This window comes from Seriola aureovittata, chromosome 8 (assembly GCF_021018895.1).
Source record: "Seriola aureovittata isolate HTS-2021-v1 ecotype China chromosome 8, ASM2101889v1, whole genome shotgun sequence".
In the NCBI taxonomy this organism is placed as follows: Eukaryota; Metazoa; Chordata; class Actinopteri; order Carangiformes; family Carangidae; genus Seriola; species Seriola aureovittata.
The window spans coordinates 24227914-24300002 of NC_079371.1; the positions used below are offsets into that span (position 1 = coordinate 24227914).

Consider the following 72089-nt stretch of genomic DNA (forward strand, 5'->3'; position numbering starts at 1 on the left):
CAGATAGGAAGAAGTGGGTAATGAGAGAAAAAGAGAGAGTGGCACAGGCAGAGAAGGGAGGGAAAAAAGAGAATTTGCCCTCTAAACAAAATGAATCGCCACTTTAAATTTCTGCATACTGTATAGGCTTTTCTATCTAGGTTTTTATGTGCTTTGCTTAGAGGCTCATGAATAATGTGATGGAGTCAATATTCTGCCTGGGTTACAAAATGTACAGAAAAAGCTGCAGGATAGGAGTGAGGGTTTTAAAGTCACAGATACATGATTTTTCTAAGCCTTATATAGAGCTCTTGAAATCAGCAATTAGAAGCAAAAAAAAAATGCTATTTGTAAGTTTTGCTATTGCTTAGATTAGCATTAATAGCTGTTAATTATCAGTTACTTACTTATCAATCTAGAAGAAATGTTGCATCAAACTTCCTTTACTTGCCGAGAGCTGTCTCCAGTGGTGGAAAGCAACCCTCGTTTGTTCACATTTCTATCATTTATTTTCTTCCAATGAAGTTAGCATGCTAACTGACTAGCTTTGGCCCAGTCGGCCCATCTCATCTCTTTTTGGTACAAAATCACTGCAGCGTCCAGTCCTGAAGAAGTAGCGCTGCTCAGAGGACGTATTATAACCTCCTGTATTGTAAACTCAACAATGGCCAAAGCAAGACTGATAAGTAAACAGCTGTTAATGCTAATGTAAGCAATTTTGCAATAGCAAAACTTACAAATATCTCCAATATATGTAGTGTATCCTTAAATTTTCACATAATGCAAAGCTAAATATTAATATATACAATATTTGATGTGTGCAGTGTAGATGTTTAAACCTCTCTCTTGACTGGAGCTACCTACCACTATCATAAAACTAGTACCTAGCTAAAAGCAGTGATGTACCCATTGACTGTAAATAAAGATGGATGTAACCTCTGTGACGTCACAAATAGGTTTCTGAAGAGGTTTAAAGCTCAGAGTGAGCTGCTCCACTGTCACCATCTTGGCAGTACCTGACTCCGCCGAACTCCCGGTTAATCCAAAAATGGGCAAAGAGGTGGGGCGTGTGTGGAGCCGAGACTTTGATGGATGACAGTTTGTGGCAAACATATTGTCAAAGCCACACGCCCTCAATTATGCATAACTTTGCACCTTAATAAAATTTAGTGCAAGTTATATAAACATTTTGCCACGAAGGGGGAACTTAAGCGTAGAGCTCAAAACTGTTTTTGTACCAGGCTGTAAACATGTTTATTTTTCCTGTAAAGTTGGGCATTTTAACATGGCAGTCTAATGACTCACTTTTGGAGACAGCCTCAACTGGTCATTAAAGGAACTGCACTTTTTAGTACTTCCATTTTGGCTTCACTGTCCCGCCCTGGTGGTTGCTGCTTGGACATACCATGCACATTCATTGTTTCAGGCCAATAAATATTCCCACTGGTGGGAATAAGAAGTCGTCTTCGCAGGGTACTGAGTTTATCATCCTACCCCCGACCTCCATCTACTTGTTTGTTTCCTGTCACAAAATACACTCTAGCAAGGAGATAGGAAAGAAGGGGACTTAATGTCCTGACAGGCTTGTGCAACCTGCATAAACACAATATACATAAAATAATTAAACACATTTTATCGTGAAAATCTTACATGCATTGAAAATTCAATTATTATACTCACGCTTGTGGTTCTGCATTGTGAAAACAATATCCCCTGACATGACGATATCTGTGGCAGCCACACATGCAAAGAATTGTGAAATGCTTTCCTCCATAATTAATATTTCCATCCATGATGTCTGCTTCGTGAATTTGCATGTTAACATCGTCTGAGCTTCCTAGCTACTGAAAGCTTTTCTGCAGGATGGGGATTCATGAGGTAATCGAACCTGAGACAGTCTCTCAACAGGAATGCCTTCATAATCTTTTCCACCCGGCGAAAGAAAAAGAGGAGAGGAGATTTTGAGTTCAAACAAGTTGGTATTGATTACGAGAATCATCTCATTCCCAAATGGTCCTGAGTTGTACAAAAAAAGAGTGTCATTGAGACACTGGGAGACGGTTTTTATTCTCTTTCTCTCTCTCTCTGCTCCACATAGTATTGATGGACACAATAGTCTAATTGCTAAGTGAAAAAGGATTGGACTGAGGAGGAGAGAGCATTGTTGAGAGAGAGGAGGGAAACCCTTCTCTCTCTCCAACTGGATCACAACCCTTGAGGAAATCTTTTTAATTTCTTATCTCACTTTGTTCCTTTTCTCACACTGATATTATCTATCTGATATTGCTCTTCCCTTTCTATACTCTAATTTAATTCCATTCATATCACATTTTCTCACATGGAAAAAAAAAGGACGGTTATTTGCCAAAGCAAATTTAATGCCAGCAGTGCAGATAATGCAAATAGCAAGATGGCGGCAGAGTTGCACGCAGCGACCCCGGCACTCCTCGTGTTTTGTCTGCGTTTGTTTGCAGTTTTATGTTCTCTTGTCAAAGTGGTAGTCACACAACACTACAGCAGATCAGAGCAGCTCAGGATCATACTGACTGTACATCCTACAAGGACAACATTCCACAAGAGATCCAACTGTCCCCCGAGCTCAGAGGGATTACCAACCCCCCGTTACCCACCCACCCCGGGGATACGACGCAGATGATAGAGGTACAGGAAACAGAAGAGGGGCAGGAGAGCAGGGCTACAAGCTAGGCTCTGGGCAAACCCATCCCAAGTCTCTTTTTTGTCAACCCTCGGTCACTTATCAACACAATGGATGAGATAAGACTGCTGGCCACTTTGCGCAGCCTGGACTGCTGTGTGATGATAATAACAGAGACTTGCCTGGACCCAAACACTCCCAAAACTGCTATCAAAATAACAGGCCACCCCGTCTGCAGAATAGACCGGACTGTTTATTCCAGTAAGAGCATGTAGGCAGGGGAATCTGTATTTACAGCAACAACAGCTGGTGTACCGACTCCAGGGTTCAACCACGACTGAACAGCGAGGTACAGACTCTGCTCAGGGCAGGGGACGGGACTCAGCATTTAAATCTGGAGACACTCAGGCTTAGAGAGAAGCACGAGGGAGCCTGAGGAGGAGCTTCAGAGACGCCAAGCACAGGTTTAAACAGTGCACAGAGGAGCTCTTCAATATGAGAAACTCCAGATGCATATGGAAGGATATACTGGCTAGAAGGACAGTTACACAGTCTCACAGTGACAACACTCTTCCAGACACGCTGAACTGTCTTTTTAGCTCGCTGCAAACAAAAGCATCAACACCAGTTCAGCTGTAACCTCTGTTTATCCCCCCCACTGCCAAAGCCTGGAAAAGTCTTGACTGCTGTGAACAAGGGACCCAGTGATCCACCCACTAACACACATTCATTATGCAAAGATCAAAGACCATCATAGTGCACATATGCTGCTACTTTACCACCACTGTACTGTCTAATTTTTAACGTGTATATATTTTCATTTATATTTGGTTTTAATTATTGAATTTCACAGTTTTTTTTATGCTGCACACTGATGAAGAACGGCTAACTGAGAACAATGACAGTAAAGATCTAATTTAATCCAATCTATTTAAAACGAATGGTGTCCTATATATGACAGGAGTAGGAGGGGATGGGAGTAAAAGGGTGATGTGCAGCTACGGAAATATAATTACTCGAAGAATGAAACTACAAAGAGAGAGATGGGAAAAATAGGGACTGGATAGCAGAAGCTTCTAACAGAGCTCTCACACAAACCTGTCGTGTTCACGCTTGATGGTGGGCGTGCCTGACGACGGGTGCTGACGCAGTCATCGTTGCGACGTCAACTAATCGACTTCCCGCTCAGGACACGTAACATAGCTGGTTTTCGAGAAAGCTGCCAGAGCGTTGTCAGTCACAGGTTCAGATATGCAAGCATGGACCAGCTAACATGCTATGCTAGCTGTTCATGTGATGCTAAAGGGAAGTACAGGCAAAAATAAACTCCACAACCAGAAGAACACATACCAGATTCAACAACTGCCTCTGCCACCTCTCTCCAGGCTTGATTTCTCCGGTACGTAAATAAAGTCTGATCATATTGAACAGGGTGATTTCTGAACCGCAATGACCAACCTCTCCTCCGGTTTGAGGCTGAATGCCAGGCTGGACCGGCACCCACCCTGCTCTCTTGGGGTGGGTGCTAGACAATCCAACAATCATGCCTACTTTTACGCAGCTATGAAAGAAGAGGGGTTTGAACTTCTCATTTTCTTCATGCAGCAGTTTTTGAGGTGAGATTGTCCCAAAGTGTGCACCCTTATCCCCATTTATGTGATTCATTATATCCGGACTACAACAAGCAATAGACAGAATTCTTGAGCGAGATCGGGGGGTACAACCTGAGGACGTTATGACGACAAGCTTTTGAGACTTTCTCATCCATTGCATGGGAGACATTCCCTGATGCTTCCCATAGAAAAGCTCAGGGAGTTAGCGGTTCGAAACGTGGAAGTTAATGACATACATTTACCAAACCAACCACTTAGTCGCCTTCCTTGAAGACTTCTCTCTTGTAACAGCAAAATACAGTGTTTGAAACCACTTCAGAAAAAAGCAGAAATCTCACTTTAGTGTGTTTTGGTCCAAAATTGCTTTTGAGTGCAACTCAAATTATCTCATTGCTGCCCCTTGCGGACGGACGGGGACACAGTACTACTGTTGTTCTCACTAACCATAGTTGCAGTGTGTGACTTTCCCTTGTCAGACACAAGGGGCAGTAAATCCTGTCAGCTGGGACTGGCCACATTAAGAGATTAATTCTTTATCTGAAGAGGTGTTAATCTATATATTTCTTTTTTTACATGAGTGAAAGTAATGTAAATGTTGTAAATATGATTAATTTCTATGGGAAAGAACGATAAGTTTTATTTTCTATTCTAGAAACTCATGAGACTCATAAAAACAACATGGAGGAAAGACTGATCATTAAGGTTTCCTTCTGTCCAGTTTTCTATGATGTAACTGACAAGTTACATGTTCCGTTTTCCAAGCTACCACATAGCGTGGAAGATAAACCCTTTTTAATTTTGGATACTCCAGCCATGCAAAAATAATTTGTGAGTTTAATTTGCCAAACACATTCGTGCTCCCAAGATGATAAACCCTCCCATCGGGATAGAAGTTATTCCACTACCGAAACACCACGACCTGCACAGCTTTAAAAAATACAAAATGCCACTCTGTTGTTTGGACTGTCCATCGTTGTTGTATTGTCGGCTGTAATGAACCCTGCAGCCTGTCAGGGCCGCGAGCAGAGCTCTGGACCTCTCAGTCTCATTGTTACATATATAAGAGCCATTCAATCATGTTGCCAATCAATTGCATGACCACCCTGTCTCCCTTTCTCTTAGCCTTTCTCTCTTCTTCTCTGTGTCACTATCCTTTTCAAACACACACACACACACACTCTGTCCTTTGCCTTAGTCCATATTGATGACTACGGCATAATAACAGAGGTGACATGGTTGACTTGTTTCCAGCAATTATCCTGTCTCATTATTGGCAGGCAGGGATTGCATGGACAATACGTGTGCGTGTGTGTGTGTGTGTCGGGCTGCGTGGGTGGTAAATGTACCTACTAATGCATGGGTTTGCATGAGAAATTCAACTTGTGTGTACTTAAGCATTCAAACATGTCTGCATATGCTGATCTATGTGCCTGTGGATACATATACTGTACCTGGAAATGCCAGTGATAAGTGAAGGCATTAGGGTTAGCTAACATGCCCTGAAGAGCATTGAGCATTGAAGCAAAGCACAGGGGAGCTATTTGTCTTCCCAAGGCCAAGCTAGCCAAGCTTAGTGTGAGCATGCACACACGGCACAGTACGGTAGCGTATAGCTGATACACATATTAATAACATGACCATATACACACAGAAAAATATGAATACACACAAATACATAAACGCAGTGGCCATATTTTAAACTAAAGCTAATCCCATTGATAAGCACCACTTTACTCCCCCTTTTCACTATTAAGTCTTCATGGTGATGGAGAGAAAAACATCACCATCAGAACTACTTGAGAAAGAAAGAAAATTTTGAACAAATAAAGAAACAAGAAGAAGAAGAGGAGGTTGATATAAAGGTATGAAAATAACATTGGGAAGGAGAGTAAGAAAGAGAAAGAAAGATAAGTTAACTAAGAGGAATTGAAATTTAAAAAAAATAATAATAAAAAAGGTAGAAAAAATCAGAAAAGGTTTTACAGTAGTTATTTTAGACACCCATCTCCCACATTGCAAATGACAGCATTTTCAAATGTCAGGCACTGTGTTTTTCCTAACTTTGCCCTGTCAGACACCTGTGAATGTGTATGTGTGTGGAGGGATGTGTATTCTGTTGTATGTGTATGTGTACACATACCCGGCTCTCTCTCTCTCTCTCTCTGTGTGTGTGTGTGTGTGTGTGTAAAGGCCAGTTCGGCAGTGGGCTGTTCCTGTGAGAGCTAACCTTTGCTTGTATAGAAGACAGAAACTCACTCCGACAGCCCGAGGTAGAACTCCCTGGAAACATACACACAGACACATGCACAAAAGCATTTGTGCACACACAAACAGCACATGTATGGAAGCCGCATTGTACACAAAGACAGCCACATGCAGCTCAACACACACAGGCAAAATTCACTTGAGCTGCCAAGGGGGGAAAGAAAAAAAAAGCCATTTGACCATTCAACCTGACGAAAAACAGCAGCTTGGCATCAGAGCCACACACACGCGCACACACACACACAAAGACGTTTCCTCTGCAAAACCTCCCTTGCACGTTTCTTTGCAGTTCATCTTAAAAAATCTGCATCATGACATTATGTCATATGCACTTGATTTACTCTATTTAAAACAATTTGGTCTATTGACTAACAATCATATTTTACTTAATTTCCAGACACACCGTACATTTTTGGAGAAATGTCAGCCACTGGTTTAAATGCATGGAAGGTCATTTTGATAAATTGCAGAGAACTTGAATCCACTTTAATAAGTAATCTTATTAGATGGTCCATATGATTAATGTTCTTAATGTTCTGTGCTTTAAGATTTTTTTGATTTTTTTTTTTTTTTTTTAGTTGGGGTTCATTCATGATTTTGGGAACAGTAGTTAAAAAACCCTAAGTGAAAGTCCACTTGCTTGTTTTCAACCACATATTGTGATCTTCATCTGAGAATGGTTTCAGCTGAGTCATCAACAAACAACTGAAGTTAAATGTTCCCTCAGCAGTTATTTACCATGGTATCTGTAAGTTTAAACAGGAAGACATTTCACAATGTCCCCACCACTGATGAGATTGATCCGTCATTAATCCAGCAATGATTGATGATCTGTCATTTATGACAGAAAGCTGTCCTGCCATTATCATATGGTACGGGGTGCTTCTATGGCTCATGTGAAATACAGCATCTCCAGGTCCAAAAATAAGGAAAGGATAGGGGAAGAGAGATTATTTAGTAACGTAGGTAAAGTAACGTTAGCATCAAAGATACAGCAACATGTGAACCTCACCAGCCTAAAGTTATTTAATGTAAATGCCGGCTCAGACTCCTGTAATTCATGTCTGGCTCAACTGTCTGATTCTGATTGGGATGAAGTAGCAAACGAGTCTGATGGGTCAAATCAGCATCGGCACACACACAGACAGGAGACACAGAGGTGAGGGAGACAACGGTCTCGACACTGAAATTCTCATTCATACTGCGGATGTGCCACAGGTAGAAAGATGACCCCTGGGCTTGGACAAAGAAGACGTGGGACACACAGTCGTCAACCTGTGGATAGTTCAGACTATGATAATTAAGACCCAGAGTGGAGGGGTTCAAGGCCAAGGTCTTGTTCCCACCAGAGGTGCAATTGGTAAGACACAATAATTTAGAGTGTTTTATTTAGTTTGATAGCATGTTGCTTAGATTGTATTATAAATATAAGATGATAGCATCTAATTTGTGAGAGATGCTGAAATTGAAATACTTTCATTTTGTGCTCATAATGTTTACCGCACATAAGGCAAGATAATTGAGATTAGTCTGTTAGTATGTCAGCACCATTTGGCAGATCTTCGCTAATCTCACAATATGGGCATTTAACTCATCCAGAGCAACATAACACCAAATTAGAATATATACCAAACTGTTATTTATATGGGAGTCAAGGTCCAGGTCTCATTCTCTATTCCTACCTGCCAGAGGTGATGATGCAAAAAAGATCATGTAAATATGAAGTCAGTATTCTGTCTGATAATGAGTGACAAAAATGCAGTTGTGTTTTTGTTCGAAATATGGGGTTGAAAATGACCAATAATAAAACAAAACAAAACAAATGAATTGATATCTGCCAACTCCCAACAAACAGAACAATATGTACACATGTAAGAAAGCCTATTGCAGATGGAGACATTATGGGGATTGTTACACCACTGCTTTGCCATTCAAAGAGAATTTTATATACAATTGAAGTGAGAGAAAAACAATCTAAATATCATCAAATCAATGTTCTACTTGAAAATCTCTTAAAAATGTTTCATCTTTTTTTTTTTTCCTTTCATGACGTATGACGGATGATTGAAGCTAGAAACAACAAATGATTTTTTTGTGTACAAAACAAAAGCTGTATTCTTTCTTTTGAAATATTCACTGGTTACATATTCACAGAACAAAATATTTTGAGGGTGTTGAGAGATTAGTGATCAAAAATGCTGATGACTTTAATATTATACTCTGGCAGGGGAATTGAAAAACTAAAGACTCCGTTTGCACCTGTTATAAATACGTATTTTATTTGAGTCTGGATGTTAACTGGAAACCACGTGAGGATGGGACTTGGCATTTTTACCTGGTATTGAAAAGTGCTCTTATTATTTCTACTCTATATTTGCTTTGGCTGAAATCACTCCCAGATATAGACAGTGATTAATAATTGAATATATGTATGGATACTTAGTAATCATCATAATTCTGTTGCATCATTCACAAGTGTGGCATGGCCTGAATCATTATTGCCTCCATAAAATGTGATACGTCACGACCCAAACGTCACTTTAAATATATTCTGTGGCTCAGAGTCACTGTGAAGTCCATCCTTTTATCATTGATTTTGGATACAGCCATTGAGATTGTCCTTGAATATGAAAATTAGGTAGGTGGAGCTGGCTGAGACACAAGTGACATATTTAAACATGTTGGTCAGATTTTTGTCTGGAAAAAGTGCGGCCATGCTGCACAGATTGCATTCACACCTTGATGACATCTGATCATAATATTGTCCCTGAATCTGGTCGGGTCAATTTCATAACATCAAAATTCCACAGTGTGTTCTGTGTGCATTCATCTGCATCAACATGTTTTTTTTTTTTTTTTATTTATTCATCCAGATACGATTTCCAGATACTGACTGTATGTTAATACCAGCTGTGAATGAGGACCACCTTTTCTTGTCGTTGCCTTTTGTTCTTGGGTGTTGACATAGAAATTCCAATGAGAAGACCTACACAAAGAAAGGAGGTTTCAGAATTATAATAGTCTCAGAACAGTGTCAATTTCATAGAGGATAATAAGAAATCAAGCTAGAAATGGATTAAATGGTTTGGAAAATTGTTATCAGTAATGTAAAGTCTAGACAGTTTGTGGTTGTTTTGTTTATGTTGTTTATATGCAAACGTGTAAGCTGAAAGTGTGAGCGTAAAAGCAATCATGGTTCAATACTGGTTTATTGATCCATGATAGGAATACAGAGAATTACAACACAGTGATCTGACACGACAGAGACATCATGTATTCAAGGAACGCAATTATCTGAATTTAGACATTGAAATGTGAGAAAAAATAAACATGCAGTATTTTTCACCCACAGCAATAAGAGATCATATTGACATAAAGAAAAAAAATGGGAAGAAAACCAAAAATATAAAAAGTATTCTCTTGCCTTTCATTGTTTACTTAAAATGTGGTTTAAGGTGAAAAGCAGCAGAGATTTAATAAGAAAGACACAGAATCAAATCACACACACTGTCACACAACCGCATGAATGACTGCACACACACTCTTCAGACATGTGCATGTACACAGGCACTAATACTTAGGGGTAAGCAGCCACTTTATCGTACTTATTGTACACAGACTCATTCAGGGATATGCATAGATACACACATTTCAAAATGCACACACACACGCACACACACGCACACTTTCGAGGTCCTTGCCAGAGTGTGACTGATTGAATTTCAACCTTCTCCGTGTCTGCAGGCCAAAGGCAGCAGCAACCGCTGAGCAACGCACATTTTTACTGTTCCTGCTGCCTGCATCAGTGTGTATATGTGTGTGTTAGAGAGAGAATATCACCGATACATATATGTGTGTTATTTATTTTTATGCCTGGAGAGGCAATTTTTTTGAATGTACAGGATAATGTCTGATTTATGCAGTTCCTACACTTCAGTTTGGCATTTCACCTGCCCTTGTGTAGCTGTCTCAAAAATACTGTAATGTACTTCTTCTTGAAAGTCTGTCAATCTGAGAAAAGCTCAGAAGCTTTCATTATTCCAAAATAATAATAATAATAATAATAATAATATTAATGAGCCTCTTTCTAAAATATTCCAGATCTTTGTTTCATGTAATTTGTGTAAATATTGAAACAATTTGGTCATTTGTAACGTGCTGCTTTTAAGGTTGTTTTCGATGCATGTAAATGAGGGTTTCAGTTCAAGCACCAAGACTGCCATTATGCGATGATGAGTAATCACGAGTCCCAGGCCACAACATGACAGAAAAGCCTTTAAAGCAGCATTTAATTAATCAGACTCTTAAACTCTTCTCTGACAACTAATCAAATCAAATCAGACAATGAGGGGGTCTCAGCCTGTTAGTGATAGCTGTCGTCGCTTCTTTCTTGTTCTCTCCCACCTCCACTGAGCAAACTAATCAAAAGGAGCTATTTGTAAGTTGTGCTATCGCTACACGGCCAGGAATAGCATTTACAGCTGTTTGCTTTTCAGTCTTGCCAACAGCTTCAGTCATTGTTTTACAGGACAAGAAGTTAAAATACACCTCTGAGCAGCGCTACTTCTTTAGGGCAGACTACAGTGACTTGCTATCGGAAAGTGACAAGCCAGGCAGGCCGATCTGGGGCTAGCCGGTTAGCATTCAGCATTCTAACTTCAGCACAAGAAAAGACATGAGAGAAACAGAAACAAAACAAGAGGGTTGGTTTTCAACACTGGCGACAGCTCTTAACAAATAAATGAATGAAGTTTGATGCTGAACTTGGAACATTTCTTCTTGAATAGTAGGCAAACAGCTGTTAATGCTAACGTTAACGATGTAGCAATAGCAAAACTTAAAAATAGGTCCTTTAAAAAGTGAGGGCAGAACTGGCCCCCCCACACCTTCTAACAGAGGTTCATAGTAGGTAACAGTGTGGCACAAATCAGTTTATTTAGCCATATTTTATCAAATGAACGGCTGTTTGTGATATACACCGTCGGTCCGAGTGGTGAGAGGGATTTTCTCTGGCAGTTGGCATTTCACAGCCTTTTGAGATACTCATCATGACATTGAGTGAGAGCGGTAATTCTTGGCAGTTCATTATTTGATTCTGTTCCCAGTCTGTGTCTCCAGTAAAGATGTCAAGAGTTACTTGTCAGTGGCAGTAAGACATGTTACTCAGGATCAGTATCAGAAACGCCTGTGGTTTAAACACGACTAACACTGTTAGGGCTGAGTAATGCTTAAAAGCACAATACAGTAAAAGGAAATCTTGCTAATCTAGTAACATTAAGGCTAAAAAAAAACTTGACTCAGCTTCTACCATTGTGAGTGATCAGTAATGATACTGCACGCAAAAATACGCATGTGCAGACGTGTGGAAACAAAGCTTGTGCATTAAGAAGCAGGAGTAGCAAGTAAACAAGCAAATTACACTGATATTTCATCTCTGTGCAAAATCTTGCAATAAGTTTGAGAAGTTTCCAATAAAACATATAGAGGGAGAGAGAGCAGTGAGGCAATTGACCAGGAGCAGTTAGAAGTTAGCAGTATAGCTGTGAACATACAGTGCGATGTATTCGCACTTAAGGCTATTTGTTAATAAATAAATGCTCCAACTCCTAAAGTTTCCCGTGTGCTTCCAAACTACAGTCCAGATGATGAGCCAGGAAGTGTTAGAACACTGAGCACTGAGGCAGGTAGATGCAGGATTCTACACTGCCGTGTTTTCGCTATACTGCGCATTTGATAAACTTACTGTCAGTTCAAAGGGATAATCCAATACTTCTTCAACCAGGAAGGAGTGCGGAAAGGTGAAGATGTGCAGACAAAGCGACGAGATGCAGGAGAGAGACTTTCAGCACAGGAAAGACTGGCCCTGAATTTAAGAGAGATTTGCTACTGCTGCTGTCATGTGTAGTACACAGCATCTTTTACAAAGAATCACATTACTAATGCACATAACAATAGTTAAACAGTTACAGTTGGAGGCTAACAGTTGACACACAAATGCACACAAATGCAGCCTCCATGTGTGAGATCTAATTAACTGATTACTAAAAAACCAACTGGCAAACGCGCAAACCAACCCAGAGCTGCTAATTTAATCATCTGCATGATACTGTTAAAGAACAAATTATACAACACTGTGCTCAGTCATGCACGAAGAGAGAAAGAAAAGTATATGTTTGGAGTTCAACTCAGTCTCTAAAGGAGATGAATGCCAACAATTAAGGAAAAGATGTCAGCGCTCGTTCAGCAGCAGCTTGGCAGACTCACTCATGACAAGTGATAATGCATAATTAGGTAAAAAGTAATCGTAATAATAATACATCCCTCAGGTTCAGAAGGGCACTTCAGGAAAAAGGGCACAGGGGCGGCATCCAAAACCACTTCAGTCACAATAATTTGCCCATCCCTGAAACTAATACATTGGTCCATAACCCTTTTTGTGCTTCCTCATTCACAGGCAGATGGGTCATCAGCCTTCTTCACCTCAACTGCATCAGTCAGCCAGAGGCCTGATGGGACAGTAATTCACAAGACAGCCACTGAATGAATGAATACCCCGTCTTCCTCATCATGACCTCTAGCTTGTTTTCAGATTCAATCCATTACAGCTTATGTTTGGTCGCATTTACCAGTCCCCATTCCCGCTGAAAGCAATACTGACCACTTCAGCTGTAGATTGATTTGCAGGACGCTTGGGGGACAGAGAAGACACAAGAAGACTGATGACTCAATCTCCATAATAACCACGGCCCGGTTTAATTTGCTTTCAATTCAATCAGCTCCTTCACTTCTAAGTCAATCGGTTTTCTTCAAAAATTCAAAACACCTTTCTGCTTGAGCAGCTTGTCACATCTGAGCGTATTTAGAGGTAACTGTGAATGAATGCCTTGTCAAACGCAAATGAATTTTGGGGGCAAACCAAATAATTAGAATGAATAGAGTGGACATTTCATTTGACAGAAACCTTGTCAGTCCTGCTTGGTTTTGTTTCGTAGGTCATTCCGGTGAAGCTGATCGGGGTAGAGAGGACCGGTCCATCATCAGCTTCGCCTCCAAACAGCTGATTTGTAGGATGCCTGAGGGACAGAAAAAAGGTCAGTAATTCACCACAGACCATACGCACGGACCTTTTCTTTGTGGTACAGTAAAGGATTTTGTGACTGTAAATGCAGTTAGTGTAGTTTCTCACACGAACCACTTACAATGCTGGCAGAATGGGGAAAAATGTAGAAAACCTACAGATATCCTGAATTGCTGAAAAAGTTTCTGATTGCTGGTTCTCAGAGGCTAAGGTAGATGGTTTTGTTGTGTTTGATAGCTGTGGTGGTTTACAGTTTGCCAGGAAACGTTATTTTGAGGGTCAAAGAACAGAGGAAGGGTTATTGAACAGAACTATACTGAGCCCTCTGAAGTAAGTTTGTAATCTGTGATTTTTATACTCAAACCTGACTTGACAAACGTCACCTCAGAATTAAAAAATTTGATTTGTTTTGACATTTTTGTCAAAAAACTTTATTCACATGACAAGTTATTAACATTTGGTATAGGTTATTGTTTAGTTTAATCAGTTATTGGCCCTTACTCATTCTAACTTGGTTCTATAAGGCTCTTTTGAAATTTGAGATCAACTTTAACTCTACCATGTTCCTCAGAGGTTTGTGTCTGTTTTGCTTGTAATCTGTGTTCTTCAGCCGCCATTAACTAACGAGGAGGATTACAGAGATCTGAGCCACAGCGATATCTCTACTTTGTCCAATGGAGCAGAAAGAAAGGATAAAAAAGACAAATGTATGGAGGAACAGGAGCAAAGAGAAAATGAATGTAAGACAAAAAAAAAGGCATCAATGGAAATTTATAGAATTTTTTTTCCATTGTTTGGAATTGTGTTTTTAATAACACCATACAATCTGCATTGTCAGTTTAAATCTGTATTTGAAAAGTCTTTGACTAAAGGTTTTCTAAATTTAATTTGTGCATTTAAAGCATATTGATGAATTGTCTGTTTCCTAATATCTCGTATTGTAACTTCATTCAGTGATTGATTTTGTGTATGAAAACAAAGTAAGACCAAACCATCTAGTTTTTTCAAGAAAATCCTTCATTTTTGTCCTGTCTCAGCAGATACAATACAGTAGATTTTTTGTTTATAATTCAAAGCAAAAAATACATTTGAAAATCTATTACAGTCATTGCTGGATTTTATTTATTCATTTTGACTGTCCTGCCATTTTTTCGCTAGATGGTTTGTGTTTTTTTTTTTTTTTTCAGCAGCTGTAAGTGACAGTGTCAAGATTCCAATTAGGACACTGGGAAAAAATGGCACAACAGTGACTTGAGCTAAACGTGAATCTCCAAAGGCACCATGTTCACAGCAACAGCGTCAACATGCTAATGTTTGGCAGCTTTGTGTGTTCCCACAGAATGGGGCGATAAATTTCAGAGGCAGTGCAACTACATACAAATTCAAAGATTTGCGTTCATCCAGGTTTTTTTTTTTGCTTTTTCCATCCTCTAGGCACCGTTAGGATTGGTACAATATCTCATGATAATACTTTGAATAACTGTCAATATATTGGTGGACCAACAGCCCAACATTTCCATCCAAACAACCTTTACTTGAGAAATACCCATTTGCAACTCTTCACTAAGCTGTCATGAAATAGCTAAATGTATCAGAACTGTAGTAGACTGGAATAGGTTGTACCAGAAAATGATGTCCAGTCCAAATTTCTCGCATTGGTTGTCCCATCGATCTGCTGCAGTCAAGTCACATGTGTCCTACAACTGCCATCCAATATGCACTAGACTGATCTGTGCATTGCCTGAAGGGCAGAGTGGAGAGCAGATGAAGACAGAGACTAGATAAATTACCCATCTCCATCACAATGACCTGAAGGGTCAAACCACTGACCTCAACACAGAAGAACAGGTACTCCCATTGCTCATTTGGGTGGATTTAGCCAGAATCTATCTTGGCTTTGGGTTTCAAGTCGTAAGACAGAAGCTAAGTGGGGCAGAGCACGCCCTCCGATCACTATCCCAGCCTTCAAACCTCCAAACTATTGATTTGTATGAAGCCTGAGGGACAGAGGAGACAGTAATTGACGACTTGCTGGACAAAGGGCTTATTACCTTCAAGTGAACGTGGTGGGTCAAACCACAGAGCTGCAAGAGACACAGTTGAGCAGCAATTCCCCGTTAAACACTATCTAACTGTATCGTATCCCTAAAAAAAAAACCAGACAGATTCAAGTCTTCTATCTCTGAATTATAATACTGGCTTTGAGCCGATAGAATAGTCAGAAAAGTTTAATACTTGCTATGAACACAAATGCTTTCATAACCTCTGAAGAACCCTCTGACCATGAAAATGTATCTCAGGACTGGGCAGTAGGATAAATCTGTTGACAACAGTCTCCCTGGTGAGACCAGCTATGATCGACAGGAAGTAGAAACAGAAAAGAAAGTTTCATGGCAATAAGAAACTGTTTATTCCTTTCATATTTTATCAACTGTAGCAATACTAAATACATTTTGAATCAGATTCTTAATTAGATTCAGTTTACACTGCACTCTTTTGTGCACACATCTGGAACAGGGTTGTGGTGGAGAGTCAACTGATGCTCATTCAGAGAGAGAATTTGTCCGTAAGCAGCAAAACTTCAGCAGCTCAAGTTGAATTCCCTGTCTTAAAATCTAATTACATGCTAATTCAATTGTTTTTGTATGTTTATCTCATTTTTCACTGTCTCAGTGAATACATGGTACTGTGTCCTCTGATCAGCCTTACTCTGATCACATTCACTGTAATTACATCTCATTTGCACTGTTTATATGAGAGCCAAAAAGAAATGCAGGACATTTTCAGCCTACTTTTGATTTAACTCTTAATTACTTTTTGTATACCTTAAAATGTGATTAAAATGAAGCAAATTTGATCTACTTGAAGAAAAAATGTGCCTCTTGACACAACTAGCACTGTGAAGGTCACATACCACATAAAGAACCTTGTTATTTTTTAAAGTTGGACAGTTATACATTACTTAAGTGTAACTTTCTGGAGTGTGTTCCCAGCCAAGAAATAATACAGTGCATAAACCCAATAAAAAGGCAAACTGTTACGTTTATTTTCTTTCCGTATTTTGTGATCCGAACCAGTTGCCTAGCAACCATCCCAGAGATTCCAGGAAGTTACTGGTTCCAATCAAGAACTAAGCCAGCACATAACCCCCCACAAAATGTTGATTTGTCATGTCTACACTCTATAGATTTAACAGCCAATATGTAATGTGTTGATAATTGTAAGTAAGTGGACAGATTTGGTTTCCTTTGAATATTGCCAGGCTAGCTGTTCCCCATTGCTTCTATTCTTTGTGCTAAGCAAAGCTTTGTATCACTTTTCTCATGTAACTTACCACTAGAAAGTGAATAAGTGTATTTCCCAAGAATGTTAAACTATTGCTTTAAAGGGTTGTTGGGAGTAACCTACTATTGCACATGTGAAAAAAGTTGTGTAAAGCCTCCGCAGCTCCAGAGGGGGTGGCGCAAAGTCTGATAAAATGCCTTCTTGAGGCTAATGGCTCAAGGCTACATTAGCTGGTACTAGAATAACACACTGAAATCTCTTATCGAAAAAATGTCATGTTTTTATGGGTAATTGTTGTTGTGGTTAATGTTGGCAACAGGTTTTGACGAGGAAGAGAAATGCATATCTCTGGTTCAGCTGTAATTTAATCCTTTCTTAAAACCTGTCCATCTTGAGTGCAGCAGTGTTATAGGAATACAATGGCAAATTGGTAAAGTACTCTTTTAACTTGACACATAATAAATTTAACAAACAAGAGAAGTGTTCTGGTGTTCTAATAGAGTGGATTATCACACCTACACCATGGCCACTTACCAAAGGTAAAGCTTTTAAGAATCGTAATTGTTTTCCTAACTTTGCACTCAGTTTATTTCAAAGTGAGGTCTCTTTCAGCAAAGCTACTGAAATACCAACAGCAAGTGAAATTATTCTCCCTATCATTTTAATATATTTTGTCCACTGATTTAGAGCAGTGGTTGACCAGACCCTTGTTTGATTTTAAAACACCTGCAGGCAAGAGATGAGTATTTATGTGGATATGGTAATTACAATCAACTGACTAAGCAGTATAATTTGCATATGACACTAAATGTTACCCCCAATTTCATGTTTTCAGGGTAAGATTTTTTGGAGTAAGGCATTTGTAGCTTTGCGCCATCTTAGACGCACAACAGCAATTAATACTAATGACCCAAAGGTAAATCTGTTACAAATCATATCATCATACAATAATAATTTGATCAAAGTACTTGTTTGCCAAAAAGTCAGGGTATTCCTTTAATCAAGTAGACATTAAGCATTAGGGCTCATATCCAAGGTCTCAAATGGACAGGCATTTGGCACAATTTCAACTATCTGTGACAGCTGAGCTCATTTTTATTCTGGCAGAGGAATACCATGGAAAGGCAGAGAAAGCTTTCAATGTGTAAAGTCTTTGGAATTGTAGAGCTTTAATTTTGTTAAGATAGTATGAGTTGATATTAACTACTGGCATGCATTCAGGAGAGCTGATGATAGGGGTAATCATAGTGTCTTTGGATGACAATAGAATATTCTTAGAAATGAAACGAAGCAGCTGAACATTTTGGTCAGTTTTGGTCATTCAGATCAGAGGCCTGTTTGAAATGATGTTCTTTTCACTTCTTATTAACCCTCTTTGTTAACAATCCAGTTAAAGTGACATCAGGTCAGAGGGCAAATGCTACACTCATCAAACTCACACAAAGTCTTGACCTTGCAGTGTATTTTCTCCGATGAACATCCATAAATTTAGTATATATATCGCTTATGTGATATCGGTATGCTGTTTTGTGTCCATGAAAATGAAAAGAAATACCAACGAACATGTCTACTGACCCTCTCAGCTGTCTTTGTCGGGTATGTGACCCTTGGCTTGCTGGTCAAAGAGATCCCCTTATAGTTTACCAAACTAGTGAAGGGGTAGAAGCATCATGATGTAAATCACTTTTTACATGCCTAGTGTGACTGCTAATAAAAACCAGACAAGCTAAAACACAACAAGCTAAACAAGCTCAATGCTAAACAAGTGTTTGCATTGGTATTTTTAGTCATGCTATTGGTCCACCATTCTGGTCCAGGCTGACTATCTCAAAAACTATTGGATGTACGCCACTAGATTTTGTATTCATGGTCCTCAGAGGATTCACCTTACTGACATTGATACTCATTTAACTTCCTCTTGCGCCACTGACAAATTGACATTTGTGGTTCTGCATGAAATAGCTTGTCAGCAATTACATGGATTTCCATGAAATGTGCTACAGATGTTCATGTTCATGTAAAAATGGATTTCCACATTTTATTAATTGATCCAAAACTATGAATTTTACATACTGACTAATTCACCACACTAAGCACTGCAAGATACAGGCCTTTGGCCATTGGAATAAGTCTTTAACCTCTTCCCCTTTCTCTGGTTTTATGTTCTCAGTCTTTATGAAGAAGACTGTGGCTAAGGTTACAAGCCCTATGATGTCACTATGATTTAACAACTGAAATGTTCCCGTATTAGCATATCATGTGTGTCCTTTCTGTATGCATATGGCCCTACAAGTAGCTCTTCAATGACACCTGATACAGACAGCTCCTCCCTTCCCATGTGCATTTCCATATTTTCTACTTTAACCTCAATCTAACCTGAGCCTGCTAGTGCTCTCTGCATTGAGGAAAAGACAGAGGCCAACCAATAAGCTGGCTGGCTCTGCCTGCATTATAAAAGGACAGAACCCTAGCGCTAATTGGTTTTCATTTTGATCTCAGCAGCCTTTGAATAAGTCTCCCACCCCCCGGGTAATGGAATGGCCCTGACCACTTTAATTACCCGCCACTGTGGAGAGAGAGCACGAGTCAGAGAGAGAGAGAGAGAAAAAGAGAGAGAGAGAGGGTGAGAGATGGAATAAAAGAAAAGATGATGGGATGATGGGAGAAAAATACACTAGCTGGAGGCTGAGTGAGAAACAGAAAGAAAGAGAGAAGATAGACAGGGATTTATACTGTAGGTGTAGGAATTTGACCAGTGTGCGTGACCATGGCCATAACCTTGTTTTCAGCATGTGACATGTCCCATACACTGATGATAAGTTCACTGTGCTTAAAGGTTTCAAGGACTGGCAGGAAAACAGACTAAAGAAAAGAGTGGTTAAATGCTGGAGATGCATGTTCTTATATACCAGTAGGGTTGGGTTCTTTACGCTATGAAGCAAAATTAATGACTCTATTCAAATTTGTACTGAAAGGTTTGCTGACCTTTGGCAACTGGTTGCGTAACAAAATAATCTAAGTTTAAAAGGGCTATTTGTAAGTTTTCTCTGCTGCAAAATGTGGTTTCCTGCCCGGAGCAGGTGGTGGTGATTGACGCTTGACTAGAGCTTCAGCCATTGTTGTCTTTATAACACAAGAGGTTATAATACATCCTCTGAATAGCACTACTTATTCATGGCAGACTGGAGGCTACAGTGGGTTGCTATCAGAAAGTGAGGAGACTTGTTAGAACGGGCCAGGGCTACCTGGTTAGCTAACTTCAGAAGAAAAAGATAATTGATACGAACAAGAGTTTACACTCCCGCTACTTTTCACCTCTGGAGACAGTTCTTGGCGACTAAAGAAATTAAGTTTGATGCTCAACTCGCAGCGCTTCTTCTAGGCTGGTAAGTAAACAGCTGTCAGTGATATTGCTGGCTGTGCATCAATGGCAAAAAGGTAAAGAAAATAGCTCCTTTAAGGATCTACATAGATAACAATTAGTTGTCATATAGTTGTCTCATAAGATTAGCTGATGTTTAGCAAGTATTGTGTGTATCATCACTTTACTTTAGGTAGCATGGGGACATTTTCTGGACCTAATTTTGCACCAATCCATTGATTGTTGAGATTTCCCTTTCAATATGTGAATATGATTACAGAAAAAGGGGATCAGGGGATTACCAAATCCTTATAAATCGATGTCTAGACAATGAACGACTAAATTTCATAGCAATTGTTGTCTGGCTGTCTTGACTGTCTAAAACTTCATGGCAATAAGACTACATCCAATAGTTGTTGAGAAGAGATTTCAATCTGGACCATATTGGACCAACCAACCTTTAGACTGACAGACTTTTTTCAAAGCAGAAATTTTGGCATCAGCATAAATTCAGTAAGTAACAAAAAGGTACAAAAAAGGACAAAAAGTAACTTGGCTAATGTCCAAGTGTCCAATCAGCACGTTTTGTGCAAGGCAGCAACAGAGTGGTGAGTCTTCTCTGGTTAAATGGAGCATGATGTTAGTTTAGGCAGAGTGCTGAAGTCAGACTTGCATTAGTTGGTATCAGCTGCTTCATTCATGCTTGACTCTCACTGGCTCAACAGAACTGTGCGGCAATCAGCCGACTTGTAACATCCAATCATAATCATTGTGTCTATTACTCCCATTTCTCAGCAGAATTTTTTGTTGCAGCTTGGATTAATTGAGAGCCCCCTCACAGCGCAGAGACCCTTCACACCAAAATTTTGTTTTTATTCAATGCATTTTTATGTATTTATTTAACATGTGTTTGTATGTCACGCTGCTTTTCTCATTTTCAGATGAGCTGTCAACATTAATTAGACTACCACTCAAAAATGTTGTTTTCTTCAGCTATCATAAGCTGATTACAGATTTTTATTAAATATTTGGGTGTGAGCCATTTATGAAGGATCTTAAGCCTACATGTTGGGGTATACGCCTGTGGATATGTGTAATGGTTGTGTGTGTGTGTGTGTGTGTGTGTGTGTGTGTATTTTCTTTTCATCACCAGCATGTGTGTATATTAGCCTTGGATGCTGATATTGGTGGCTTCGAGGCAAGGTCAATGGGCCATAGCGACTGCCTGAACGTCTACTATCTTAGCCTGGGTGTAATAGATCATTTCGGGGAAAGAGAGAGCACGAGTGAGTGAGCAGAAAGAGAATATTACATTTTGATCTTAAGGTCAATAGGTCACTCCTCTAAGGTATTTTCTTATCCCTGGACCTACAGCAACATTTGTTGTCATGTGAGGACCCATCAGTTACGCTCTAGCCTGTGACTGACTCATTCAGATCCCAAGCCACGCGTAGGATTTTTACCAGCTGTATCCATGTCAAATAAAATGCTAAAATGATGCTTGATGCTACATGATGTGGATCCCTGTGAGCCACATTTCAGCAGCACATTTCATTTGTTCTATTCTTTTGGCTTTTGAAGTGTCATTCACCAGTTGAACGGCCACTGAGATTATGTTTGTAAATGCCACTTCAAAGATGGACTAACCCCAGACTGCTTCACTGACTGTACCAAATCAAAGAACACTGGTTGTAGCACAATGCAGTACAATAAAAACCTTCAAAAAAAAAGTCAACTTTTCTGAGTTACTTAATTCAGATTGCTTATAAATGCTTATCAAGAGTTTTGAAAAGGTTTTCTTGTGCCTGGGGCACCACAAGTGTGCTCCACCTTTTACTTCAAGTACAAACAAATCACCAGATTTGAGAGGACTCATTTGCATTTCTGCAGCATCATGTGTCAATCAGTCTCGAGAAAGCACAGAGAAGTCGGTCTAATCAGTTCTGCAACACGCTGCTGTCAACTCCAATCTACCCCATGGTGATGTAAAGAAGAAAATAAACCCAAATTTTGTTTGCTAATCTACTGAGACTGCAGTGCTACCAAAACCTTCAAGTTGCTCTAATCTTTCACAGTCCCACCCACTCATCACATAATAAACACTGAGTAAACGCCAGTCTCCTTTATTTAATTCCTCTTTAGTCATTGCGGGAAGTTGTAGACGCAGAGTAGGAGAAAGGTCTTCGGAAACTGGCTTGTATCCCAGCAGGACAGCTAAATAAAGTGTTGTCACTACTGTGTTTGTTCCTTCCACAACACACGTTTTTTTCCCTTTACTACCTATGTAAACGCTTTGGAAGCTTCTATCACATATTTATGCATTTACATTGACATATATCTTCAAAGTTACTTATTTATAATTCATTTTTGGTGCTGTTTTCTCTTATTTTCAGTCTTTGGTCATTTTTTCTATCCATTTTGAACAAATGTGGATTACTTTTGGTTTTTCACTGACAAAAATATTGATCAAAGAAAATAAACCCTCTTGCCTTGGTGGAATAACAACTTTTTTGGTCCAGGCAGCTTTTACAAATCTTTTTTGTACCTGCCATTTCAGGAATGCATCTACTTAACTGCAACGAGAAGGATCTGCTGCTGTGTGTTTACTGACGAGAGGTCACTGCGCCTCCAACATATTCAGCCTCTCTGCAGGTAGATCTGATATTAGTTCATTTTGAAATAGTACCTTTTGCTGCTTCAGCAGGTTTATTCGTGCACCTGATGATAAAGATTCTCTCACTGCAACTTCTCACTTAATTTACCAATCTTGGTAGGCCTCTTGTCTAGGTGTTTCTCCATTGCCTGTTTCATTCTCAAAGTTTCTTGTAATCATTCCAAACAGCAAATTCAATACACGACGTCAAAGATCAGAACATACTTTAAAGTCCAAATTTATATTCAGTACTGACATAGATACGTTTTCAGAGAAGGATATTTTGGGATCCCATTACTACTCAATCAGAACTCCTCCATTTTTAAAAAATCATAAACATAATGCAGTGACAAGAACAAAAAGGGAGAAGGTGGCTGCTGCTCTTGTCAATGTGATCAACTCTTTGTTGATGGTGGTTCCACTGTGTGACCATAGCAACCACTGAAACCACACAGAGGGAAATGATACAGGAGCTGATTTCATTAGCTTTGGATTTGAAGAAACAGATCAACATAGAAAAGTTTGATTGGCTGGTCTCGGACCGTAAACAATATTTATGGTATTAGTTAGCAAAACGTTATACACTAACTTCTCTGGATTACTAATCTTATCTTTCAGTTTAAGCTACACCTGTTGTATTTGACTACGCATGTGATCAGTAGGTGGATAGCTGCAGCCTGTAGCGTACGGAACAGGTCATTAATGGGATCAGAGGTAGCCATGGCTGCAAATGTGTGTCCTGCTGGCAACCATTCAACATTACAAAACACTGACGCCGCTGGACAGCAGACACAGAGGTATCCACTTACTGCCTGAAAGCCCTTCTAGGCTCCTACTTCTCTGTGCTGCTTGCCCCTGCCCTGATCTCCACATCAGCCTTCATGGCTGGTGTAGCGAAAACTGTAACCACTAAAGTGTCTTGCCTGTTGGCACCTGGATTCGTCTCACCAAACAAACCAGGGTTTCCCCTCAAAATAAGCAACCTACAGCAGAGATCCACTGTTTGAGTGCAGCCTGAAGCCTTCTCCTCATCCCTCCATGTGCTGAAGTTGCCTGGGCAACTTAACTTCGTGTTTTGTTCATTATATCCCCTCACTAAATGCAGCGTCCAGTTGCTCCATCGAGTCAAAGGCTTCCCCTGCCTGAACACTGGACATCCGCTGTTCGCGTCCCGCTGCGAGCTCTGATGGACCGCTGAGCTTCTTGCCTTCAGCTGACCTGCATGATGGACCCCTGCCTGAGTTGTGGAAGACAGCCCACAGACTGCACAGTCGTCCTGCCGTCACCCCTCACCGCATGCAACCATAGATACGGTCCATTTATCATGATTTGTTTATGCGGCGTTTGAGAGTCTTCTCGCTAGAACTAATGTAATGTCCACCCTGATTTATCATGTATTTGGCTAACCTGAATCTACACTACAGTCGTGGAAGCTTGGAAAGGTTTGTCTGTGAAAACAACCCCTGAGAGGCATGTGAAAAAAACATTTGGTGGGGTCATCTTTCTAATTTTTCCTCTTTTTTTTCTTCCCTAAAAGTCACTCATCTCTCACTGGTTGGGCAGGCAACAACAACAACAACAAAATAAATCACTTGCCTATCACGGCTTATGTACATCACTCCTAATTTACTGAGAGTTTTTTTCCTTTAAGGATCGTGATATCTTGTTCATTGTATGGATGTTGGGGCGGCATGGCGTAACAGCGGTCAGCACTGTCGTCTCACAGCTTCTGGGTTCGAACCCTGGGTCTGGCGCCATTCTGTGTGGAGTTAGCATGTTCTCCCTGTGCCTGCGTGGGTTCTCCCCGGGCCAAAGACATGCAGGTTAGGTTAACTGGCGACTCTGAAGGGGCCCATAGGTGGTGAATGTGAGCTCGTATGGTCGTTTGTTTCTGTATGTCAGCACTGTGACAGACTGGTGACCTGCCCAGGGTGTACCTCGCCCTCGCCCAATGTCAGCTGTCAGTAGATTAAACTTTCGTTCATGGAGTCACTGCTGTTTTCTCTTCGTCGTCCTCTTCTCTCCTCTTTTTCAAGTGTCTCACTTCTCCACATTTCTTTTCTTCTCCACTCTGCTTTTCTGCTCCTTTGCAAACATTTCCTCTCAATTCATCTTCCTCTCCTCCTCTCTTCTGTCGTATTGGTGGAGGTCTGTCGGCTTAAACTATTTCGGAGGCGTCTACATTTGTGTGTGTGTGTGTGTGTGTGTGTGTGTGTTTGTTCTCAGAGGGGTGTCTTTAGTTTGAAGTGAAATATTTCTACAAGGCTTGTGACATTAGAGTCTCAATCGCACTCACTGGAAGTTCACATGCTTGCGCAAACACACAAACACACATACACACACACACACAAACACACTCTCTGTTGTGTCAAACATAGTCTGTCCCGTTTTCATGCCTGTGCATTACTCCTCCCTGTACTTTGTGGTGCTGGTTTTGTTTATGCCAGCAGCGCTTCTCACTGAACAGTGTGTGTGTGTGTGTGTGTGTGTGTGTGTGTGTGTGTGTGGGCGCGTGTGTTTTATTGTTTTTTATGTGTGCCTCTGTGTGTTTGCATGTGTCACTGTATCTGTATCCGTTGCTTTGTGTGTGTCTGTTTTTGTGTTGCCTTTGCGTTTCTGTGTAGAGTACTTGCCTGTGTCATTGTGTTAAGATTCACAAACATTTTGCTTATGCCAATTGATAAAAAAGAACAAAAAAAAACTATTAGAATTAAAATCATCACCCAAAACATAACCTCACATGAGACAAAAGACACTGCTGGATCCTCCTTTAGAATTTCTGAAATGCACTTAAAGAACCATCTTAATTTGAGGAATCAAGACAATGTATAAATATTTCTTTTGACCTCATAAAGAACCGATGAGTAACAGTGTTTCAGTTTTTTGACATTATTCAGTTTTTTTGACAGTAAGGTAAAAAATACTGCATGACTGGGATGACCCATGTGATTGCCATTCTCACCAGTGAACTACCAACTGGACAGTGTCCAACTGCAACAGAGCCTCGTAACTCAATTGGTTTGTGGTCATTTGATAAATTGTAGATTTGTTTGGGAATATGTTATGTTTACCTGACTGATTGAATAGTCAGTGTTCAGAAGGCCAGACTAAACAGACAGTGTTTAAATGAATAAAGTCAATCAATAATCATCATTCCATGATCTGATGTTGGACAAATGGTTGTAGGACTAGCGTCAGTTAACGCTCAGGGCTTACTCAAATTCTGAACCAGCAATAATGTTTTAGGACATTTCACATGTCATTGTTGCACAGGAAAATTAGAAAATTGCAAGCAATTTGGTGACTGATGAGTACAAGGTTTGTGTATCACTGGGAAATCATTTCCATGTTGAAACTAGAATTACCGCCTTATGGAGGTTTGCCTCCGTCAACCAGTCCAGTTGCAGTTCAGATGCATGTTTACACGGCATGGGACAGATGTATAACCTGAAAACATAATGCCTCTAGCCACAGCTGTCGCTGGTGTGGAGACATAAAAAAAAACCTTTAAGACTACAAAGCAAGTGAAGAATCCTCTCCAGGATGGACGTGTACGTGTTTCCTTGCCTACAGTCACTTCATGAGGATTCACCACAAGATCACAACCCCTGGTAAGACACAAAAATAGAAAGGCCAGACTGCCGTTTGCAAAAACATTGTTCTGGAACAAAGTTCTATTGACTGAGTGTGGATATAAACAGTTACTGACCCAAAGCCACCACCTTGTCTGTCAAACATGGTGGTGGTTCTGTTATGGCTTGGGCATGTATGGCTGCCAATGGAACTGGAACACTGGCATTAATTGCTGACATAAGCAACAGGATGAACTCATAAGTATACAGGAGCGGTTTCATCAGCTCAGTAAAAACCAAATGCATCAAAAAAGAAGAAACGAACACATAAATGTGAAACTGTTCTAATACTTACAGTCTGGACTGTAATGCAAAAAACAGTGGGTGAAACTTGGGGGGTCAGTAGGGGTCCTACCAAAGGGACTGAAAGCTGGTGAATCCTGATCTGTTCCCAGTGTGGGATTGAAGGGGGCAGCTGTTCAACCATAACACTTTTCCTCTCAGTACAAAAAGAACCATGTTCTTGTCTCTCACAATTAGAATATTTAACTTCTTGATCTGGATAGATTAACAAGTGCTTCTATCAGCTCTGCACTAATGTTGAACCAAAGAACAACTTTAAAGCCAAATACAGCTCAACATATACCAGCAAAAGACTACTTCCTTTTGATTCAACCAACAGCCTGAATAACAACATCGCCCTGCACAGCAGTGAGCGATATCTTAATTTCCACACTAGTGTTGATGCCAGAATACTCCTCAACATGGTGCTCCACAAAGATTTTCAGGCACTGCGAAACAGCCTGGAATTCTGCCAGGAGTACATAGCATCACTAACAAGGCAAAACAATGTCACTTCTCTTTGCAGCCTGTCACGATTGACAACTGTGAAAGAAAACAGAGATATGAAAGAGACTAAATTAGACCTACACGTGTGTAGCATGAGAGACAGACTGTCATTGATCCTTATAAAAGACCTAATCATTAAACAAGAACACATACACAGTATATACTATATCTTTACACAATTGATATTAACATTAATATCTTAATCAGTAATTCACCTGTCCCACCTTCTGCTGATGGTACTCAACTCTCCAAATGTACCATCTCTTTATTGGTTGCAAAAGCACCAGAACAAAGTGCAGACAGGTCAAAGATGGATATTTTGATATTGATAATATTTTGTCTTGGTTATGTCTATTGGTCTGAATCAAAATATTGACATTAGTAAGGACTTAAATGCCCCAATTGCATAATTTTTATTCAGTTTTCTCCAGTAACTGTCGAAAAGCAAGTGATTGACAAGCAAGACTGACAAGAATCCTGATAGGGTAGGTTGGACATTTGTTGAAATAGAGGCTTTTTGTTTGTTTGTTTGTTTCTTAGTCTGTCAATCTGTCTATCTGTCTGTCTGTCTGTCGATGATGATGATGTCCAAGTGTTGCAAATAAGTATGCACATATTTCCATCACAGTTTTTACACATAGTTGTAGTAAAAAGGCCAAAGAGACATCCAAGCCTTAATTCTGAGTAGAGGGAGCGAGTTTTAATTTCATAAGAACCTCTCTTATTAGTAGGCCTCTTCCTAACAAGGAACCTGCAGGCTTAATGATTTAGTGTTGTTTCCTTAATCTTTATGTCACATTAAAGTAATTGTAATGTTTTTTTCACAGAATTCAGCTTGTTTTGGATATTATTTCTGGTTGGCATTTTTTTTCAGCAGTTGAGGTTCAGAGTATATTTAATCTGTAATTACCTTTGAGTATAGCAATTTTTATTATGTCCATTGTGGTGAGGTCTGCCAGTTCCATGCTGAATGCAAATTACCTCCACGCACACAAGGGATTCACAACAACTGATGCAGCATATAATGCAGTGTTACTGCTTGTAATTATATCTATTCATATCAGTCTTACTGTTTATTATTCACTCTCCTACAGCTGTATCCGAGCTGTATTAAGTTACATCTAATGCTAACGCAAAATTTCCCTCTGCTGCTGCTTCGTATTAAAAGCATCCAACTGGCGAAACATAGGGGAACCTTTTTTTTTGTGAAGCAGTCAAACCAAAAGCAATGTATTTGTCAAAAAGCTAGTGCTGAAAATGATTGTTGATCAAAAACACATAACTTCTAACATTATTCCTGTTACTGTGTCCTGGTGTTGTAAGGAAACAGCAGGACACGAAAACTAACGCTGGGAAATGGCCAATAAAAAACGAGTTTGTTTGGCTGCACAGATAGACCGGCTGCTCTTCTGTTGTATTCCTGACAAAGTAGCAGCTCAAGGAGTGTTTGCAGTAGTATTATACTTCCATCACCAGTAACCACGGCTGTTGCCAAATCCACCAGTACTGAATAAAGCCACATTTCCACCACAGGAACTTTCCCCAGGAATGAGAAACCTTTTGAGGAACTATGCGTGTTTCCTACGCAGGAACCAGCATCTAAATTTAGTTCTAGGGGAATTGATCGACCCCCCAAAAAGGTACCTGGTCGGGGTGTAGTACTTTCCAAAGGTTCAGGAACTTTGGGGGATGTGGTCTGCAGTGCTGAACATTTCTGACTGGTTGAGTACTTGCTGAGTTTTATTTCACCCGCGATGTTTAAAAGTGTGCAGCAAGCAAAAATTTTCCACACAGTGAAACAGGTCCTAGGGAAAATAAAAGAACTGAAACAGGACTTCAAAAAAAATAAAGGACCACAACAACCGGAGTGGCTTGGGTTGCTACCCATCCCGTATGATAAGGGAATGTAATTTTAGTAATAGTTTTGCATAATCTTCCCGGGACTTTAGGCCACGGTGGAAACGCAGAGACAATGGGCCACAGGACCCTTTTAGTTCCTGAAGAAGAGTACCTGGAGCTTTAAGTCCTTTCCGGTCAAAAAGCGGTTTAAAACTGTATAACTTTAAACTGGGTTTCTGGCCGGGAGCAGGTGGTGGTGCTTGACATGAGCTTCGGCCAACATTGGGTTTACAAGACAATTGGTTATAATACATCTTCTGAGCCGCACCCTGTATTCAGAGCTGGTTGGAGGCTACAGTGAGTCGCTATCGGAAAGTGACGAGACAGACCGGGGGCTAGCTGGTTAGCATGCTAACTTCAGTAGGAGAAAAGAAGTGAGACAAGAGTAAACGGGAATGAAGTTTGATGTTGAACTCGCAACGATTCTTCTAGACTGGTAAGTAAATGCTTCAATGAGGCCTGGGTGTTGGTGAGAGTCACTTAGAAAGCAAACTCAATCAAGTTTACACCCCTACTCTAGGGTTTTGTTTATAACCACTGAGAGCAGAAGGTGACATGACAGGTTGAGAGGAAAGTGTACATAGAAAAAAAAACTAGAATCTATTTAACGGTACAGGTGGATGATATCTACGTCAAAGAAAATGCGATCACAATGACCAAAAGACCTCATTTCACAGGTGTCATTCATTCACAGCTTTTGGGAATCAATGTAATGATTCCACTACATTTTACATTTACCCTTGTGGGGAGGAAAAAAAAAAGCTCCCACATACACATTCCTGCCCTTTTATTCAAAAAACTGTGATAGACATTGGCTTTATTCAGACAGCAGTATTCAGTCACTGTGAATGGCAGGTAAATAGACATTGATTGCCGATAATTGTCACAGCACTCTATGGATTTGTGCGGGCCTTTAGAAAGGGCAGATGCTATCTTGGTCTCGACCATGGCTGGAGTTAAATGGAGAGAAGCCGATATCTCACTCAGCTACATTCAGAACGGGACAGGTAGATGAATGCCTCGTCTCGGGCACTTTGTGTGTGTTTGTGTCCGCATTTCACTCACGCACACGCATGAGCTAGACAAATGTGTTGCATTGGCCTCTGTGTTTTTTGTCTCTCTTTTTTTTTTTTCTTTTTGCCCTCCTGATATCCATTTCTCTGTTACTCACATCTTCAGTCAGGCTGTCTTTTTCCCTCTCAGTGTTTATAATTTCTTTCCTCCCTTGTCCTCTTTTCCTTTTTTCTTCTCTTATTAATATATCAAACAACAGATCCACAGCTTACCATCGCCATTGTTGGTGCTATACGCAAAAACAAGCAGAGATAGGAGTAAGTGGGGAAACCATGCCTGCGGGGTACAACTCATCCCTGCCTCACAGATGCTTATCTACATCTTATATTTTTAGGTCAGTAATGAGCCACATCTAAACAATGTTTTTGTGTATTTTTCTCAGCCTCAGAATTATGCAATATCAACTATCACACGCTGTATGCATGGTATAAAACTCAGACTGTACAGAGAGAAAGAAAAAAAACCTTGGAAGAGACCTCTGTTAATATCAGAGGTATATTCAGAGGTTCAAGACATATTTCAATACAAAGTACATTTTAGTACAAAGTACAATAAAAATAAAGTATCCTATATATAAGTCCTGCTACTTGCCCCTACAAGCTTTACATTTTATTACACACAACGCAAAACAGTTTTGGACCGAATGAAGTGAAAAAACTGATCATTTTCTTAGAACAATTTTTATCTCTAGGTTTATCTCATCAACAGGATGGTTTTCGTTACAAAAGCTTATGGTTGGATTTTGATATTTCTTGTGCTGTATAAAGGTGGAACTTTGGCCTGATAGCGGCGTTAAGCTGATCAATTGACAGTGGCTCCCAACCGTTTTCCAGCTCATGGGCCATTTGAAAACTTCAAAAATGTTGGCTGCCCACATCCAACCTCCAATACAGAGGCCAAATAACTCCTTCTCAGATCACTTTTTATTTTAGTGATAATGATCAAGCATTCAGGACTGAACTGAAAGCAGGGGAAAATCTTTTTTTTTTTTTTTTTGTTTGTTTGTTTGGCTTGTTGATTCACCATCTGTATCTTGACTCTCTTTCCTTTTAATTCTTCCTGTTGTTAACCAGATATCAATATACCAGTTTTTTGCCATGCATGTACTTTATTAGTGCACGATCAGACTGAGATAGAAAACGAGTATATGATGTGGTCCAGCGGCAACAATAATAAAAGTTTCTTTCATTAGCTTATCACATTGATAGGCCTTAATACAAGAAAAAAAAACCCAATCATTTTACTTTAAAACATGTAAAAACATTATTTATAGTTTTTTCAATTATTTTTTTATGCATATGTAGCACTCCCCTCAATAGACCTTTTACTAAGGGCAGGCTTCTGGGTTCATTTATTGTATTTTAACCCTAATTTTTAAAGTAATTTCTCTGAAGTAATTTGGATTTCGTTTTTTAATACACAATCAACTGATACACCTAGATGAATTCACCCTTTTAATCTTAGAACTCTGAATAAAGTGTTTTTTACCTGGCTGTCTGTCTCTTAAAACATGAAATATAATAACTTTGAATTATTTTGTGTTGCTTCACACTCTCCAAATAACAATAGTTAAATGATAACTCACCATAAGCAGTCACTATGCTCCATTTTAACTCTAGCAAAGGAAATATCACGAGTCTCTTTTAGAAAAATAAACAAATCAATGATTTACTTCAATTTTTAAATGCAATAAAAAAAAACACCAATAGATTTTAACTGAGAATATGGTTAGAGTAACTTCTTTGTTGTCTTCTTATTTTAATCACAACACCTAGGCTAGATCATGAAATGAAAAAATACCTTCTCAGTGAAATAGAACACTTTTAAGTTCCCCAAAATGTATAACCTACTCCTTTAAGTTTCAACAACACTACTCTTTAAGTTTCAAAAGACCTTTTAAGATGCAAAGTTACTTTCACGTTACTCAAATTACATTCAAATCCCAAATATTTCGATTTTAGTGACTTTCAGTAGTAAACTCAAACACAACTCAGTGGGCCCACACTCACACACACATATACACACAGCCGGCAAAACAAAATAACCCCGTTGCAGGCCTGATATGGTGACTTTTGAGTGCGAGGAAATCCAACTTTGTTCCCAACGATCCAGGAACAGTAAAGGAAAAGTGTTACCTCCAATCCAAAGAACAGCAGTTTACCCGGTCCGAGTCCTGAAGACGACACTGCAGGTGGATTGAAGACAGGCCGGTGTGCAGGTGATGGAGCGTCCCTGGCAGTCCGGGTCCGACGACGAGTCACACACACTGGCAGCCTCCAACGATGACAAGTCACACACACTGGCAGCGGCCGATCCGAATCCTCGTGCTCCCGTGCTGAGACCACAGGCACAGCCGATAGCAGAAGCTGGTTTAGCTCCTCACGGCTAAGTCCGTTCGCTTTGATAGCGAATGCTAACAACACACTACGAGTTAGCTCAGTAGCTGGGCTAAGCTAATAACAGTGCAGCTTCGACAGGAGTTCCGAGCTGAAACTTCTCAAGCTGTACACTAAATAGCAGTAGCTTCTATGTCCGGGTTCCGAGTGTCGAGCAGACAGTCTCTTGGACACTGAAAACTACACTTAACTGTTATCGCTGTAGACTTTCACACTCGCAGCCATGCGTGTCCGCTGTGCTTTTTCTTGTCGTAGTCCCGCTTTTTTTCTCTGTCAAGTTTTCCCCCACAACACATGCACACACTTCCGGTCTCAACCTGTCAATCACACCTTAACCAAACAAATGACCTAGATCACAGTTCTTCTCAATCTGTACTTCCTATCTCCCCATGAATTACTTCAAAATAAAATGAAATATTTAACAAAGTACATTTGTATCATTTTAATCTTATTTATTACACCTTACTCTTCTATCAAACTATTATAAACTTTATGAATTATTCATTTCACATTTTTAATACACTTTTAATAATAGTTTTAACCAAATATGAACCTTTTTAACCCATAAATTATTCATTATTTATTTTATGAGTAAGGATTCTTAACAGGGTTACACATATAGTTACATGTTTTCACCAAAATTGTACTGTTTTGCGGCCAACAAATTTTCCCCCACCCCAAAGGTTGGGAACCACTGGACTATAAATTAAATTTTCAGCAGGCAGACGTGCATGAGCTATCATAGTAGCCGTACAGGTAGCTGCAGCTAGCGTGACCCTGTGTATTTATTTAAAGCTTGGGTCTCACAGCCGTCAATGAAATCCAGTTCTTTCTGTTACAGTCTGAGTTTCTTTTTGTCTCTGTTGAAGCATTTTCAACCACTTTCAACCACTCAATCTTTACCTCACTTAACTTTACCTAGATCAGTTTAGCATTTGTTGGCATCCCCTTGAGTGTTATAATACTATAGTATTCCCTAAGCAGAGTCAAAGCAAACCATTTTTAACCCGTCATATCACTCGAAATCCACTAAGTTGTCTGGCGTGTGTTGTCAATATACCAAGTTTCATGTTGCTGAAGAGAGTCCAACTCTAGCTGGGAAATTTAATTACTGGTTCAACTGAAGGGAAAAGGGCAACAGTATAGAAAGAAGAATGACACCGTATGTAGATATTCTGCATGTAATTGATTGCCATTGTTCCTCAGTGAGCATAATTCATTCCGTCACCCTCTGCCATGGCAGTGTATGGGACTGCTGTGTCATAATGACAATAACGCATCAACTGAACTGATCTGAATTTAATTATTGCAGCCTCAACTGAAAGACAAACACAAAGCAGGATGGCAACTGTAAACTATGAATATGTCACTGAAGCAAATAACCTATCTGAGTGGCCAGTGTGCTGATAAATGCCACAGCCTGAGGGACAACGTGTGACCAAACCACAAACACACCAACACTCAGTATTCCACGAACCCATTCAATCCAATATGGCCTGAATATAAATTCTCTTTTGTTGGACTCTGAATTTATATTTTATATAATACTTGTTATTTTTTTTCTGTTATTTTTCCTCCTCTGCATATAAACTGAGGAGAGTGACAAAAAGAAGGAAAGAGAGAGAGACCTTGAGATTGATTTTGTTGTTGTTTTTGCTGTGCAAGGTAGAAAGGCCGGGAGAAAGATATTGTGATGTAGACAGACAAGGAAATTTTAGACGGCACAGTAGATACAGATACGAAGTGACAGAGGAGGAGAAAAAAAAAAGAGGGAAGTCTGAGATAGCGTAATGATAACAGCAATGGGTTAGAAAGTTAGAGAACAGAGAAAGAAGAATGACAAAAGTTCAGTGGGACGGCAAAGAGAGAGACAAGAAAAATGAGAGGAAGGTAGATAGAGAACGGGAGCGAAGAAACAGGAAAGTAAGAAGAGAATATGTTTATCTTCCCACAGCAGCCGTTATCAACTGAAGCACACTGAACCTGACTGTGGACAATATATTTAAAGCTACTACTGTCGATATTTTTTATATTAATAATGGATAACACCACTACCTGCATTAAAAAAAAAGTTGCCTGTAATGATGAATTTACAGAGAATTATTACCAGACTGTAGTTCCTCTCAGCTCTTCAGGATTCAATTTAAGACCTTGCTGATTACTTTTGAGGCTCTTAATTGCCAGGCCCCACCCTCCAACGCAGACCTTATCCGTTGGCACCCAGATATTAGATGTGCTCCCTCCATCTCTATTTTTAAATCTAGGCTAAAGACACTTCTTTATTCACTGGCTCCTTTGGCTCACTAACCTTTTCATCCGTTGTCATGTTCATAATTGTGTATTTGCTCCTTGTTGTTTATTGTTTCTGTTCATCTGCTTATTATGTTTTTGTATGCAGTATATTTAGTATGTTTCCCTTGTGTTTGTTTTACTTATTTGTTTTATTTGTATTTCCTTTATTTTACCTTCCTTAAGTCCTTCTTTTACAAGAGAGACCTGGCCAAGATAGCAGCCATACAAACACACCACATATTAAAAAACAGTATTTCTCATTTACCAAATTCAGATTTTTATTTATTTCAGTATCCTTTGTACAGTATTTTAGCAAGCTCAAGCTGCGTTCAAATGTGCTCTAGAAATAAAGTTGACTTGACTTGACTCTGCAGAGCGTTTTAGCATCTTTCAGCTCATTGTTTTGGTTTTCCAGCCCTTAACTACACTGTTTTGATCCACTCAAAGTACTCAAAGCCCCAACAACAGACAATGTTAGCGAGTAGCTGGTTAGTGTAGCATTTAAAAGCCAGTTATTTTCCTCAGGAATTCATGGAAATCCAAAACAAAGATAACAATAGCAGAGTAAATTTTGCTTGTGCATCCATTGCAAATCCACTCCAAATTAGGGTTGATGTTGCGCCGTATCTGATGGATGTGTAACGACAACAGTTCGTTAACGAGTCTGCCGTACCCTGAGATGAGAATATGTTTGCTGTTTCATTTACTGCTTGTTTCCGCCGTCTCCATGTGACCAAATAATCAGTTACTGCAGGTTGAAAACTTAAAGTGGTGTTCAGTATTGGTCAGGGTAATCAGTCCTGAGGCTACAGCAGATAAACTGAAGCTTATACATATGATGTTGACCCATAAAGTTGGTAATGCACTCACTAAATTTGCATACAGACTGAACATGGAGTGACTCCATATAAATGTCAATGGAAAAAATGTCAGTGGATCCAATAGTGTAAGTACTCTCATGTCATTTTCATTTGAGTTTAAAATGTTTTAAAAAAATGTACACTCATCATATCCCACTGCTCTGAACATCAGTACGCTCATTTTCACTGATGATGCTTTTAGCAAAAGGCCGTACACCGAAGAGTGCTTCCTACTATTATTGTTGTAGGTTGTTTATACTTTCATTAAGTGGCAGTGATGTCATTCCCATCTGCTTGCCGAAGTCGCTGCAATCGTCCCTGCTTGTTAAGAGAAAGAGAAAACAACAGTGAATGCAGCAGGTCAGACAGGGAGAGGGTGGAGCAGACCCACACCTCTCTGCCTGGGCTTTCATCGAACACTATGAGTGGGAGTATTTGCTGTGATGGTTTTTTTTTACTCTAAACATATGGTGAGCTTAACATTTTACAGTTATATACATCATGCATCATGAGTGATTCACTGAGCCTTGACATTCGGAGCTCCAGTGTATACTGACATATGCATGACGATGCTGACATACTGCCCAGCTGACTGGCCACATCTGTTTCAAACTTGCAATGTGCTGCTCACTGTTTTACTTAAGTAAATGATAAATGCAGCTGTTCTCTCCTTCACAACAATCCCTCTGTGTTATGCTTCTGAAATAAACCCTGGACAAAGCTGAGTCCCACGGATTGTTTTTGCTGCCACTTGATAAAGAGTCAGAGTAGTGCATGGCTGCCTGGGCCTCATTAAATCACGTTATCTAGCTCTGATCTAGATGTGCTCTCATCTCAGAAAGAAACAATGGCTTAAGAAATTATTCTTGTCATTTTGGTAATCCAGAACACAAGGCAGCACCCTTCTTTGTGTGCATTTGTAGGGGATGTTTACGAACACTCATACATACACACAGAGGGAATGAAATCCTCCCCCTGGCTGCAGAGTTGGTGCAGATTTATAAATGAGACAGGCCTCACAGAACATGTTGTAGAATTTCACAAAGGCAGTATGGTCCATCAGACAAATATACATTGTGGTTTTCTGTTTGGGACCCAGGTTGGGGTTTGGGAGATTATCTGACATAGGGTCATGATGAGAGATGTAATTTGGCATGTTGTTATGTATTCCATGTGCCGCCACATCAGGGAGCATCTCCATTCTCCATCCATCCAATTTCCATATCCTGTGCTGGTTCTCGGGGGGCTGGAGGCTATCCCAGTACAAATTGGATGAAAGGCAGGCTACAGCCTGGACGGGTTTCCAGTCTATGACAGGGCTAATACATATACACAGACAATCATTCACACTCCCATTCACAGTTCGCCTGATAAGCAAGTCTTTGCAGCGCAGGATGAAACCCTCGCAGACACAAAACTCCTCAGAGAACAGCATGGTCAGTTCTTTCTGTGAGGAACCAATACTTAGCACTAAATCACTATATTGGTCCATCCCTGCATGTCAGTATAGCAAAATTATAATTGCACCTTCATCCTCTATGTGACCAGTGTTCTGGTGTTCCTGAAAGGAACAGATCCATTTCCAAAGGAAAAATATATCTATGTGTGTGTATATATAGTTATTTTTTGGTGATTTTGCCTTTATTGTTGAAAGACAGTGAGAGAGAGACAGGAAGTCAGGGAGAAAGAGAGGGATAGACATGCAGCAAAAGGGCCGTGGGACGGACTCAATCCCACGGCCGCTGCGGGACTAAGCCCGTATGGCACATGCTCTACCAGGTGAGCCACCGAGGTGCTCCCTGTTTCCAAAGGAAATATATGCAGTTCTCACCCTGTATGAGCTTTTGCCAGAGGTGGGCCAACATCATTCTCTGGCAAGTCACAGGTAAGTTCTAGCTATGAAGTCCCAAGTCAAGACCAACAAGACACAAGTTAAGATCAACAAGTCACAAGTCGAATCTCAAGTGAAGGCCAACAATTCTCAACTAATTTCCCAGGACAAGAGCGGCAAGTTCAAGTCAAGTCCCAAGTTAAAACCAGCAACTTCCAAAATAAGTTACAAGTGAAGACCAACAAGTTCAGGCAAGGACCTGAACTTTGTGCCTCAAGTCTTAAGCAAGTATATTGTTATTGGCTGTCTTCAGGTCTGAACTGATAAATGCATCTTCCTCTCTCGCATAGCATTCAAAGAATCACTCATTGGTGTTTAAGTCAAAGTCAAGAAGAAGGTATCTTTTGATTTTTTTCTAATCTTTTGTGTAAAGTCACCTGATTTTTAACTCCAGTCTTCCTCAAGCCTAACCCTAACCCTTCATCAGAATCAACTTTATCGGCTAACTCTACTGGCACATACAAGAAATCCGACACTGTGTGTTGGTACTTCCTAATATATTCTTACATACATCTATGTCTGTGTATATTACAGCGTGTTTCCCACGCAGACAGAGAGGAAATGTAACACAGAAACAAAGAGACTTCAAGACAGAATATTTCAGCTTGTACATTCATTATATCGTGCATTTATATGTTTCAATACAAACTTCCTCTGGTGCCATCCACAGTTATTCCCCTTAGGGTGCATGTTAACACACAAGGGGGGGGGGGGGGGGGGACTTCCACAGATGTCCCTTGTGTTTTCACTGCATTAATATTTCAATATACACACAAGCACACACACACACACACACACACACGCAGTTGGATGTAGCTCATCTTTAAAACATGACGATTCTACTCACCTGAAGCAGGCCTTTAGTGCTCACATGGCATTTCATTGTACATCTGTTTGCACAATTAACATATTGTAAGCACAAGTACAAGTGCATATGCTCATACACACACAACAAGCACAAGCACACAAATATACATACAGTACATACACACTTTACCTCTCTGTAACGCAAACAGGATTAACTTTTGCATAAAACATGACATTTAGGGCACTAGAGACAAACTCTCAGAGGACACTTTTAGGAGTTTTACTTCTTTGTACAGTTTAGACTAAAACGGTGAGAGAAAGAGATGAAGAGAGAGTCATGGAATACCTCGAGAAAGACCTAATACAGTGGGATCCAAAAGCCTGAGATCACTTTCCCTTTCAAACCCACTTTGGCTCATGTTTGACACTGAATGATTTAACACAATCTTTTGATTTCAAGGCATTGAATGACCACTCGATAGGACACAAATTGACAAAAGACTGACATCTAAAAGGAGTGACATCCTTAAGATAAGAGGCCTTGTATTGAGCTTGTGGCCACAACAGGAATTGATCAAAGTAAACATTCCTAGCAACAAAACTCACAAAAGTGGCTTTAAGTGAATACATATCAAATAGTGGAGCAGATGGGTAAACCAACTGTGCACTTTATGACTAAAGCATGAAAGTTTCAGAATATAATCTACATACCCCAGGGTTTTATTTCAGATGTGGAGGCAATTTGTAAGTGACCTCTGGTGACCTTGAGAGGTCACTGACCTCAGCATTGCATTTTTCCAGTTTTTGCCCCCCCTTCCTCCATTATAATTATGTACATCTTTGCCAAAATTGGATTTTTGTTTTAATAAAGATGCTTGTTTGCTGCTATGGTCGTGTAACATAATTTTGCTTTGAGCACCAATTTTGCAGGGGGACTGCAGACATTACTGCACATTAGCGAAAATTCTAATCAGAAGCTAGCATGCTAGTTTGGTCTGGACCACGCTCATTACTCCAGGGGGCTCTGCCCTGACCCAGAGGTCAAATCTGAAATGTCTGAAAATAAACTTCATGGTTTATAGAAACACTGGACAAAGTTTCATGCTTTAGTAATAAAATGCACAATACCTTCCCTATACAAGACATACACAACGCTGCGATATGAGGACACACGGCTTCACAGTCACGTATTTATATAATCAATAAATGTCTCAAACAAACACAGACTTTCTATACTGGCAAGCACTTTATGTTGCCAAATACATGAATTATTTAGTCTGTCACATCTTTATTTTCTTTAACAACAGAGTAATAAATATGTCAATTGAAACAAATAAACATATACATTAACATCTTTGAATTTAATAAATGGATGGCTGAAAAAGTCAGCTTTACAACAACTGAGTAATAAAATTGCCTCATATTTCCATTGACAATGACATATTTAACTGTGCATGATTTTCTGACTGGCCCTGATGTCTTTCATTGTTCCCTCTCAATAAAAAAAAAAGAAGGAGATTCACCAATCCATTTACATTTGGGAGAAGTATCATCATCACTTCTTTTGGTTTGAAGTGTGATGAAACCATCATTCTTTTAGATGGGAATCCAGAATTTACAAATCTGCAGTAACCCAAGGAGGCACATCACAGAGAACAAAAATGAGCATTTCCTACCCAAACTGAAAATGTAATTCATTTGCTGATGAGCATTCATTCCCAAGCACTTCTTTGCAATGAAGAAAATTAATTATCTGGATTGCCAGACTTCAGATTGATCCAGCCTAATGTAATTTGAGTTAAAAGGTCTGATTTGATCACAATGCAGTGTGAAAGGTTCATATTGAGTCCAATAGCCATTCATTTTACTTTTTACCAGCTGAAATTAGATGTGTATTGGTTGAAATGATCATGTTTCAAACTATTTCATTTGAAAGAATGAAGATACAGTTAAAATAAACCTTGCAACAGCTGTATTATCATCTGGGGAAAATCTAACATTGTTTTTCAATATTTATTGTGACAGAAAATATTAGAAGCATGATCCACAGCATGCTCAGTGACTTATGAGCAGACTCCTCTACTCATGTCAGTGCGTGAGCTGCCGCTGCTCTCTACAGTAGAAAAAGAAAAAAAAAAATCTCTGTCCCAGCTTTTACAGTGGCTGAATTTCACCACCGTACAGCACATGTGTTAGTTTCTACTTGCTTTTCATGTTTGCAAGTTGTCTTGTAAAAAACAAACCCATAGTTCATCTGTGCGGCAGGTCATTATAACCCATAGTTACGTTTTGTTGTTAGACGACATATAGTGGCCGCAGTAATTATGACAGGAGCAAAGGGAAGAGAGAAAAAGTCTGCATCAGGAGGAGATTGTGGTGGATGGATGGGTCAACAAAACACAGGAATGTGACACGGGAGAGCGGTGTTCAATTCCCGTATGAAAGTTTGTTGTTTCTTTGCTTGTTAAATGAAGTTAACCATGTTGTTATCATTGTAACCTTGACAACAAAGATCGTCTAATGTTAAGAAACTACTTGTTTGACCCAAAGCTGCAACTTCCGAGGCTGGAAAATGAAGCCAACATCATTCTCATCAAAAAGCTGCTTGAGGCTGGCTCCGAAAGCGAGTCAATCCCTGTAGACTCTCATGTTAAAATGCCAAACTTTACAGCAGAAATAAACATGTTTACAGCATGGTACAAAAAACAGTTTTGGTCTCTATAGCTAATTTCCTCCTTCATGACAACTACAGGGGGTGTATTATAAATCAACTGTTTACATGTTATTAAGGTTTAATTGAGGGTGTGGCTGCTTTGAGTGACAGGTGGGTGAGTGTATTCTTACCACCACCTGTCATGCACCAGGGTCCCAGTCAGGTCACTCGCTCAATCTTGCGAGTCAGGGTACTGATGGCAAGATGGCAACGGCAGAGTAGTCCACTCTGAGCTTCAAAACCACTCTTCAGAAACCTGTGGGTGACGTCACATCCATCTTTATTTCGCAGTCTATGGTTTAACCCAAACAAACATCTTCTCCGAAACATAACCAAGTCGTTTTTGTGTCTAAACCTAACAAAGCCATGACTGTTTATTATTGTAACCATGGCGTCAAAGGTCCGGTATTCCACTGTTGGTACAGTCTGCGTCTTTATTATTGTAACCATGAGAACCGAAGTCTGGTTCGCCTGACGCCTTAGGGGCACTATTTCAGAAGACACTCACATGGGTCGTATCAAAGGGTTGAAAAAAAACAACTTCTATGTCAGCTGAGTGTATATCCATATTATATCATTTGGCTGAACTGACCCTTTAAAGAAGACAGTGTGGCCACCTCTATAACCTGATTTCTTGTATGGATTTCACAGAAACATTCAATTAGATGAGAAAACGTGCTAAGGAGACAGTGTGCCAAGCACTTAAGCAGTAAGACACACTATTATTTCAGCAATATGATGTACCATAAAAAAGTCTGATGTCAAGGGCATAAGCAGTAGACACAGAAAAGTAATGTAACAAATGAATGAAGGACTCCCAAGTGCATAAGTAATAAGGAACAAGGTTATTTCAGAAGTCAATTATGGTTTGATGAAGCTTGCCACTATAATGGCGGTAAAGACCAAAATAAATCTGTTCAGAGCGAACTGTCTTTTCAGCTGACACGGCCCCGTGTGATCATATGGAGTCTGTTTGATGCATTTCATAACCTTTTTATGACATATTTTAAGCCCTGTTTTTGGATGATGTCCCAGTTTATCATATAATAATAACTCCTTAACCTCAGGGACCATGGGGAAAAACAAGGCAGTGGCACGTTGTGAAGAGCTGCTTAGAAAGTGAGCTGGCAGTATTGTTGTAATGGCAGATTTAAACCTCTAGTGAAGCACTCAATACAGTCTCGTTTATGGGAAGCTGTGAATTTTTGCAAAACTGTTATCTGTAGTCCAGCCAGCTGATAGATTAAAATGTCTCGCTAGTCATAGTATGCAGTATATTCTCTCTGCATTCAGTTTTGTTTCAGACAGTACATCTATAGAGAAAATAATAGACCAAGATGGGTTTAAGTTTTTCAGTTTCTCCCTTTGGTAAAAGACTTTGAGCTCAAAAATGAATCTTACAGTGTAATTTTTCATTTTTCATTTTCAATATTCTCGAATCTCCATGTCACTGAAGATACAGCTGTGAGTAGTTCATATTTACTTATTGAGAATAGCACAAGACAATAAAACAAAGGGTTTAAGATTGAGATTAAATGTCTGACATTTATTTATCTCTGTATGCAGTATTTACTGTCATCTGGTAACTTGTGAATTTAAGGCAAACCAAACGTTGCTGAGTACAGACAGGCATTATTAAAAGAAATACAGCCTATATGTATGTCATTACTCCCCACAGTTCACAGCTAAGTTTTAAATAATCAGATAATGCATCTTTAAAAAAAAAATGGCAGGATGGAAATAGCAATTTAGGCTGTTAAAGATCTGTAAGTTCTAATTGTCAGGAGCTGAGTGTTGTGCCAACTGTGGCTGTCACTGCAGGTTAATTAGGCAGAGGTGTGCATGCTGCTGCACAGCACTAATACTGTACATGAAATCCTTCCTTTGCTGAAATATGACAACTGTCTCCCACTCAGTATCAACCCAAACACTCAACCAACTCACTGCGCATAGACTGGTGCAACACACACCACATCTTGTAGCATTCGTCATGTGTCAGGTGACCTTTGCACCAGAGGCAGCGTGAAGACAGGAAACTTGATGGTAGAAAGGATGCGCTGATTTGATCAAATTGTTGTTTTTCTGGAGCACTGTAACAGTGATTGCTGGAAATAGGGCATACATGCATCATTGCTGGACAACACTGATCAACACAAAACATCTCAACGCTGATGAAATTACAAACCGACTTAAAATGTACTCTGTGGAGTTTTTTTTAACCACTATTGGCAATATGGAGCATTGATTTTGCAAGTGGGTCCATTTTGTTTGTTTGACACAATTCCGCGCACTCAAGTGATGTAATACAAAGCCCCACCAATGGTTCTTCATTTTTCCTCTGGCCTACAGGTGGCAGTAATACGCCAAAAAAAGTGTTTGCAAATGCAGGGAAGAAAGAAACTGCAAGCTAGTACATGGATGTAAACGATGCAGGTCTCAAAAAAATTGCCCTTGCAAAAGTTTTATAGAGGATGAATTCAACAACTTTGTTAGCCTGAAGGATACACTCACACAGATTTTGTTGAGTCAAACCAGTAAAAGCTGGTAACATTGACCAAGAAGCTGACAGGGTCACTGTTAAGCATTACAAACCAGTCAGTGAAGCTGTCCTGTCCTTCAGCAATCATCTCTGCTAACTCCTACCCCATACTGACCTCCCAAGCTCGCCCCAGATTTCACCAGATAGCTTACATGGACCTGCCTCCCAGAATAATTTTACAGGAAGTGGGGAGAGAGGAATTTCAATATGCCTGCCACTGCATATTATAGCCTAATCAGTAGGTTGCTGGCTGGCATTGAGTAGCTTTGGCTGCTAATCTAAGTGTTGTAAATTGGTGTCATTGGCCAATAACAAATGTCCCATTAGCTATACATTGCCAGCTAATTGGTTCTGGCAATCTAACCCCATGTCATGTCTACCCATTTCAAGCTTTTTGCATGTCGTTTAATGCCATTTTGGTGAGGTGTTAGGGAAACAACAGGTGAAAAGCAAATAGATGCTTAAGTCCAGTTAACGTGTTCTCGCCCTGGAAGCTGGCTACAACCATAGCTTAATATTTTATTTTGGGCTAGCATGAGTTAGCACCTGCAACCACAAACTGTCACACCAACATTTGAAAAAGATATGAACAGGAAGAACAGGCCAAATGGACGCTATGCTGCTATAATGCGAATTAAACAGCCATGACACTATCCTGAGACCATTTGTAAAACACATTAAGCACATAAATATATAAATAACATCATAACCTCATTGGGGAGTGGCCACCACACAAATCTAGTGTAGTGTTAAATAATTTGAAACGCATTACTATAAAGCATACTTTCCAAGTCCTTGTGGGGATATCACACCAGTGTTATACATGTCTCGAAACCAAGTGACATAGTGCTTTGGAAATACACTCCAACTAGAGGCCTCTATCTTTTATCCATCACCCTTCTTTGGCTTCCAGTAGGCTAGATACTCTTCTTTCACAGTTATCGCCTCACAGCTTTTTTCTTCTTTTTTTTTTTATTATCCCTTTGCATCTTGCATGTTGCTGTCGTCCTTTTCTCTTTCAGTCGTCAGCGCACAGCGGAGTGGCAGGAACAACGTGGGAGAGAAGTAGGCGGCGGTGGACGACATGAAGCAACGTTAAACCTCCAGACATGATCCCCCTACGACGGGGGGGGAGGGACACACAGCCAGCTCGGTGAGCCGCTGACGCGCTCGGTGTGCCCCGACAGAAACACCTTGATGACTGATTCTGCCTCGGGGCGTTTTAATTATGCCCTCAGTCATCGTAACACGTGTGTGTGTGTGTGTGTGTGTGTGTGTAAGTGTAAGTGTAAGGGAACTGGTGGTGCGTGGGGGAAGTCAGAAACACAGTTGGATTTTAAAATAGTCCCTGCTGTCTGCTATTGTCTCTCATGCTTTGATGTTTCTGGTAGTGAGTAGTTAGTCATTAACACACCCACACAATTTGGCTCATCTTCCCCTCTTTCTCATTCTCTCCTTCATTTTCTTTGTCCAGATTAACAGTCTCGACCTGCCTTTCTTTCTGTCTCTCCTCATATTACTCTTTCATTACTTTATCCACAGGTGGCATTTGTCCGTTACAGTTTTCTAATTCAACGTTTTCCATTACAGCATTTTGTTTGCCCCCCCCAATACAATAATTAACCCCTACACTCTCTCAATCCCTTCATTCCCCCAACCTCTTACCCCTCCTCTCCCTCAATCCTTCATCCTTCTTCTTTTTAAATAGCTTTTTCCTTTTCAAACAATAGCACAGCAGTGTGTTCTGCTTGCGGAGAGAGTCATGTAATTTATCAACACATGGAAAATTACCGCTTATTGTTGTTGGGGAATGAACAGGGGCGGCGGTGTAAAATAGGCTTAAGCACGTAAATGAATCATCAAGCCAAGACTTTTAACTCTTTTTTTTTTCTTCTCTGGATTTCTATTTCATTTTCTCCCTCTCTCTCTCTCTCTGCCTCTCTTCCAGCTCCTGCTGCTGTTGTTCTCTCTCTTTTTTCCTCTCCAGCCTGATCTCTATTTCAGACTTGGTTTGTTCCATTTCATGTAGGGAGCTGCAGCTCTGACCTTTGCAGTCTTTTCTATTGTTGGTTGTTATGCTGGCGATCCAGGATTTGAAGCTTACTGTAAATACTCTCTAAATAGTGGCTTCATCTGTGAAGCAAACAAGCTTATTGTAGATGCAAGCCTTTATTCCTATTCCTATAGTATATTTTCTCATATTTCAGTAAGAAGCCACCCTCTTTTCTGATCTGCTCCTGTTTAAATTTGCTCTTAATGCTGTTTTTCCATGTCTGTTTGATTAAGTCTTGAAATTCAGCGTAATGTGCTGTATCTTTCCACAGCGCTACTTTTATCAGTACAATAAAATCATGACATACCGCTCCGTGGCTGTACATTTCTATCAGTGTTTTAACTCACAAATTAATCCTGAGCTCTTACACTTACTTGCACAGATTTCAGATTAAAACAACTCTAGCAGGTCAAAACACTTAGTGTTCCTGGCAGGAAAACTGTGGCCTTCACTATTTAGCGAAATTTTAAATGACTTGCCAGAAACTCATAACTGATATTGGGAGCGGAACACTTCAAGATGAACCGTTGGTGGCGCTAATTATCTAGCATGATGCCATTAAACCACTGCAGAAGAAGAGGATGCAGCGAAATGACAATTTAAAAAGAGCACAACAATCAAACCGCAAACGAACAAACACAACATGGATTGCACATTGTCGCATTTTGTTTTTACACCAACATTTCCAAATGAGTAAACAAAAACTGTTGTGTACTGCTCATGGGACTTCTTGGTGTTTCTTTGACAGACCCACAAGACCTCCAGAGGCTTCAGCGATGATGCCTGGTGTCCCAGGTGCACACCCCCCCCCCTCTGCTTTTACCCCTCCCGCTGGCTGATGGTCATCTTGCCTTATACACTGATTATTCATTTATTTATTTATTTTAATTTCTGCCATTTCCACTCAGATTTTTTATGTGTATTCTCATTTTGCACAGGTGGATAGAAACACACTGTGTAATGATCAGGAACTAAGTGGTGCCCATGCATTTGCTACTGCATTGTAGATTTTTTTTTTTACTTATGCACCTACTGTTGTATTTCTATTATTTATTATTATTTATTATTTTTCCATTCCTAACTGTACATATACAGGAGATAATGTATGTGCACACATGAGTGTGTAATACAGCATCTACACCCGCAGCCATTTAAACTTTAAAATCCCAGATATCAGTTGTATGAATCAGTAGGATGTTAATGAAAAAAACTCAGTCTTATTTTATATGAATAGAGAATGGACAATCTTACACACAACATGCAACACATCATTGGAAGTAAGAATCTAAAAGCCGTTCTGAATATAGTGAGGTAGAAAGGAGCAAGAGATTAGGGGGAGAGAGTCTTCTAATTTTAGACATTATAATAGTGGCAAAGGTTTCAAGGCCCCTTTCAAATTATACAACGGATGATTCAGTAGTCCTATTTCATGCACAATACAGCAAATTCTACCACAGATACAATCCAATACATTTATAGCTAGAATGGCATAGATAGCCGAGGTCATGACGTCAGCCTCTGCTCCACTAGTGGGTGTAACTCAATGTAATCGTTCATTCAACATTTCTTTAATCTGCCTTCCTGAAGAACACGTGTTCCTGCAGTTTGACTCTCCACAAGATAAATCACCATCCACTGCAGCTCTTTCTACAAGAAATCCAGACCATTTGTAACAAAGTTAAACGATGATTGAAACTACAGCTGAAAAAAACTACAAGTGCAGCAGAGTGGGTACCTGTGTCACTGTGACTACACCAACACTCTCTTCTGAAGTCATTCTGTCATCTTGACAGTTGTAATCTCTGCCTGTCGAAAGTCTTCCACATTGTCTCTGTCCTGCTGTTATTACAGCTGCCCGACCTGACCATGACCTATATGATGTAATATGAAGTGAGCATAACTTGAAGTGGGCGTAACTGTAAGTATTGGCTTCTGTCGAGCTGTGACATTTAAACATCTAGCGCTTATGGGAAATGGTGTTTGTTCGTCTTCTAAAAACATAAGCATTGAATAAACAAAAATATTAGATCATTTTCCCATAACTTTATATAAACATACGAAGCGAGCCACATAACATACTGCTGAGAAAGACTTGAAGATCAATTGTCAGTGGGATGTTGAATGAGGTTTTCCTCAGGAACAGAGACTGGAAGTTCCATTTTAACTTTGGCTCTGTATAATTATGGAATAAAAACAGCGTTTCTGTTTGAAAGAGTAATAGAGTCGTGAATGTGGCATTACCATAGCATCAACCCAGCCGACCTGAATGTGTTATTCCCCAGCCTTTATCAGACCGGACTTTATATTTTCTTGCTATCATTTGAGACAGGATCATAATTTGAATAGTATTTCTTCTTTGACACTTTAATGTCTTCTGCTGTTTACAGTCACCATAAACAGCTTGAACATATAATATAGCGTTTGCTGGGCCTCTGTCTCTTTCTGTGCTTATTCTTCATTATGCATTTGTGCCACTGCCTCTGAGGGCTGTTTAAAATTAAATGTAAAATTCAAACGTGCCTCAGAGAAATAAAATACTTATATGCCACATGTTGCAACAGCAGCAGATAATCTTGCAACTGAAGAACAGCATTTACAGTAAGGGACCACTAAAGTTTGTCACTTCATAAACAACATTAGTATTTAATCATCTCTCTCTCTCATAGTCTTTCTAGTCTAAGTATCTATTTCAGAACATTAGATGTGACACATAAACATTAAAGTGCTGCAATCTTTGTCTCTCTCCCTCCCTCTGCACCCACTCATCTTCCCTCTCGCTCTCTCTCCTTTGATGGCTCCTAGGAATGATCTTTATCCGAGGAAACAGAATTGAAACTTCACAGTCAGCCTTTCTTGAATCCTCCTCCTATGTGTGTGAGAGAAGAAATACATATGTCTGCTTGCATCACACACCCAGACATTTGTCAGGGTAATTCTGTGCATGTGAATGCACTTGTGCAAACTGTGTGTGCTGCATGATTTTGATCCATGATAAGGATTATGTGAGAGAAAAAAAATTAAAAAATAAATAATAATCTTGTCTGTAGCACAGTTGGATTTTCAGTCGTCCGAGCACATATTTTTCAACAGAAGTCACTTTTTGCAAAACAGTTAATGCAGTGCCCAAAACTGAACAGCGTTTGCCAAAATGACACATTTCTTCAGCATAATGCTCCAAGTTACTAAAAACAAGCACAAGATGGCATGAAATTTCACCAACTAGTCCAAAAGCGTGTGAATTGTCAGATGTCTGACTGAAACTTTTTTACATTTGAATCAGTCACTGTCCTGTGCCCTGACACATGCTGAAACTTTCAATATACACTGAACAAACGTTTTCTTACCTCACATGAGGCGTCTTTCTCTCAAATCATATTCACAAATGCGTTTAAATCGGTCTCTGTGAGCATTCCTCCTTCACCATGACAACCCATCCACCTGGACACAGGTGTGGCATATCAAGGTGTTGATTACGCAGCGTGATTATTGCACAGGTGCATTTTGGGCTGGTTACAATAAAGGGCCACTTTAAAATGTGCAGTTTTATTTTGAAAAAAAGACACTTATTAGGTACTGAACTGTGTGACCTGGGCTACAGGTGTTTTTTTATTATTATTATTTTTTTTATGAGTCATTATCATTATGGTGTCATGACTGTGGGACCACCATTCGCCTCATGCACTGCGACACATTTCCTTTACAAAGAGTTGATCCGGTTGTTGATTGTGGCCTGTGGGATTTCGGACCGCTCCTCTTCGGGGGTTGAGTGAAGTTGCGTGTGAACATGATGTCATACAGGCGGATCCAGAGCATCTCAAACATGCTCAGTGGCTGACATTTATATTTTCAATATAATAATAAATTGTCCCAATTTTGATGTTATACCTAAATTAATGAAATGTAAATACATATTTTACTACAGTATAAATGTTGTGTTAACTTTTTCCAGCTATAAAATTCAGACAAAGGAGGAAGAACTGCACCTCCACCAAAAAGACATGGAGAAGAGACATTTCTTCTTTTTCTTTTTTCATGAGGAGGTCACACAGAGGCCAGTGACCTGCAAGACTGATGGAGCAAAACATGGTCCCAGATCACAAACTATTAAGTCTCAGTAGTGTTGATTATTCAAGTGGAACAATGTTGCGGGACATTTCCAGGACTGTGATTAGGAACTGTGACTGTGATGTGAGTGACTGAGCTTTCACACATGTGGTGTCACATTTTCACCAACTCTTTTTACCAATATTGATCCTTACAGGTCTTGATATGTGTTGACAGTTTGGTAACTTTACACTGTTGACATATACAAACAGTGTTGGGAAAGTTACTTTGAGAAAACAATGTATTAATAATTTGTTGTAATTCCACTAAAATGAGTTTACTCATTACTCGATGATCAAAACAAACCCATTTCCAATACAATACAATACAAGTCACTTGTATTTTGATCCGGTTTTCTCAAAGAAATGTGAGTTGTATTTAAACCTAGTTATACACTGGAGATCTGACATGAAACATCCTTTGATGCTCAACATGGAGCAAAGAATCCTGAATGGAAATCCCAAACATTACTGAAAAAACTGTTGAAAAACAAATGTGAGCAAGAGAAATAGAAACAGAAAAAAACAAAGAAGTGAATAAATTATGATTTACATTACATACGAGAAATGGCGGCAGATGGAAACATCCCATCTGCCTGAAAAGGCGAGGAGACTGTAACTTTACTCAATCATGAATCAAAATAAACATAAACACCATATTTCCATTTGCCTTCTTCTTCTGCAGTGGTTTTATTGTATCCCACTGAAGAATCATGGCCACCAACAGCTTATTTCAATGTTGCCAGCTTTTAATATTCTCAAAACAGTAATAGATGGAAAAATCGCATTAATTAGCATTTTATTTTGCTATTGCTTTGGAAATGTATTCAAGATTTGCCCTACATTTCAATGGACACTTAACCGTAGCGAGCTCAAATGAACATCAGTGAGATGTCAGTGTAGTCAGAACATGTCAGTGTAGCTACAAATAGCTTCAGATACCACACACACACACACACACACACACACACACACACACACACACACACACACACACACACAAAACCGACACAGAACCCTTCAGGCTGCAGATACAAGTCACTCACATACAGGACAAGCGGGGGCATGTCAAGCTTTGTGCCTGCATCCATCAGACTCATTAATGCCTGAGTTAGCTTCAGCTTGACCTCACTGACCCCACTCACCTTTAACTGACACTTTTAAGCGCACTTACTATCTTAAACTTTTTTTACACTAGCTAAGCTGTGCAATAAATAACCAAAGCAAAATTGCCGGCCGGTGTTGTGAGGAAACACAATGTTTTTGAACTGTTACAAAGGCCAGCTCGCAGTCGTGTTGAAAGGTCAGCCTTAGCATTCACTGCACATAGAGTTACAGGAAAGGCTGAAAGAGGGTGATAGTAGTAACACATGATGTGGTGAAAAACTGTCTACACCTCAGTTAAGAATCCCACAGACGTCGAACAACAACTGTGTTTGTGAAATTCTAATCCAAACAGAGCGGTGAAGGGTGTATAGCGGGAACCACACTGTATAGTCAAGGCTGGAATCTCTAATCCCACACACATGACATGCTGCACACAGCAGACCTCGGCAGAACTACATTCATTGAACTGGAAGACTGGGAAAACTGGTCTGATGGATCTGGATTTCTGCTGAGGCAGATGATAGGGTCAGAACATATGAATCCATTGACCCAACCTGCCTCGTGTCAACGGTTGAGTCCAGACACCTGATGGTGGTGTAATGGTGTGGGGAATGTTTTGGAATGTTTTCCTGTTACACTTTGGGCCCCTCACCAATCAATCTTGGTTAAAAAGCCACAGCCTGTCTGAGTATTGTTGCTGACGTTGTGCTTCCCTTTAAGGGCCACAGTTTACCATCTTATAAGAGCCTCTTGCAGCAGGATAACGCACCATGTCACAAAGAAAACGTTGTCTCGAATTGGTTTCATGAACATGACGGTGAGCCAGTAGAACACCTGTTAGGATGTGGTAGAACAGGAGATGGGCAGCATGAATGTGCAGCTGCACGTATGATGTGATGAGCCGCATCTCAAAGGAAAGTTTCATCAACACCTGGCGGAATACATGCCATGAAGACCTGGTGCTGTTTTGAGAGCAAAGGCAGGAACTACCCAGTAACTGCATGGTGCTCAGTTAGTGTATGTGACGTAAATGTGCACTGCAGTCCAGTCGTAGCCTTGTGAGTAAATTGTTGAATGTTGTGGAGAGCAGGGACAAGTTTTTAACCTTGACCTGCAACAATGCAGCGGGGAACTGATGACACTGTTGATTAAACTCTGATATATGCGTGTGACAATAGATATCTCACTGCAACGTGTGTATAATACTTGGCCATTAATAAGGACTGGTTGATGAAATATCTGGTGATCAATCCTTAAGATGTACAATGCATTTTTTTCAATCAGCCATAGTGTGAATGGGCCACCAGTATAATACGCACTGTGATGTATGAGTCTGCTGAAAAGGTATGTGATTTAAATTAGTGTTCAGTTCTTAATTACAGTAGCACTATGTCTTCTTCTACACTAACACTAAAGCTCTCTCTCTGTCTCTCTCTGTCTCACACACACACACCTGGTGTGACTGCTCATCTATATACAGTAGGTGCCTGAGCGGTCAGTCTCCCTCTTCTTTAGGTTACACTTGGTGTGTTTTGTTAATTATGGGTGCCTTAATCCATTTTGGGCTCATTGTTTTGAGGTGAACAGGTAGGGGTGTTAGTGGTTATCAGATAGCAAAATACAAGTTCTGGTACAACATATGCCTGGGTCCTTGGCCCTAGTCTGGCCCATATACTCTTTGTCTGACAGCCACGAGATTGTCTGTGTATGTTTTACTTTTAGTTTGTTAAACTTCAGTTACTGGTTACTCATTGTATAATTTGATCTGTAGTTTGTAAACCTTGCCAAGAAGCCCTGAGCTGCCATTTTGTTTCAACCATTTTTTTCCCTCCTGTTTTAAGTGTGTTAGGGAGTTTACTATTATAACCTTTCCTTTTGTATCAGTTTCAGTATTTAGTTTTTTGTTTCTGGTTAGGGTCGTTCTGTTTGTTATTTTGGCCTTCGCTGTCTCTGAAGTTACATTGCGCTTCACGTTTTGGCAATAAAACTTTGAGAACCTGATCAAAATGACTCCTCGAGTTCCTCATCTAGTCTTATTTTACTCCCATTTCCGTTAGACCAGCTTCAGATCCAGATGTGGAAGTAACATCTGACAAACATTCTGTATATGGGCCAGATTTGGGCCATCGAACCCGGACATACTGTATACTGGCCCAAATATGGGCTGGATTTATTTAGCTAATTTCGGGTTATAACAACTGGCTCAGGATCACATCCCGGGTTTCTTAGGGGATTGCTGTTGGTATGCAGCTGCCCCCCCCCCAGTGCCACTGGATTACAGTCACAAGTATCTGTCTGAACAATTACCATTATTTCATCTGAATTTCAGGCTCCAGTTCTTTTGGCAACTTGTTGCATAGCACAAAAGGTTTTGTAGAGTTTACCTCAATCTGTTTACCTAGGTTGCTAGATTTGGCTAGTGGGTTTGGTTAGCCTTGTGGAAGATTTCATTCAGTCTCCCTCTGATGAGTTGCTTGAGCAATGTACCAAGGAACATTTGATGAAAATTGCTCAGCGTTACTTTGCTGAAGTTGAGCCAAAATGTACAAAGGCAAACCTTTAGAGAAGTACCTGATGGACAGGGGAGGTAAGAGTGGTGTAAGTACTTCAATGGCTGGACTAACATTTGAACATCAGACAGAATTTACTGCTTTTGAAGTTAGAACATGAAAAGGAGTTGGCGAAAAAACAAATACAAAAAGAAACAACTGGAATTAGATGTAAAACTTGGCATTGATTAAGGAAGCTTGAATGTCTGCATTGGCTTTAAATGAGGAAATCGCTGCTTCACATTTTGATGTTGCAAATAACTCGATGTTGTTGCTTAAGTTGTGGAAATGATGTTCAAATTTGATTTTGCTTGTTTGAATGTGTTGCTGATTCAACAAGCCGGCCTGATGAGGAGCAAGCTTTAAAGCTTACTGCGTCCTGTCTATTGAGGACTGTAAAGATTACAACACATTTAAATCAGCTGTCTTGAAAGCACATGAATTAGTTCCTGAAGCGTATCGCTAGGTTTTTAGTAAGCGTGTGACTAATGCTGCCAACTGGTTGCCAAAATACAGAAACAGTTCTGTATCAAAGGTCCCCTGTGGAGTTTTTAATGAGCTAGTAAGGTCTGGAGCAACGTTTTTATGAGTGGGTCACTGTTTTGTTTCTAGCTCATGTATGAGTGTGTACATACATGCGGGGGAGTGTGTGGGCGACACAATACATACTCCAGCCACTATTCCACTACCCGACAGTTGGTGGCCATGACATGCCTACAAATGCAGCAGTGCACCGGCAAAAGGCAGAAAAGAGTAAGACTGATAGGAAGATTAACATGGAGAGACAAGAAATGCTTTTAACGTGTTTGGTGAATAGTTGGCCATAAAACCGTTAGTGCAGACTTTCTCTTTGGTGATAACCATTCAAGACAATCATGATACTGTTGAAGAAAATTCACTCAAGTCCTTAGTTTGAAGTTTGCTGTAGAGAAGTAAGTTTAATGGTATCCCAGGATACGGTGAGTCAGCTGACACAGAGCGGGTCTGAGGCAGTAGACTAACCCTGAGTGTAGGGCAGGGGGACACTTATACAGTGAAAGACAAAGGGATGGACAACTGTATTTGCATATACCTGGGGTTACAGACATTTGGTCAGACAGGAAAGGAAGTTATAACAAGAGGTAATGTTTATCAGAGGTCTTGTAGTGTAGCACCTTGGTTCAAGTTATCAGGGGGTAGAAGGGGGTCTTGGGCTGGATCAGCATATCCACAGATGGGGCAGGAAGGGCCCTGACCAGATCAGCATATGTATGGATAGGGCAAACAGGGCCCCTAGAGTTAATCAACATATGCACAGGTAAGATGTTGTTAAGACAATGAAGCGTGGGGTTATAGGGTTGTTTCTAGGTGCCAGCCAGGATGTATATTTTCTTCCTCAATACATATATTAATGTACTGGATTTACATCCATTTACTATGGCTGATACAACATGGAAGCAGTCAAGAGCAATGAAGGAAAGGCAGAGTTTCTGTTTTTTTTTTTTTTTTGTTGTTTTTTTTAGCATTCACTGCTCTTTATTTACCAGTCTAGAAGAAACGTTGCAAGTTCAGCATCAAACTCAGTTCTTTTACCTGCCAAGAGCTGTCTCCGGAAAGCAACATCAGCAAACTTGCTAACCAGCTAGCCCCGGCCTGTCTCATCATTTCCCGATAGCAACGATTGTAACCTCCAATCTGCCCTGGCGACGTAGCGCTGTGTGGTGTGTGGTGTGTGTTACGTTAACCTCTTGGAGCTCCTGGAGCTCTCGTCAGGCAGCAATCACCACCACCTGCTCTCGGCAATAAACAGCATTCGACAGCGAAAACTTAAAAAATAGCTCCTTTAAACACAATTAGCACTGTTGTTTTAGGGTGCACACTGGGTCCAGGTGTAGCACATCAGGCTGATTAGATTCCTGCATTCAGCACTTCAAAAAGAGAAAACTACAAAAAGAAACAGGGACACCTAGTGCCCTGGTGGAGGGGTCGTCACACTAAAGACAAGAATAGTATGGGCTGCGATTGCTTTGTGTGCCGGGATGGCAATGACACCCAAGATTCCTTGGAGGAAAGGAAACATATACAACTAGCAGAGGATGGTTTCGATCCATCGACCTCTGGGTTATGGGCCCAGCACGCTTCCGCTGCGCCACTCTGCTCTTATGGAGCATTGTTGCTGGGATGTTAAAGAGATGATTATAGCATTGTACAGTTGAGATGATGCTTATCCTTTGATCAGAGAGGCACTGACAAACTGTGTTTCTCCCTCCTCTCTGGGTGGTAAGGTGGTAATTAGCCAATGTGACGCACACAGGTACACACACACACGGCAGGGCCGCGTGTGTGTGTACTTTTAAAAATGCAAAGCCTCTTCAGCATGTGCCTGCAGTCACAGTTGTGTGTCCCTCATGTGTGCACACGAGTGAGAAACAAGACAAGAGCTTACCTCAGTTGATTTTGTGTTTTCACGTGGCTCACTGAGTGAGTCTGTGTCCTTGTATTTGAATGAGGGGGCGATAAATTCATTTATTTCAGCCGTCAGTGACGACTGGCTGGTGGGAGGGAAATTAAAAACTACTGCATCAGGTAAACACTGGGGTGCATTCTGTGTGTGAATGTGGTAGATGTTATTCTACGTGTGTTTGTGTGTGCATGCCCCTCCTACCTCCTAAAAAGATTAAAAATGAGCAGAAGCAATTAGTATTTTGGGTACCAAAACAATAATAACAACAAGCATCAGACACAAATGCAAACATAAATCTTCACTGCTTAAGAGAATATTACATCGGGTTTAATAATTCAGGAAGAGCTAAAAAAAATGACATACAAAGTAATTATGGAAAGGTAATAAGTACATTTTCCAGGCTTTTCTTGATTTGTTCCACTGAAGCCTCATTTTGAGATGTGATATGTGTTGATTTAACACATTCTGAATACATGGGCCTCTGAATAACTGCAGTCACTTGGATGTCTTATTTTAGTGTTGTGAACATTTTCTGCTGTTGCACTGACTTTTTTTATTTTTTTACTTTCTGTTAACAGTAAAACAAACTGTAAACCACAGAATCATGGTTGCTGTTTCATGCACTTGATGTTTGTGCATTGTTTTTTGTGACACATGTAAAATTATTCTTTATCAGAAATATAACTTCATTTGTCTCTGCTTTTTTTGAAGCCACAACCCAGGGTTTTCACAAGGTTACAATGGCTGTAATGTTCACACTAAAAGACAATTAATCCGAGATAGTGTCGGGCCAAAATGTGATCAGTCATTACTTACATCACTTCAATCATCAATCAGGAGAAGTAGTTAATTATTTACATGTATAAATAGAAAATAAGACGTTGTTGAGCAAACAGAGAGCCTAAGATCAGGAGGTACTGACCTCTAACAGCCTTAATTTTAGCCATGTTGGTGGCACCCAGTGCAACAAAATCCTGTCTTCAAGAAAACTAAACAAACCCATTGATTCCTGACTATGAGCCTGATTTACTACGATCCCAAATAAAATAAAAAATAAAATGAAATTTGATCCGATGGTCTGAATTATTTTTCCTCCTGTCATTCCAAAAATGTTAATGCAAGTAAGAAAAACTCTACGTACTCTTTCATTGTGCCCATGTGTCCTCCTCGCCGCAATAACAGCAGCCATCTTTGCACAATGCTGGGCTGATCAGCATCTTCCTTTCAAAAGTATTATATACGCACACAGTCACAATCACCAAAGTTACTTTCCGGCTTGGTAAATCACAATGCATGTGCTAAATTAACCTATTTGCATTTTCTCCTCCCAGTATTTTGCACACTAGGGCGGAAACGCCCCATATTGCATATTCATTAAGGCAATCGTACTAAATGGACAGCATGTGTTGTCTTGCACATTTGAAAGATGCAATCCTCAGTGCACACAGTTAGTAGATGCATGCACCTTTGTTTTGTGGGTGATATCAATCTTACATGCGTTTTTTTACACACGCAAACCTTAAAGTACCTTCAGTGGCTAGCTAGCAACTAAAAACACACATGTAAAGACAACAACTTTTAAATTACTCAAAGGTGAATTCCTCTGAAAGCAGCTTAAAGTAATGAAGTGTTACTATGATTAATAACTGCAACCTGATTACTAGATCACTCAAGTAATTTCTTAAACTACTTATTATTGATTAAAGCACTAAGTCATGTATGACTGTCCAGCGTTGGCCTCACGCAGCTGTCACGTTGACATGAGAGCACACAAACCACACTAACTGATTTCAGACTGGGTGTACTGGTTACAAGATTATTGGAACACTGCAGTCCAACATAATCATATATATTCCTCATACTGGCTGCGCCCTGAAACCCACTCCACACTTGTTGGTGTAAAACCTTGTTTGAAACTTGTTTGCAGAGCTCTACCTCTCCACGTGTGATCAAGAGCCCTCTCAGCTAATGCATTTGAACATGACCACTTGACTACCTCTGCATTTGAGTTCAAATGAGTGTGCCATTGTTCAGCTGCTGGTCACTGGCATTCAAAAACATCTCTAAACATTTTATCACTCTTTATGTGATCAAACAGCTCATTTTTTATACACGTTGGTGTAAAGTTTTTTTGTAGGCTGCTGGAGTTTAATTCTCTTGCACAGTGATGTGTTTTATGTTTATGTTCTTCTACAGTGAGGGCAAATATAACTGTATTTCTTCTGCATTTCTTTTATTCGCGTTAAGAAATGTGCAATTGCAGGAGCAAACTATTCAGTGTGTAATGAGTGAGGTTTGGACCCAAAAGCAGCACCGACTAGGACCGATGATTGGTAATGACTTTTATTGTTATTAGATGCAGGTAAATAAACACAGTTCAATTCAAAAGGGGAATGGCAGTCTTTGAGGGGCTTGGGGAAAATCCGAGGGCCCAGAATAAAGCTGTGGATGAGGCAGCCGTACCTGGCAGAGGGTAGGTCGGAACCAGGCAGAGGACCGAAAAACCAGCAGGTGAGTAACCCAGGAACACTCACGATGGTCGAGATGAGGACTCTGTCCCAGCGATGATCAATGGGGAAACGAGGAGAACTCACACGCTGCAGCAGTGGAGGTGGAGGACTCAGAGCAGCCCCGAGAACAGGCAGACGAAGACCAGGAAGAGGCAAGGCAGAATCGTGGTCAAAAACAGAAGGGCTGAAGTAATTACCAGGGCAGAGACGAGGCGGGTAGGTCGGGAGCAGGCAGGGTCGGAACCGGGAGATCAGATGAAGAGTAAACGCTGGAAAGTCTTTCATGGGAACAAAGAACAATCTGGCAGTGAGTGTGGAGGAGAGTGGAGCTTTTAACCAGGCTTGATTGCTGAAGAGCTGCAGCTGAGTGAACAGGTGAATGAAGTGACTGACGAGGTGGGTGTGGCTGGCAGATGGGGTGAGCAAGGGAGTGATGAGTGGAAAACAACTGAAGGCAGGTATGTATGGAGAACAAACCATGACAGAACCCCCCCCTCAAGGGACGGCTCCCGACGTCCCAAAAACGCACCAAGCCGGGTGGGAGGAGGGGGCCAGGAGGAGGGACTAAAACTCCTCGGAGCCAGACCAGTCCATCACAGCAGCCGGGTGGGCGGAGGGGGTCTGGAGGAGGGCACCCTCGTTATCCGAGGATGAGTCCTCCTCGGAGGAAGAGACCCCCTCCCCCTCCAAGTCAACAGGCATGGGAGGGACGGATGGCCCCCGATGTGTAGCCCCAGCGGAGGAGGTCGACCTGGAGGGTTGTTCAGGGTGTTGCCGATAAAAATCGGTGATGAGGCGAGGGTCAAGAATGTGACCAGCAGGGACCCACGACCTCTCCTCTGGACCATAGCCATCCCAGTCGACCAGGTATTGAAGCCCACGACCACGACGGCGGGAGCGCAGCAGGCGACGAACAGCGTAGGCCGGACCCCCATCGATAAGGCGAGGAGGCGGTGGAGGAGGAGTGGGGGGCACCAGCGGGCTCTCCAAAACAGGCTTGACGCGAGAGACATGGAAGGTGGGGTGGATGCGCATGGACCGGGGGAGCTGAAGCCTCACTGCCGCCGGGTTGATGACCTTCAGTATGGGAAAAGGACCGATGAATCTGGGAGCCAACTTCCTGGATTCCACCCGGAGAGGGAGGTCCCGGGTGGAGAGCCAAACCCTTTGGCCCACTTGGTAAGTCGGAGCTTGAGTGCGACGCCGGTTGGCCGATGAGGAGTAGCGATCAGAGGCTCGGAGAAGGGCTGCTCGAGCTTGGATCCAGGTGCGGCGACAACGACGGATGAAGGCCTGGACAGAGGGGCAGGTGGCCTCTCCCTCAAGGGCCGGGAAGAGTGGAGGTTGATACCCGTAACAGCATTGAAAGGGGGAGAGGCCAGTGGCCGAGCTGGTGAGGGAGTTGTGGGCGTATTCGACCCACAGGAGCTGCTGGGACCAAGAGGAGGGGTTCCGTGACACCATACAACGTAGTGTTGTCTCCATCTCTTGGTTCATGCGTTCTGCTTGGCCATTGGATTGGGGGTGGAAACCGGAGGACAAACTAACGGAGGCCCCAAGCTGAGCGCAGAACTCCCGCCAGAAGATGGAGGTGAACTGCGGGCCCCGGTCTGAGACCACATCAGTGGGAAGGCCATGGAGGCGGAAGATATGGAGCAGGACCAGCTGAGCAGTCTCTTTGGCAGAGGGGATCTTGGAGAGAGGAATGAAATGTGCCATCTTGCTAAACCGGTCAACCACTGTGAGAATGACTGTGTTCCCACCAGAAGAGGGAAGACCAGTGACGAAGTCCAAGGAGATGTGGGACCATGGGCGCCGAGGCACCGGAAGGGGATGCAAAAACCCAGCAGGGGACTGATGAGAAGGCTTGTGTTGACTGCAGACAGGACAGGCATTGATGTACTCACGAGTGTCCTCCTCCAGCGTGGCCCACCAGAAGCGCTGCTTTAATACATCACAAGTCCTCCGTATTCCAGGATGACAGGTAAGTCTGGAGGAGTGAGCCCACTGGAGTACGTCAGACCTCAGAGCCGAAGGAACAAAGAGACGGTTTGGGGGACAGGCGCTAGGACCTGGTTGATTCTCCATAGCAGCTTTCACCCTCTCCTCCACCTCCCAGGTCAGGGAAGCAATAACACAGGGATACGGGAGGATGGAGTCGGCCTCTTCCCTTGCCTCCCCCTCCCCCTTGAATTGTCGCGACAAGGCATCTGGCTTGATGTTGCGGGATCCAGGTCGATAGGAGAGGGAGAAGTTGAATCGTGTGAAGAAGAGGGACCAGCGGGCTTGGCGGGAGTTCAGTCTCTTGGCAGTCCGGATGTATTCTAGGTTCTTATGATCAGTCCAAACCAGGAATGGCAGTCTGGTCCCCTCCAGCCAATGGCGCCACACCTCTAGGGCCAGCTTGACGGCTAACAGCTCCCGGTTGCCGATGTCATAGTTCCTCTCAGCAGGGGACAGTCGACGAGAGAAGAAGGCACAGGGATGGAGCTTTTGATCTGACGCAGCCCGCTGAGACAGGACGGCTCCCACGCCAACATCGGAGGCATCAACCTCCACAACGAACTGGCGGTCTGGGTCGGGAACCTGAAGGATGGGCGCTGATGTAAAACACGCCTTGAGAGTCTGGAAGGCCTCATCAGCCGCAGAGGTCCAGTGGAAAGGCACCTTGGTGGATGTGAGAGCTGTGAGGGGGGCGGCGACAGTGCTGTAGTTGCGGATGAATCGGCGGTAAAAGTTGGCGAACCCCAGGAAACGTTGCAGGTGCTTGCGGGAGTCAGGGATGGGCCAGGACGTGACTGCTGAGACCTTGGACGGGTCCATCTGCAGACTTCCTGGAGCCACAATGTAGCCCAAGAAGGAAACAGAAGAGGCATGAAACTCACACTTCTCGGCTTTGACGAAGAGAGAGTTCTCGAGGAGGCGCTTGAGAACTGCCTGAACATGACTGACGTGCTCCTCCCGGGTCTTGGAGAAGATCAGGATGTCATCCAAGTACACGAACACAAAGCGGTTGAGCATGTCTCGGAGTACGTCATTAACCAGGGCCTGGAAGACAGCGGGGGCGTTGGTGAGACCGAAGGGCATCACCAGGTATTCGTAGTGACCGGAGGGGGTGTTGAAGGCAGTCTTCCACTCATCACCCTCCCGGATGCGGACTAGATGGTAGGCGTTGCGAAGATCTAACTTTGTGAATATGGTGGCCCCCTGGAGAAGCTCAAACGCTGAGGAGATGAGAGGGAGTGGATAGCGATTCTTGATGGTGATGTCGTTGAGGCCCCGATAATCGATGCATGGCCTCAGTGTCTTGTCTTTCTTTTCGACAAAGAAGAACCCTGCCCCCGCAGGAGAAGAAGAGGGTCGGATGATTCCTGCTGCCAGAGAGTCATTGATGTAGGCTTCCATAGCCTCTCTTTCTGGGCCGGACAAAGAGTAGAGACGGCCCTTGGGTGGAGTGGTGCCGGGCTGCAGGTCAATGGCGCAGTCATATGGGCGATGAGGAGGCAGGGATGTGGCCTTGGCCTTGCTGAACACCTCTCGAAAGTCATGGTATTCGGGGGGAACCCCGGACAAGGTAGGCATGACGCTGGAACAGGCTGAGTGCTGGGGAACGCTGGCGTGTCTCAGACAGATCTGGTGGCAGGAAGGGCTCCACCCCAGGATGGTCCCTGCAGCCCAGTCAATGTGGGGGTTATGACGGAGGAGCCAGGGATACCCCAGAATCAGAGGGATGCAAGGGGATGGTAGGACATGAAATTGGACAGTCTCATGGTGGTTACCTGAAAGTAACATGGGTACCGGGATGGTCTGATGAGAGACAGTTCCCAGGAGGTGTCCATCGAGGGCCCTGGCAGGGATCGGATGAGGCAGGGGAATGCGGTCTATCCCCAACTGCAGTGCTAGATCCTCATCAATGATGTTGGCGTCGGCCCCGGAGTCGATGAATGTAGCTAAGGCATGGGAACCGTCCGGGAGGAGGAGCCTGGCGTGAAACACAGGTCTTTGATTGGGGAAGGCTTTGGGTGAAGCTTGGCTCAACAGTATATCCCCGCCTACTGATGAGCCCTGGCTTTTGCTGGACAGCGAGAGACGAAATGGCCGGCCTGACCACAGTATAAACACAGATTGGCCTGACGACGTCGCTCCTTCTCCTTTGGGGAGAGACTGGTGCGACCCAGTTGCATTGGCTCGGACGCCTCTGCCGGGGGGCCGGAAAAGGAGGCGGCACCAGGATCTGAGGCGGTCTCCCGAAGTCGTGAGGGAGGGTTCCCACTGGCTGTTCCCCGTCTCCTCTCACGGCGTCGGGCCTGAATACGGAGGTCCACTCGGATGGCCAGCTCGATCATCCCGTCCAGAGTTGATGGGAGGTCGTGAGACACCAATTCATCCTTGATGTAGTCGGCCAGACTGTGGAGAAAGAAGTCACGGAGGGCCGACTCATTCCAGCTGCTCTGGCGGGCTCGAGTGCGGAAGTCAATCGAGAAGTCAGCCACCGTCTGATTCCCCTGTCGAAGACTCAGCAGGTCACGAGCTGCGTCCGACCCAGAAACTCCCATTCCAAAAACCTTGCGGAGCTCCTCTGAGAATGCCTGGAAGGAGGCGCAAGCAGGAGTCTGCTTCTCCCACTCCGCAGTTCCCCAGAGACGGGCGCGGCCCGTGAGGTGGTTGATGGTGAAGGCCACCCGGGCTGCCTCAGTGGAAAACGTGAGGGGCTGGAGTGCAAACAAAATGGAACAGTTCGTGATGAACGGGTTGCAGCCGTCAGGATCCCCAGCGTAACGCTCGGGTGCGCCGACCCGAGGTTCGGTGATGGCTCCAGAAGGAGGCGGCGGTGGTGGTGGTGGTGTTGGGGGTTCAGGAGACCTCGACGTAGCAACTGCCTGAGCAAGGGTGGATGACAGCTGCTGGATCTGGGTGAGGGCGGCCGCCATCATACTTTCATGCCGCTGGAGAACGTCCTCTATTCTCTCAAAGCGGTTCTGTGGAGACGGGGGGCGCGCTGGGTCCATGACTGGCCAGATTGTACTGTAATGAGTGAGGTTTGGACCCAAAAGCAGCACCGACTAGGACCGATGATTGGTAATGACTTTTATTGTTATTAGATGCAGGTAAATAAACACAGTTCAATTCAAAAGGGGAATGGCAGTCTTTGAGGGGCTTGGGGAAAATCCGAGGGCCCAGAATAAAGCTGTGGATGAGGCAGCCGTACCTGGCAGAGGGTAGGTCGGAACCAGGCAGAGGACCGAAAAACCAGCAGGTGAGTAACCCAGGAACACTCACGATGGTCGAGATGAGGACTCTGTCCCAGCGATGATCAATGGGGAAACGAGGAGAACTCACACGCTGCAGCAGTGGAGGTGGAGGACTCAGAGCAGCCCCGAGAACAGGCAGACGAAGACCAGGAAGAGGCAAGGCAGAATCGTGGTCAAAAACAGAAGGGCTGAAGTAATTACCAGGGCAGAGACGAGGCGGGTAGGTCGGGAGCAGGCAGGGTCGGAACCGGGAGATCAGATGAAGAGTAAACGCTGGAAAGTCTTTCATGGGAACAAAGAACAATCTGGCAGTGAGTGTGGAGGAGAGTGGAGCTTTTAACCAGGCTTGATTGCTGAAGAGCTGCAGCTGAGTGAACAGGTGAATGAAGTGACTGACGAGGTGGGTGTGGCTGGCAGATGGGGTGAGCAAGGGAGTGATGAGTGGAAAACAACTGAAGGCAGGTATGTATGGAGAACAAACCATGACACAGTGTGTACAATCAATTTATTCACACAGAGCAGATTAAACTAGCAGCATATGGATGGGACTATTTGACTGCCCGTGCATTTTAATTGCAGGGAGAACTGAAGCAGAACGTACAATAACTCACCTGTCATCTCATTTCAGTGCGCAAATATTGTCTTCACTCACACAGTGTTAGGATCATAATATCCTATAATTTCCAAGTTTTCAAACCTAGGAAATGTGGTTTTCATAGTTACAGTTTTATTCATGTGGTGTTCATATTAATGCTGTTGGTTGTGGCAATGCAAAAGACAAGGGGAGCACTCACAGACAGGAAGTGTTTAATTCAAACTTGACTTTGACATTTTATTGTTTCATTTAGATTGAATCAAGATCTTCTGACTGTTGAGCTGTTGGAATCCTGATGAGAGAAAAAAGGGAACAATATCATGTTGATATGTCCGTCTGAGTGGCCTTGGATTCTATGTTTGTGACAATGAGCTTAGCAAGCAGTGGTGAGGTTATTTGGGTTTATGTGCAAATTTTTTCAGTTTAAAAGGAAAAAAAAAGAAAAACAAACAAAAAAACTACAAACTCCTCTGCACATTTTTGAGTTTAAAGACTCGGTCAAAACCTAGTATATGGCTGGACCGCCTGTGGTCAAATGCTGATTTTATAACTGCAACATCATCTGACAAAATCACCAAACACATAAATTAAAGGCAAAGACTGAGCTGTGATTTTGGCTGTATTTACTGTCAAATGATCACTCAGAGAGAAAGTTAAAAGAGACTGACTATCTTTTTTTCAGGTTATTTTTGAGGTTTTTTCCTTTATTTCAGTTATAGTGAGAGAGAGACGGGAAAATCAGAGAGAGAGAGAGAGAGAGAGAGAGAGAGAGACTGGAACCTGGGAAAAAACTAAGACGTCTGGGATCCACAATAGTTTAGCCTATATTTACTTCAACTCCAGAACAGCATTTCTATTTTCTATTAGACTGCTAGTGATTTAGAAAATAATAATAAATCATGGTAAATTTCATAATAACAGGTTATTTTCTAGGTTGCTCTAAATTTGTAAAATGTCAGAAAAAGCATTTAACGTTCCCAAACTTATAGAGAACTGAGGTTATGCAACTCAACAAGATAATTGTACATTTCAAGAATGTCAAACCTGAGAAAAGTTACATCAAACAGAATGAAACACTCGCATCAGCTCAAGCACATTTACCACCAAATGCTGGGTATGTCTTAAACTCAGACATCGACACATACAAGCATGTACACAATAAAAAAAAACGAATTGATAGGTGAGTGAGAATTAAAACTACACTTACTGAGATAAAAGAGGAGAGAGCTCATATTCCTTTGCTGATTGAATCTGTGGCCAGTTAATTGGGTCTTTGTATTTATAGTGAAAAGTAAATCTGTGGACCACACGTTTCCTCTGAAGGTGAATCTCACTTTAACGCTTGACTTTTTGTACTGTCTGTCTTTATTCCCTCAGGCAGCCAATGTACTGACTGTACTGATGTTAGCTAGAGCTGTTTGCTATGTGACAATGTACTCTATGCAGAATTAGAATTACAGAGGGGATTGGAGGGGTTTGACCCCCCCCAGATTAAGACTTGGACACACCACATATTCATGCTGGGAAGAATCTTCTAATATGATTTCATCATTTCTTAACCTCGTCTGCCTGCCTCACTCCCATCAGTAGCTCGCCTCCTTAAGTCCTGTGCATCGCTCAGACACTGTAAGTGTCAGCAGCTAACTGTCTACATCCTTTAATATACTTTACTTTCTTACCCTCTGACTTTCTTAATTGGATTGTGTCGATTACCAATGAATGAACAATAATGTTAGCTATAGTTTTTAACTTTTGCCTTATGTTACCCTTTAGCTAACTAATGTTAACTAGTTTCTAACTGTTTCCAGTTTAGCTAATAGCTGTCTTGAGTCTTTCATTCTCCTGGCACTCTTGATTTCTGCTCGGCTTCTCTGCAGGTGGCCGTGCAGAGGTGTTATCTGCCGGCGTCTCTTGCGGGTTGATGCGAATTAAACTTTAATGCTCTTCACTTTGGCTGGATAACATTAGAGGAGACTGGCATTGAACAGATGAGTTTATGACTCTAAAGAGGGACAGAAAGAAAGACTATGTCATACAAAAGCGGAGCTGTTTATTGTACAAAGATACTTTTGTCAGCATTATTATTTGACATGGTTGTTTGTCTGGTTGTGTGAGGAGTGTGTGTGTGTGTGTGTGTGTGTGTGTGTGTGTGTTCATGCATGGCACAGAGTCCAGCATTCACACCTCAGTGATAATCAGTCCTTTTGTTGTTACTTTTTCTATATAAGAAACAATAGATGGAGTCTCATTGTTTCAAACCTGAGATTTTGCCCCTGTTCTCCAGTTTGCCTGGTGTCCAAAAAATTCACAGCATTTCAGGAACTTATCAACTCATAAAATTTGTTTCCAAGTGTTTGAGTTTTGTTCACAATCAGTCCTGATTGTCACACTTCCACACAGGTGATCATCATCATGAGCTCAACCCACATTGTGTTCATGAGTGCTCATGAAAAGGCCATTTTGATAGATTGTAGATTACTGTAGAAAGCACTGTTAGTCATCAGTCAGAGAGCAATGAACACATTTACACCTAAATGACAGGTTTTATACACACAAAGCAAACTTGTGGGTGTGTGTCAAATGTACCTGTGATTCAAATTAGAGGGTGTGAATTACGTGTGGCTGTAAATCTTGTGTTAGGTATAATGTCATGTTGGTGCAGCCAAAGACTTACATCACAAAATATGATTTGTCTTCTGCTGAGGCGACGGTAAAGACATAATGTGTTGTTGCGATAGCGTCGAACCGTCACACTGTGGCAATTAACTTGTGACACACTCTCCATGAGGCATCTTTGATTATGTTAGTTCCTTTTCATTTAAATCAAAATGAGAAAGAGGTAGAGAGAATGAGGAAATGAGTCATATGAAACGTAATAACTTACACACACAACTTGGTCATTGCTGAGAGACAGTTACAGTGTCTCTTTCTCTCTTTCTCTCTCTCTTTCTCTGTGTATGTGTGTGTTTCCCTGCTGAATTTAGTTTAGGTAAAGGTGTGCAAATTCTCCATCTGTTGGCACAAACAAAATCCTGTGGCCACCTGAGTCCAGTTTTAACATTACAACCCTCGACCTTCTCTATCACTTCTGCAGAACACACACACACACACACCACACACACACACACACACACACACACACACACACACACAGTACAATCTGATTCCATCCATAACAGTATTTCTGTAGACTGTCATGCTTATTTCCCCCGACAGAGATGGGAAAGTAGAACATTCTCAGTCTGACCAGACTATATTGTGCAAGGCCATGAAAAACAAATACAGAACTTATATTTCCTTGTGAAACAAGTCAGTGCTGGGGATATCCAATTCAGGCCTGAAATAGGACAAGAAACAGCGGTTCAGAGCAAACATTGAGTTTGTAATCTGAAGAGTACACAGTCCTCATGTTCAGTTAATACTTCAAACCTCTAATTGTCCAATTTGAGAAGGTGGAATCAATGAATGCTTAACAAAACACCCCACCACTTTGGTCCAGACTGAAATATCTCAACAACTATTGGATGGATTGTCATACAATTTTGTAGAGACATTCATTGCTCCCAGAGGATGAATCCTGCTTACTTTGCCAATCCCAAGACATTTCCTCTAGCACCACCATGAGGTTAACATTTATGGTTTTGAGCCAACTACATAACGGATTGCCATGAAATGTGGGACAGACATTCGTGTTCCCAAAACTGGATGAATTGTAATACTTAGGGAAGGGATCACCTTCCTTTTGCATCTAGTGCCATCATCTGTTCAACATTTTAGATTTTTCCAATTATTTGGTTTGTGACCAAATACCTGCAAAACTCAAACAAAGCTGTGTAGAGTTTAAACCGTAGACTCCTCTTCACTCTGTTGTGTAACAGAAAGATATTTTGCAGCAATGATTTACTGACACTGTATTTTCTCGTTGACTGTCAAAATAAAGTGTGACTTTTAATTTATTCTGCTATCAAGTTGTTGCAGCTCCATTCTTTTCAGAGAATGAAGGAGATAAACTTTTCTGTGGGAGGCGAAATTGGAATTTGAAGTCAGAAACCGTCGTTCGTGAATGTGTGTGTTTGTATGTGTGTTGCATGTGGGTTGGCCCGATACTGTGCACGCAGCAGTAACAAGGGCAAAACAGCCTCGGCGTAGCGAGGATCTTTTTTTGTTAAAATATCTTTGTTCACTCTCTTGGTGTTGGGAAAGGCACAGAGAGACTCATTAGAAAACATTGACTTTGCTTTCCTGGAAGTACAATTAAAACCAGCCAAAAAAAAAATAAAAAATCACAGGCCAGCTACAGGAAAAAGACACCCACATAATGAAGCCATATGAAAAAGGTGATTTCCGTTACCTAGCAACATTGTGTTTGCGTGGTAGCGGGTATGAAGTGTCACAGGAAGTTCAAGAGTCCAATGTTCATTCATTCGATGCATCAGCCAGTGTAGGGACTGACATTGGAATAATGAAAGGATAATGAAAATGTCTGAAGATGCTCCTGAAATTATCTCTTTCTGTCAAACCCTGCAGTTCAATTAAAATGGATCCATCACTTTCTTTTAGAGCACTTCAGGCTAATTTTTCATCACAGATATACTGTCACATATTGGGAAATATGCTTATTGTCTTGTTTTCCCAAGAGCTAAAAATATATGACAACTCTTCATGACTGTTTTTGACTGTTTTTCTACTTGCCAGTGTTGGTGTTCTCTTTCAAACAGTGAGTACATTTAATTTTCTAAAACAATGAATGCATGTCCAGCTCCGGGAGAATTTTAAGGAGTCAATGTTGGAGCGGTCTGAATTTCTGGACTCATGTCTTTGACTTTGAGACTCTCCTCTATGGTTTGGTGTCAACTGAAAACACTGAAGAGAGTATTGAGTGAATGTAGTCATTACCATGAAAGATTTGCCTCGTGCTGTGAAACATGATGGCATGATGGACAGCAGTTGAACTGATGAGGCATACGCTACTCTGCGAGACTGCTTTCGCTGCACCGGCTGGGGCTTTTTTCTCATGCCAGATGGTGAGGACATAGATGGACATGACAGACTGTTTGACAGAGTACATCAACTTCTGTGTAGACACCTCTGTTCCTGTCAAAACTGTCTGTTTTCCCAACAACAAGCCCTGGGTTACCAAGGACATCAAAGCACCTCTGAACGAGAAAAGAAGGGCGTTCAGGTCAGCAGTCAGGGAGGCGGGAAAGAGGGGGGTCCATAGACAGCTGTCAGTGAATATCAGAGAAGGAAGGGAGGCCTATAGGAGGAAGCTGGAGCAGACGCAGAGGCGTCAGCCCAAAGGTGCTCAAGGCCTTCGCCCAGCTCAGTTTACATCTAGAGAAAGTTCCCTTTGTCGTGGAGGACATCCAGTCTGGTTCCTGTACCGACATGGCCCACCTTCAGAACTGTGTCAGACACCGTGGCGATCAGTACGGGAGCTCCGCAGAGGACTGTCCTGTCCCCTTTGCTCTTCACCTCGTACACCTCAGACTTCAGGTACGACACAGAGACCTGCCACCGACACCAGTTCTCCGGTGACTCCGCAGTTGTTGGATGCATCACTGCAATGTGGATGAGTCAGAGTACCAGAGGGTGGTGAACAGTTTTGTGCAGCTGATGTGAGCTATTATGGTACTTTAATTGTTTTACTTCCTCTTTCCTAATTGCACGTTGAGCAATTGTAACATCCCTTTATTGATCCCTGTGGGGATCAATACATTTTTTTCTGATTCTGTTGAATGACAATACTGCCAGCCACCTGTAACCCCACAGGTGGTAATGGTTAGGAAGTATCACATGAATGCTTTGGACAAAAAAATTGAGAATTACAGAGTCAGTCAAGGAAAGTCACCTGTACTGTGGGGTCTTCTTCCTGGGATTTTCTGATATTAAAATGTTGAATAATCTGGCGTGACGGCCGAGTAGTCAGGGCATGTACCACATGGGCATAAAAAGCAACTGCTCCCCAGTTCGACTCCCGGTCAGCTGAAGTGTTTGCCATATGTCACTCCCCTATTCTCTCTCTGTACTTCCTGTCTATCTCCACTTTCACATAAAAAGGCCTAAAAATAATTAAAAAAATAATAATAAAAAAAAGATATATATTGAACTTCTGTAGGTGGGTATTGGTGTTTGTCAAACTGTCCAGCTGTTCCTGTTACAAATAAATGCAAAACCTGTATTTACTTAGAATAACCTCTGACCACAAAAAAAATGCAGTACAAAATACACACAGTATATTTTTTTGGATTTGATTATTGCTTTTAAGACAAGTCATGTGAAGCAAAGTTGTGTCAGACAAGAGTGCACAGAGCTGCAAAGAGCAGGGCCGGGTAAATCATTAAGGCTGAGAGTCAAACTCCAGCGCATACACACACACACACACACACACACACACACACACACACACACACACACACACACACACACACACCTCATACAACCATACAAACAACTCGGGCAAAATCATGTCAAATAATAATGCTGACAAAAGTATCTTTGTACAATAAACAGCTCCGCTTTTGTATGAAATTTTTTATTTATATATATTTAAAGACTCAGATAAAGAAGAGAAACATCAAAAGCATTCTTCTATTCAATAAGACATTAGGATAAAGATTTAAGGCTCAGTAACAGCTATGCTCAACAAACCACGACAAATGTTAACACACTAAATTGCTTTTTTTTTTCCTTTTTTTTTTTTTTTTTATGAAGCAAAATGTCAAAATCGTTATGCGTTATGAAAGACACACCAGATTTCACCAGTTAAGACAGTAAACACGCCAGATGACAACTCCTACACTTTCCTCATTCACATGCCAAATATAATGGCACACTTTCATTATGCCATCATATCTGAAGACATCTGAATCAGATTTGGGTTATGTGGTAGACTGGTGAACTGTCCAGAGTGTACCCTGCCTCTCACCCAATGCATGCTGGGACAGACTCCAGTGCGCCGCCAACCTGAACGGCATAATGAGCACAGAGACTGGCTGGATGGACAGACTCAGATTTGGAGTTTGTAATATTTTTCTCAGTCTTAAAGTTCAGGTCTGATGTAGGCACTTGTGACTATCTTGTGTTTTATTATTTTCTGTCCTTGCACTTCAGCAGGCGGAAAGTTTTCAATGCAACCCAGTGCAAACCTATTAGCTTGCTTACTTTTATGTCATGCATTGACATTCTGCAACTGAAGGGAAAAAGCACAAGGGTGGAAACTAAGGGCAACTTGTCAATCACCATCTCAGGAAGGAAATACTTACACGTAGGAGATGAATGAGGAGGAGGAGGAGGAGGAAAAACTGATCTAATATGGCTGCACCTCGCTGCTTTTGCTCTAAACTGCTGATTTCATTTTGGGCTGCGATTCTGGCCGTGTCGTTCTGGTCAACCAGCAGAACAGGCCATTAGAAATTCCCCCAGGACCTCTGACGGCCATTTGGAAACTGCCTGTGTGCAGTTTACAGCCATGTCCAAAAATCACTTCCTCACATTCCCTCATTCACTGCGAACGTAACGTCTAAGAGGCAATGTTATGACCCCGAGTTGGTCTAGGGGGAAAGGGAAGTAATATGGATCTAGATGAAGAATCTGAGGAGTCACATGGTTCAGGATTTCAAAGGTTTATTGCCAAAATGAAGCACGGTGTAATGTCAGAGAGTGACACAATGACCCTACTTCAAACAAAAGTAG

At 41.4% G+C, this 72089-nt stretch overlaps 1 long non-coding RNA gene across 1 annotated transcript; it reads right to left on the minus strand.

Moving 5' to 3' along the window:
* Positions 1-8688: 8688 nt before the first annotated feature.
* LOC130173180 (uncharacterized) lies at positions 8689-33059 on the minus strand. The gene is made up of 3 exons (XR_008828376.1): positions 32446-33059; positions 13475-13586; positions 8689-9499 (listed from the first exon to the last, which is right to left on the minus strand). It is a non-coding gene; the product is annotated as an uncharacterized LOC130173180 (long non-coding RNA).
* Between the last annotated feature and the right edge of the window lie 39030 nt (positions 33060-72089).